Source organism: Phoenix dactylifera, chromosome 14, assembly GCF_009389715.1.
Source record: "Phoenix dactylifera cultivar Barhee BC4 chromosome 14, palm_55x_up_171113_PBpolish2nd_filt_p, whole genome shotgun sequence".
NCBI lineage: Eukaryota > Viridiplantae > Streptophyta > Magnoliopsida > Arecales > Arecaceae > Phoenix > Phoenix dactylifera.
In genome coordinates this window covers 1,010,722-1,081,386 of record NC_052405.1, presented here as the reverse complement: position 1 = coordinate 1,081,386, position 70,665 = coordinate 1,010,722, and the positions used below count along the sequence as shown (strand labels likewise).

The 70,665-nt window shown below is 38.8% G+C and overlaps 7 protein-coding genes across 17 annotated transcripts in view; 4 read left to right on the top strand and 3 right to left on the bottom strand.

Annotated features, from left to right (window-relative positions):
• The window catches only part of LOC103701386 (leucine-rich repeat receptor-like serine/threonine-protein kinase BAM3), a 5,831-nt gene extending 4,429 nt beyond the window's left edge, over positions 1-1,402 (top strand). Inside the window, exon 2 of the mRNA XM_039133908.1 lies at positions 1,085-1,402. Within this exon, the coding sequence (XP_038989836.1) occupies positions 1,085-1,402 (318 nt within the window). The remainder of the gene's footprint in view (positions 1-1,084) is intronic.
• Positions 1,403-6,027: 4,625 nt separating this feature from the next.
• Positions 6,028-9,139, bottom strand: LOC103701238 (peroxidase 12-like). The gene is made up of 3 exons (XM_008783231.4): positions 8,872-9,139; positions 8,450-8,644; positions 6,028-6,795 (listed from the first exon to the last, which is right to left on the bottom strand). Exons 1-3 carry the CDS (start codon positions 9,100-9,102, stop codon positions 6,178-6,180), a joined length of 1,044 nt encoding a protein of 347 aa, XP_008781453.1. The 5' UTR covers positions 9,103-9,139; the 3' UTR covers positions 6,028-6,177.
• Positions 9,140-19,810: 10,671 nt separating this feature from the next.
• Positions 19,811-23,016, bottom strand: LOC103701240 (cationic peroxidase SPC4-like). The gene is made up of 3 exons (XM_008783233.4): positions 22,722-23,016; positions 22,301-22,495; positions 19,811-20,625 (listed from the first exon to the last, which is right to left on the bottom strand). The coding sequence occupies exons 1-3, from the start codon at positions 22,950-22,952 to the stop codon at positions 20,008-20,010; spliced, it is 1,044 nt and encodes a 347-aa protein (XP_008781455.2). The 5' UTR covers positions 22,953-23,016; the 3' UTR covers positions 19,811-20,007.
• Positions 23,017-29,713: 6,697 nt separating this feature from the next.
• LOC103701241 (histone-lysine N-methyltransferase ASHH1) lies at positions 29,714-45,330 on the top strand. Of its 3 annotated transcripts, XM_008783234.4 has the most exons (11): positions 29,714-29,774; positions 31,215-31,294; positions 34,188-34,252; positions 35,776-35,932; positions 39,012-39,098; positions 39,313-39,397; positions 39,472-39,565; positions 39,789-39,987; positions 40,464-40,498; positions 42,124-42,604; positions 44,633-45,330. In XM_008783234.4, exons 2-11 carry the CDS (start codon positions 31,292-31,294, stop codon positions 44,906-44,908), a joined length of 1,482 nt encoding a protein of 493 aa, XP_008781456.1. In that variant the 5' UTR covers positions 29,714-29,774; positions 31,215-31,291; the 3' UTR covers positions 44,909-45,330. The 3 variants fall into 3 exon arrangements, with proteins under 3 accessions (XP_008781456.1, XP_038989168.1, XP_038989167.1); XM_039133240.1 differs by lacking the exons at positions 29,714-29,774; positions 31,215-31,294 and adding an exon at positions 31,671-31,825 and having other exon boundaries at positions 39,021-39,098; XM_039133239.1 differs by lacking the exons at positions 29,714-29,774; positions 31,215-31,294 and adding an exon at positions 31,682-31,825.
• A 734-nt stretch (positions 45,331-46,064) lies between these two features.
• On the bottom strand, positions 46,065-51,682 carry LOC103701243 (RNA polymerase II subunit A C-terminal domain phosphatase SSU72). Its single transcript, XM_008783236.3, has 4 exons — positions 51,417-51,682; positions 51,163-51,308; positions 50,047-50,165; positions 46,065-46,340 (listed from the first exon to the last, which is right to left on the bottom strand). The coding sequence occupies exons 1-4, from the start codon at positions 51,629-51,631 to the stop codon at positions 46,239-46,241; spliced, it is 582 nt and encodes a 193-aa protein (XP_008781458.1). The 5' UTR covers positions 51,632-51,682; the 3' UTR covers positions 46,065-46,238.
• Positions 51,683-51,857: 175 nt separating this feature from the next.
• On the top strand, positions 51,858-60,919 carry LOC103701244 (ubiquitin carboxyl-terminal hydrolase 27). 9 transcript variants are annotated; one of them, XM_026802289.2, is made up of 13 exons: positions 51,864-51,967; positions 55,128-55,369; positions 55,453-55,491; positions 57,219-57,342; positions 57,503-57,603; positions 57,703-57,927; positions 58,279-58,347; positions 58,477-58,608; positions 58,747-58,881; positions 59,015-59,077; positions 59,152-59,535; positions 60,088-60,363; positions 60,507-60,902. In XM_026802289.2, exons 2-12 carry the CDS (start codon positions 55,367-55,369, stop codon positions 60,361-60,363), a joined length of 1,551 nt encoding a protein of 516 aa, XP_026658090.2. In that variant the 5' UTR covers positions 51,864-51,967; positions 55,128-55,366; the 3' UTR covers positions 60,507-60,902. The 9 variants fall into 9 exon arrangements, with proteins under 9 accessions (XP_008781461.2, XP_026658090.2, XP_026658088.2 ...); XM_008783239.3 differs by having other exon boundaries at positions 51,858-51,940; positions 55,128-55,491; XM_026802287.2 differs by having other exon boundaries at positions 55,128-55,491; positions 60,485-60,919.
• Positions 60,920-61,300: 381 nt separating this feature from the next.
• On the top strand, positions 61,301-65,541 carry LOC103701245 (phytosulfokine receptor 2-like). The gene has a single exon (XM_017841377.3). The coding sequence runs from the start codon at positions 64,228-64,230 to the stop codon at positions 65,323-65,325; it is 1,098 nt and encodes a 365-aa protein (XP_017696866.3). The 5' UTR covers positions 61,301-64,227; the 3' UTR covers positions 65,326-65,541.
• The last annotated feature ends 5,124 nt before the right edge of the window (positions 65,542-70,665 follow it).

Sequence of the window (70,665 nt, the reverse complement as noted above, 5' to 3'; positions counted from 1 at the left end):
GGTGCACAATTCAGTCGAAATAAAAAACACAGCAGGAGCATAAAAGGATGCAACAGAAGTCGAACTACAAGAATGAAGAAAAACAGCGAAGTCGAATCAAAATTAAGAGAGCTGCTGCAGTATAAGAGATAAGATAGGAGCAGACACACCAGGAGATGTGAAGATCTTTCATCAGGATGAACAGTAGATAATTCGATTTTCAGACTTCCTGGAGGCCGGTTCGATACCACGGTGCAGGCTTCTGAAATTCGAGAAATTCAGAATTAGCACCATACAGAAAGAATAATGTCTTCACTGCCAGATCTGTAAGACCCTCGAAAGAAACTTCTACACAAATATCAAGCAAATACGAAGGCTGGACATAACTTTCCAGATAATTACAACACGAATCCTCACACAAGCTCAGACCCAGAGACTGCACACTGAGATCCATATTGCGCTTTCTACCATCGACCTCCTCATCAACCTCTTCGCAGTTATATGGTATTGGGAGATCATGGTATTGGGAGATCTTCAACACGGTGCCCAGTTTGTTTTCAACACAATATCCTTACCTTTTTGACCCAACCCCATCATTCTGTCAATAACAAACTCCGGATTCGAAACACTCTCTCTCTTTTTTTTGGGTAAATCAGGCTTTTCATATGGCTCTTTAATGGGTATAGCCAGCCAAGTCAAGAGAAAGAAAATGATACAAGGAAGCAGGAATGTCAGTGGTCGTGGTCCACTTTATATTCGAAACAGTCTCTTAGGAATCCTGATTGGGATCCATGCTTTATATTTTCTCCAAGTCCTAGAAGACACACACACACACACACACACACACACACACACACACACACATATATATATATATAACAAAAAAAAAAACAAAGTATTGGCAGCACCTCATTTGCCATTGCCCATGTCTCATATCATGGTGGTCTCCCTACTTGGAAATATTCTCACTTCCAACCTCCATTTCTAAAAATAAAATTGACGGTTATTTAATCATATCTAATGATCGCAATATTCAAATATGGCCATAATAATGCTCAGTTAACCAATTTTTTGTCTGCAAACAAAGTATGCATACACTCTGAAGGTTGATGAGAAGAGCGACGTTTACAGCTTTGGAGTTGTTCTTTTAGAGCTGATCACCGGCAGGCAACCAGTGGGTGACTTTGGAGAGGAAGGACTAGATATTGTCCAGTGGGCAAGGATGAACACAAATTGGAGCAAAGAAGGAGTGGCGAAGATTTTAGACCCAAGGCTGATCAATGTTCCATTGGAGGAGGCCATGCAGGTGTTCTTCGGGGGGATGCTCTGCGTCCAAGAGCAGAGCGTCGAGCGGCCCACCATGAGAGAGGTTGTCCAGATGCTCAAGCAGACGAAGCAGCCATCCGGATTTCAGACACGCTGACCTTCTTTGATGTTTTAGAATCACTGCAATTTTACAAAGAGCTTTTTCTGTTGGTGCATGGTGGTGATCTTTTGTCAAATTATACGTGCATGGCTTTTAGATGGCTGTTATCTAGTGTACGTGATGGGGTGGTACAGTATGTGTACCGTGTACGCATTCTCTGGCGAATTTTATATGTTGCCTGATAAAAATCTCTTCGATAAAATCCCTTCGTGAGAAGATTGTTAGACGTCCCTACTGTTCGGATACCAGCCCGCTTATGAGCAGTCCATCCAAATTCCTTGCTATCAATTGAATGAGGTGCTCGTTAACTGCTTGAGAAAATGTAGACATGGACACCTCCGACCAACTTCTGCTCTGCTACTATCTTATCTTTTTGACAGCTAGTACTGGACTGATTATATTGTAACGCCAACGATGAGATGCAAAGTGAAGCCCATGTTTTAGCTTGGTGCAGGCATGACTCAGTTCCATGGATGGTCCTAATGTTGTTATGTGGTGATGATGCAGGTACACACAGGACCCATTTGTCTGTGGGGAGGTGCAATAATTGCTATACAAATTTGATGGAGTAATGTATGGACTTTTGAGTTGCATTCCGTCCGAAATACCATACCTGAAGAGCGAAATACACAAAAAGATCTCCCAATGCCATAACTGCATCAAATGCACAAACGATCACGACGGACACAACTATGAGTGAAATGGTGATGTGGAGTGAGTGACTGACCCGGCATCGGGTCCGAATATCAACCTCCCACCCGAAAAGAACCTCTGCAAAAGAAGAAATAAGTGGAATATGGCTACTTCAGAATGGCAGGCCTGTAACAACCCAGGACCTCACCCAAAATGGCTAGCTGGAAGTTATTATTTGGGTTCCTTGATCCTGTATAAGTACCCAAAATCTACCCAGCGAATAACCGATGTGGGACTAAACACACGCCCGCACGGGTTCTTACAAGGCCAATAACCAAGAAAAATGAGTAACATCAGGACTGGTCATGTCATGCTACTTGAAACAACAAAACTTCACATGCGTGGGTCAAAATAAAGCCATGACACACTTTTTTTTGTATTGGCGGATACTAGAACCATATTGTGAGGACCTGTATGGGCGTGTGTTTAGTCCTAATTGATTATTTACTGGATAGATCTTGGATACTTATACAAGATCAAGGAACTCAAATAATACCTTTCGGCTAGCTATTTTGGGTGAGGTCCTGAGTTGTTATAAATAGTATCAAAGCGGATTCGGCCCATAACCTATGTAGACTAGGAAAAACTGTAGCTTGGATCCATTGGGACTGACCACGAGCCGGTCGTGGTGTTTGTGATTAGATTTGAATGGATTTGAACCCTTAGCCTGAGAGGACGTCAGGGCTTGAACAGGAGGAGAGTATGTGAGGACTCGTGCGGACGTGTGTTAATTTAGTCCCATATTGGTTATTTGCTGGATAGATTTTGGGTACTTATACAGGATCAAAGAACCCAAATAATACCTTTCGGCTAGTTATTTTGGATGAGGTCCTGAGTTGTTATACGTAGCACCCTTGAAATCTCATTCTCCAATATTATTATCAAGCATATGCACTAGAATGCAAATAATAAGTTCTATGTACTGTCTAGATTTGCCATAGGGTGGGTTCTAAATTAAGACCATCAAATTTCGTGCTTAAGCCAATGGTATGCCAAAAGTAGCATTCTGATGGACAATGTTATGACCCAATATCCTAAAAGAGCTATAGCACCGACCGATAATAGACAAGTAGATCAAGAAGATGAGGCAGGCTGTAATACTCGTATACATGAGAGAAAAATTTAGAACACAACAGAGAACCTCTAATGCAGTAGGTGAAAAAAGTGATCATTAAGCATCAAAGCATTAGTGATTGATGTGTGCTATGTGTCTTAAGCACCATCACAACTTTTGCAGTAGAACCAAAGTTACTGTTTATATTAATAAACATTTTTGTTTACAAAATCTTCTGGGCAAACTCAGTTTGTTGTTACTAGCTTGCTGTCCTGGTTTGATGACCCTTTCTTGAGATTTTACTTACTTTTTTACAGTTTCTCCATTCACATCCCTGATCCCCAAATACACTTGCGAGGAAGTGCTCAATTCATGACCATAAGCTACATCTCTGTCAACAACATAAATCCCTCCCTTTGGAACCTAATATCTCCCTCCAATATAACAAAATTCATTTGATATCTCCACTTCAACCTAATCACAACAGAGAAAAAAATTCCAAAGATCAACATGTAGCACCTTGAACAAATCAATGTCATTGCTTTTACAGGGGTAATTTAAGACCAAACAAAAGAACATATGCTTCCATCCCACCAATGCTCTATCGAGCCTCTCTATCACAGGATCTTAGTCTCAATAACTCAACATTTCCGGTTGAAATTGTAAAATATTCTGCTCAACAAGAAGCTTATTGACCATAAAATCCGCACTATCAATGCTCGGCCTAGCAAATCCTTGTCCATGGAACCTAAATGGTCCACCAAGATCTTTTATTCTTTTCTCCATTATAATCATCATATTGTAATACATATGACCCTATAATACTAAAAAGCCAACACCCAGTTGGACTCTCAAATTGCACACTATACAGAATGAACCCTAGCATCATCTTAGTTATATTTTGAGGTATCCCTGGATATTCCTTAGCAAATTTCTCTACCTTTTCATAGCAAATATTTCATGATATTCTGCTGATAAACAATTCTCATTCATCTATACAAACATTGCAGACATCACTTGTTACGCATGATTTCTGCAACCACTACCGATACATAACTTTCCAACTCCCCTTTCAGCTTACATGGATAGGCACAGATGAAATAGTTCGCCAATGTGCATTCTAAAATGCTAGGATAGAGAAGCCTCGGTAAGAAAGGAATTCTAATAAAAATAATAAACAGTAACATTAAATTTTATTTTTTTTATTATTATCTAATAAAACCCGTAACCCAATTCAGATTTTGGAAAAGTCGACCACCATCTACAACGCTAAAACCACAAATCCGCTAAAGTTAACGCAATTCAAACACCAAATATCTCAAAAAATCCACCAAAACCCCTCAATGGCCAAAATCCACCATGCACAATGACAGAATAGGGTTTGAATCTTATATTGCTTCCTTTCCGAACCACATAAACTCGCTTAGGCATTGGACGAGCATCCCAGTTCTCCGCTCTGAGAGAATTGCAAGCTTTGTCATGCTTTTCGACTTATTGGAACGACGGAAAAATTAGGGTTTTTCTTTTTCTTTCTTTTTCTATTTTGGGAATTCTTTTGCAATTGCGGTAATAAAGGCTGCGACGGGCAAAATAGAGAGGGGACAAACATCCCCTCCACCTCGCTGATTTACCTAGCAGAGAACACGGGGTGGAAAGGCAGACTTCGTGGGCTACTCTTCCCAGGGATGAGGTTTTATATTCCAAGTTTTCCTTTTTTTCTGCTAGAGATTGGAGATCATCTCCAATTAGAGGTATGTAGCATTTAATATTGTTGTTAAAGGCTAAAGGCAATGTTTTTCCCCACTAGGCTATTCTTAGGAGGAGAGAGAAAATGGAGAAATCATATCATGTATGGTGTGCGCCATGTCGCTATGCATCCTGCCAATTACAACTGTTCGTTTTTGTAGCAGTGCATCGAGATGAGCACTGGATGAATGGATGCATGGTAAAATGAAGAATTTTTGTTTGGTCAAATGTTGAGCGTTAGAGGAACTAGCTATCCAGCAAAATGTCTGAAAATTATTGGTACGAAGGCAGCTGTGAAGTTTTTGGTATATAGATAGGGATTAGATTATTCTTAGGTTGAAGAGGATATAATATTTGATGGAGCTAGCTATACAGAAGGGAAGTACGGCTCTCAAGACATCATTATCATACGTATTGGCATATATTTGTATACATGCTTATTTTCCTATAATTATGCAATAGTACCCTAGCTATTAACCTGTGAAGAAATGCCACAGCACGTGACTTTTTTTCCACCTTTCAATGATTTGATGGAGGAGAAGGATTTTACTTTTAAGCATTTATTTAAGATGCAAAGATTTTGATTTAAGATGAAAACAACATTGACTAGCAATGTGAACCAGAAAATCAGCTTGGTGTTTGACTAGTGTACAGCATCATCATACATAAAAATATCATTAAGTTTGTATTTTTTATGTTTGTTTGACTTCATGCTTCTTTTTTTTTTTGTTTATGTAACTTCTTATTCCAGGCTGGACGTTTTAGAGGTTCACTTGCCCTGTCCCGCAATGTGGTCGACAGGATCTGCTTGAGGATTTAACACATCCCACATTTATGCCATGATTTAACCAAAAATTGGAGTATGCGTGCGTCCATTCATCGATCCCTGGATCTCTACCTTTTCAGTGGATGTACGTATTTCACTTTTCCTTTCATTTCATCCAATGTCTTCAGTTTAATTTATTCAATGAACCAGGACCCACTCTGTTTCTTTCTCAATGACATTAGAGATCACGATAACAGACTCCTCTTTATCAACTTATTCCACATGCATTGCCCATGTCGAGATCTAGTCAGGTGCAAGGAATTAAGCTGAAGTTATCTACAGAATCAAGACATGAAAGTCGAATTTTTCAACTATATAAGGATTTACTCAACTTTCTATATAAGCTTACAACTGGAGCTAAACAAGCATACTCACTGTCACGGCGATTTATTGTTGGACAGACAATTCCACAAAACACAGACACAAACCTTGCAACTTGTCCTAGAATCTGATCTAGTACGCCAGCTTCTCGCCCTCTTCATCATCCACCACAGACCACAAGAACTTGGTATCTGGGTTGCGAGCCGAGCAGTTGGCTCTGATCTCCCCCTGGTCACCGGTCAGCACGCTCAGCTGGCCCATCTTGACGATGGAGTACACGAACTGTTCAAAGAAGAGAGACTGGCTGATGGCAAATCTGGTGACAAGAGACTTGGTCCTCTGGTCGGAGTACAGGTCCTGGTCCGACGTGAAGAGCCCCTCCCGGTTCAAGAGGTCGACGTAGTACTTGTTGTCGAAGGTGTTCGGGGATCGGACGTCGTTGACGGTGGTGTTGTTCGTGTTGGCGGCCGGGCAGGTGAGGTAGAGGTTCTTGGCGAAGTACTTGTTCATGATGGGGTCCTGGGAGGGGAAGAGGCGGTTGGTGAAGGAGGTGCAATGCGCAAGGCCGATGGTGTGGCCGCCGGAGAGCGCGACGAGGTCGGTGGTATCGAGGTTAATCTTTTTGAGGACAGCGAGCAGTTTGGTGACGTTGGAGGTGGGGGCTGGGAGGCTGGCGTTGGTCACGGACCCATTGGCGAATGTGAGGCCGTCGCGCCGGCCTAGAGGCACCTTGTACTTGGGGCCGCCGGACTGTTTGAAAAAAGTATAATAAAATAAATATAGAGAATTCATTAGAAGAGCAAAGCATTTACCGAGTCTTCTCAGGATAAGGCTCACCAGCTGTGCTTATTCTGCAGCAACTTAGGTAGGCTGTCCGGTGAGCCCGTGCTTATTCAGGCGAACAAATTCTAATTTAGAAAAAAATACTGTAACTTTATCAATCAACTACAATTAATAGTCAAAAAAAAAATACTCATCTTTTTTCTTCGTGACTAATATCTAGCTACCATCGGATCATCTACTGTACAGATCTCAAAACGATCCAAATTCTAGTGTTTCTCTATCTGCATGGATCTCAAAGGAGCCAGCGATAATCTAATGATGGATTTGATCTGGAGAAGACTGAATCCTTCTTTTATGGAAAAAATATAAAAAATTATTGCTTATATTGCTCGCACACCACCTGGCCATCCTCCCATACCGAAGGTCACAAAAGATACAATAGATGATGAACCAATAAGTCCATTAATCCCCTAATACTTCTTGAAGTTGGCAATTGTCAGATATGATTATAATGTTATGTCTCATAAGTTCGAAGTTGACAGTGCTATGCTATGGTCCGAAACACGTCAGCGCTTTTAATTTAATTAACGGGAGGCATGGGTACGTAAGAGACTCCGTACAATGGAACTAGGAGATGCCGAAAAATCTGCATGCTTTCCTGGTTCTTGATTCTAATTATCTTCCTCAAGTGGACAGTTTTTGGAAGGGGAGATGAACCGAAGTTGGATGTTGACATAGTTTACCCTACTCTACGCTCGGCCACCTTTTGGAAAAGTCCAGTCCCCCATGCTCTTTCGACTTCATTAAAGAAAATCCATATATATTTGAGGGGTTGGGACCTGCTCTCTTTTGGCAAATCTCGCATGAGAGAAACTCTATTATCTTCCTTCAAAAACATTCATCCTCTGTCTCGGTTATTCAAGAAACTCACCATTTTTTCATGTTTCGGAGTAAATGACTAATCTGTTATCATTACCTTGTAATTTCTCTCCCCTTTTTGCCACTTATTAAATATCTCCTTGTAAATATTTTCTTTCAATAAAAATTAGAGGAAGTACCTTACTTCCTCCTAACTTTTTCAAAAAAAGAAAAAGAAAAAGAGAAACATGTGCCTTATTTTTCTGTTTTTGCAAATTAAGATAACAAAATCACCATCAGCTTTTGAATCTGAACCTCTCCTAGAAGCTGGTCTTTAGAAGATTGGTGCCAATCTCTGGAACTAAATTTTGCTGTCATAATACTTTATTTTCATTATATAAAACCTTTTTAAGAATATGGTCACTATATTATATAAAACCTTTCATTTAAAGCAGTACGTGCCAACCAAACCAGCTACTAGCATGGTCCATGGGATTTATGGCACCAAACTGTGAGAAACACGTTATGATCGCTACACAGAAAACTTCAAAAGGGCATATCATGTGGGATCGATCCATGGCATGTAGCTATAAATCCTACGATGCGTAATGATCGTCGCTTGAGGTTGGTGAATCACTCTATTCACTGCACAGCAGGGCTTAAACCCCCCCAGTACTGTGCATGTGTCACGTAACAAAGGGATCCCCAAACCGTTGCAATAAAAGACGAGAGAGGGGGAGAGAGAGAGAGAGAGAGATTGCACCAAGTAGACGGAGTCACGGGCGGCCAAGGCAGCAATGTCGGCACAGGAGACGACCCGTCCACAAGCCCGGTCCAGAAGAGCCTTGACGTCGTTGATGGCTTTGAAGGCCGTCTTCCGGAGCGTCAGGTTGGGCAGATCGCCCTTCTCGCTCGGATCGCTCGCCGTCCCGTCCAGCAAAATCGACCCATCGCACCCCTACATCACCACAACACACATCATCCCCACCGTCAGATATAAACCGGACCGGTTCAGGAGCCATCCAACCCGGGAGCCATGACCCCGGTTCACAGGCGACCCTAGCCCAGGCACGAGTCTAGCACGTTACTCGTATATGATACGGGTTTCCCTGCTCATCTTCCTCCTTTGCATGCAAAAGGAAACTTAGTAGGCTTTGTACGAGTTGCAGAGTTCTGGGAGATTACCTGAACGAAGCAGTCATGGAAGTGGATGCGGAGGAGGCCGGCGGCGAGGCCAATGTCTTTCTTGAAGGCCGTCGTGAGGAATTGTCGGATAATGGACTCGGCGTGGGGGCAGGTGGACTCGTAAAAGGTGAAGGAAAGACCCTTCACTATGGGAGGATAGGTCCGGGCCTCTGAAGTGGAGGAGAGGAAGGCAAGGGAAGAGACTAGGACGAGAATTAGAGAAGAAGCCATGGCCTTTGCAAAGGCTTAGAGGGCTTGTTCCAGGCACAAGCCTCCCTCGCCATAGCTGTCCTTATTTATAGGCATTTATTGGCACACCTTGAAGACTATGGACTTGCCTTGAAATCTCGGGCACGCAAAAATGGATTTTTAATTTCAAAAATTTAAAAGTCATGATAATTACTTCATCGATTTTTACCCTTTCATTTGATGGTCGACATTGATCTTACCACCCCCCCTTCTCCTTTTTTTTTTAGAAGGGCGGTGTTTTAACCTTCAATAAAGGTTTCTAATACATTTGGAAAGGTTTTCCCACAAGTGATAATGTAATCATAATAGCCTACATTAGCAAGTAGAGATTAGCTTAACATGACACAAGAGTTACTGGTTACTGTCACAAATACAAAGAACGGCAACGTAGTCCGGTTTATTTAAGCACCAGTTTATTTAAGCACCAGTTTTCGAGAAAGCAAAAGAAATATTTAACTTTTCTTTATATTTGCTTTTATAAGCGGTCTTGGTGGCCCGGTCCTTTAATTTAGTAGAGATGTTCATTGTTTTGGGGAGTATTTGATCCCCCTTCATCAGTCATCGATCAACTTCATCACACCATTCATGATGACAGCAGACTAATATCTAAACTTGTTGAATTATAATTCGTTGATACTGGCTAAATATTGGATCACAGTTTGAAGTGTGAACGCTGTGAACTATTTCTCTGACGAATGCTTTTATGACCGAAGAAAAATAGTCGTTTCCACTCCACACACTTCGGGAAACTTTGATATGTTTCTGGACTTAATTTTGGAGGTGCATCACGCCCAATGCTCAATAGCTCAATAGTTTCACTTTGTTTTTTTTTTAATGGAAATTCGGGAAGTTCACATTTTTTATTAGGTTTCGGATTTCAAGCGGTCGCTTGCTGGCTTTCTCCCATGGCCCTGGTTTGAATTCTGGTCGGGAAATGGCCCTTATTTGATGCTATGATGACTTCAGCTTTTTTTTTTTTTTTTCTTGGGCACGTGAGCTGAAATTTGAGGGCCGATGACATCATTTGTCTTCGACAATACGTAATGTACGGATGATCCATTTTTATTTTATTAAGATAACAAAAAGTTCAAACAGGTACAAAATGGCGAGGGAAAAAAAATGCCAATACGTCCTTACACAAAATAGGAATCCCCGCAAAAAAAAATTGTTTGGTTGAGCAGAAAAAGAAATCAACGGAAAAATATCAGAATAATTTATATTTGGTTCAAGATTTGAAACAAAAGAGATAGAAAAAATAATAAGTTTATTGTCTTTTATGTAAAATAGAAATTATATTTTTTTCAAAGATGCTTCTCTAGTATACCTTATGTTGTCTTTTTTATTTTTTTTCTTGTAATCAATTTATTAATAAAATAAAAAATATTTTATATAATTTTTTCAAGAAATTATATAGTTAACCAAACATAAATTACTCCGGAAAGTATGTTTCTTGTACCATTTTTCTATGATCAATCAAACATGCCAAGACTACTGTCCCAAATTTAATATATTCAAGCATCATCTTTTCAGAAAATACATTCCAACATGTTAAAATTCCTAATATTTACTAGTTCAAGCTAGGCTATGTGCAAGACCCCCTACCATTTTGGTTGCTATGTGCTGTCTAGCTGCCTAAACTCCGGATGAATCTTAAGAACGTAATCCGGCTTACTCTTCCCAAAATGGTGGACAAAAGCTTAATTAATTCTTCATGGACTGTCGAATTTAAAATTATGAGCCACCACCTACTGATATGTGCTGGTGATACCTCTAGTTTTTCTATGATCAAGAGTTCTAAAACGATATATATTCTCTGGATCGGTATGCATCCTCATGGGATTTGAGTGCACACACTGCTTTGAAACGATCGGCAGGTTGCTTTCTACCCTAGCTCTTGTTAGCCCTGCTTGTTATTCTGTCATCAACCTTGTATAGCTACTTGTAACCGTCAAGAGGAGCTCTTAAGGCTTGTTTGACTCCATATGGATACTAGTCTTATTATATAGTGAGTTTTATTAACCTCATACATACATATATAAAATTCTTTATTTAGTTCTGCTAGAAGATGAAGCATCAATGTAGGAAGGTCGATCATGACTTTTTCTCTCCAAGATGAATGCCACGCTCATTCGCCGTATACAAAGGAAAGTCGATAGAGTTGTTCGTGCATTTGGGACCGCGCGCGGGCCATATATATCCTTCTTTCCACCAAGAAAGGGAGTTGATGGAACCTGCGTTTCATTTCGGACCACGGATAATATTCTTACGGGATATGGTTGAAGACCGAGTAAAACCATGAGCTTTCATACTGGTGATTGTCTTGGAAGCACATAAATAACTAGAAATAATTGCGTTACTTTATTCCTCGCAGGCTTGCAGTCGCTCTCGCGAGACGAGTTTCCGGCCTTGGATGCTCCGCGTGCATGACCAGGAACCAGCCAGGGTGACGCTGGACGGATGAAGGTGGATTCGGTCGAATGAACGACGGAGCTCGAGTGTTTTCAGATCTGTGCAGTGGTTCATTTAAAAAGCTTTTCAGAGATATATGCTGGAGACTGGATATATCATTCTGAAGGAAAATTTAGTCCCATTGGTTGAGTACTTACGGGAGGAGAGGCGAGAAGAGGCAGAGCACCCACGGCTTGGGGACACACGACGGAAGCTGCGGGAGTGTCGTACTATTTAGGTTAAGTATGTTCTTTGAGAGACGAACCAAGCTGTCAATTGGATCGCCTTATTTGCTGCTCATTATTTTGGAGAATTTCTCTGGACCCAGCATACCTCTATTTCTTTTGCTTTGTGCAACCTTCTTGCTAGCGGTGTAGTTGGCCGTGCTCATGCGAGAGCAGTGTGAGCAGCTGATGTATCAAAAAAAAAATGCATGCTATTCATCAAATTGGAATTTATAATCAAACATGTCTTTGCATCCAAAAATTACGTAAATCCCCAAAGGATAAAAGATAGGTCTCAATCTTGACAACTTAGCTGGAGATTTTGTAAATAATTAGTATTGCATGGATAACGTAAAATGAATTAAAGATATACAAAAATTATGTGATTCTTGTTAGATTGGATAGACTCTAGCCACAAGAAAACTTACTTGCAATAGTACAGATGGAAGAAGTAGAATTTGATTGGAATGTTGGTGAGCAAGTAGACAGATTGATCACAACACAAAACGTATGTAGTCAGATAGCTGATGGCAGATCAAGATGATCGAATTAGTCTTCAAGATATTTTCAAAGTATCGAAGACCGTATGATACGTTGAAATAAAGAGGGACGGCCAATGTAAAATGTCCGAAGAGGCCATGGCCGAAAAGATGTGATTATTAGCCTGGCAATTGGTACAGAGCACTGTATTAATAATGTGCATGGTGGAAGGACAACTAGCATCAGTTATTAGAGCCAGTAAAAGTGAAAACCAAATATAAATAGTAACCATTAGACCGAGTAGTTATTATTTTTAATATAAATAAATAATTTTTGTACTTTTGTAAAGATCCTTCGATATAATCTAAATCAATGTATTTTATCTTATTTTAGTTCTTAGCCTATTAGTAATTTCTACTATAGGGGTAGCTGCAACTTTGAATTTTTACTATTATAGTCTAGCGCTACACCTCCATTGCTATACAAATCTCTCATTTAAACGGTGGTGTGACAGTGACAAAAGTTCTTGAAAATCAAGATACCTAAATCCATCCTACTCTCTATCCTTTTTTCAGTCACTATTTTTTCAGCTGACCTAACATCGGTGGTATAGTCGCATAACATTGAAAAGCCTTACTTGTTAAGGAGAGCTACGAAGGATCGATGTAGCCTATGTACATTGTTAATGATGATGATGGTGACACTTCATGAATGCTGGATGAAATTGTTGCAACCCTAGTTCTCGCACCTTATGCTCTTGGATGGAGCATACATCAAACATTAACAGCAGAGTCAGCTCGGTTGGCTTGCCAACAATGGGCCTGATATATCCGTCATGTGCATATGGACCTTTTGGGGGCATAGACCTCGTTGGGGGGATATATTTCACCTTATGCTTCTAGCCTCGACAAAAAAAAAAAAAAAAAAAAAAAAGTAAAGCAAGTCCATATGAATCTCAGAGTGAGTTTTGTGCCATTTTAGCCTCGTCGGCTCTAGGTTAATGCTAGATTGCACCCCGCACGATGCATAGGATAAATTGTTTAAATTTTTAAAAATACACCACTCCTACAATATTATTTTTATTAATTATATATTTATTTAAAAATAATATATTTTAATAATTATAAAATATTTATTTTATTAATAAAACTTTTATTAGTTTTTAATATATAATTTTATTAATATATTATTAAATATTATTAATCTTGTAAGAATATCACTAGTAAAGACATATTACTATCATGGTAGAAAAATGAATGAATGTCGACTCTAAGTTGCCGACGTTAGGAGAAAGGGGGCAGATTCTTGAGTGTGCCAAAACTTCTCGAGTGTCCATTATTTCTTTATGAGATTATGATTTGTAAATTACTTTTTTCTATACATGAAGTTTTGTATATATGTTCAAATTTTTTTATTTTTTTAGAAAATATGTATAACTTAATGATGCTTTAAACCGTTGTTATATAGTGACACAAACAAGCCTCGTCGCTTGGCAACACAAACCAGCATCGATGCTTAGCGACGCAAACTAGTGTCGGTACTTAGCGATGCTTATAAGTGTCATTAAAGACTAGCTAAGCGGCCGGCCTGCATGCCGTGGATCTTACGACATTTTTAAAAAATATATAGTTAGTGATGCATAGAAGCCTCGTTAGTTGGTGACATGTAGGAGCGTTGTTAACTTAACAATGCGAACGTAAAGCATCAATTTTTTTTCCCACTCTTGCACCATCGACGCTTTCGGAAGCATCTAAACTTAATTTTGCAATGTATCGAAAATACTAATTTTTCTTGTAGCATACTTTTACTAAAATATATTATTTTTATTAAAATACTATTAGTATTGTTAATGTTATTAATATTGTTAATTTTACTATTTTTACTAAAACATGATTACTTTCAATTAATTTATTAAAATAATATTGTTTTTTATTAATATTTGTATTAAAGTGTTTATTAATTTTTGTTAATCCAATGCATCTGTTGGGAAATTTTTAAATATGAAGAAAACACATTTTCCTCGGGTGAGGCCTCAACGGATATATCCTCAGAAAGATGGACACGTGCCGTTTGCGTGCAGCAACCCACCGCTCCACACTTTGTGTTTTCCTCATGCATCCTTCGGGTAACTTACGACTCAGTTACCGTGCCCGGTCAAGATGCCCTATCGTAGTCAATCGGTGGAACTCCCATGATAGCTAAATTACATCACGATTGCTGCACCGAGATCCTCTGGGATAACCAGAAATATTTGAAATTTCCGTCACGCTATCGTAGCGCCCAAGTTTATCCTTTGTTCTTGAGTATCCCCAATTCTTAGTTATCTCAAAATCAATTTTGATTGCGGCATAGTGGTGGATGAAGTACATGGAGGGGTGGGATTTGTAATTAGAGATTACCATGATAGACTGGTTGCGGCGGGAGGTCGGCGCATCCTCGGCATGACTGCTATAGAGAAGAAGTTTCGGACCGCCTGGGAGGGCATCTCCTATGCGAGGAGAGTTTTTTGAACTGATAGGGTATATCTTAAGCGAGATTCCTCTACGGTGATTGGCTGGATACAAGAAGCGGATCATTATGGGGATGGACACTCGTTGATTAGCAAGACTTGCAAACTGGTTAAGGAGATGAAGTCATTTCAGGTAGTACATGTGTTTCGGAAGGCAAACAGAGTTGCAGTCTTGCAGATTGGGTTGCTTACTTTGTTGCTCGGCATTCCGGAGAGTTTATCTAGACTAGAAAGGCAAATATGAAGGTTGTAAATGAGATTTTTTTTTTTTAAAAAAGTGGAGGGTTAGGAGGTGCTGAGTGCTGATCAAGAGAAAGGACATTCAGGGAGGCGAATAGCGCAGTTGATTGGATGGCTTCCTTCGCGGCCCACTATTCTAGGAGCTTTGCTTGGATAAACCCTGCATCGGTACCTGTTCTCTTGCACTGTCATATCTTTTTTGGTTCAGTTGGCTGCACCCACATCCGTCGTGTGTGAGCCGCCGTCCTAAAAAAAAAAAAAAGAAAAAAAAGCGTGTTCACACGTGACACAGTTTGACCGCGTGGGTATATTAGAGATGAACGAGTGAGCCCGTGGGTGCGGCCGTGGGCAGGGGAGTTGAGTAGGATTCCACAACGCCATAGTTGGATTTTAGCTTCTTAATTCTTGCACAGGAACGTGCCGACATAAACCAAGCGGGGCTTTGGGCCGGGTCTAATTGTATCATGGGCCGGTCGGGTAATCCATGTCTGAGCTTGAATAGAAACTGAGACTAGATTTGAAACTCCATTGAGCGTAAAAGGTAAATAGGCTAGGTTAGGTAGAGTCAGGTCTATTCTGGTTGGGTTTGAAGTTATATTCATCTGTGACCTAACCCATTCGAATCCCTAGTGGTCCAATGAAAGGTTTGTCTCTCCTGATATAAACTCATCGGTATGTTCTTCCTGTTACCTCTCTATCTCGAGTGCATCACACAACATCCTAAAGAAGAATAGTGATAATTTGATTGCTTTCGAAGCAAGAAAACATGCTTAATAACTTAACCACTCAAGAGCTACAAGCATATAAGAACAGATTATTCGTCATGATAAACGATAGGTGAACTGCTGTGTAAAACTTCAACATAAGCAAGACAACATGCCCGTTCCTGTATTTCATTTTAATAGAAACAATTCATGGCAATCGATTATTAAATTTATATATTAAAAAAGTTTCTGTCAAATGTCATAGATTCGTAAATTATATTAACTCCCCTTAATTTTGTTTCTAAAGATTAACATGTAGCACATTGAAGAAATCAATGTCATTGCTTTTATAGGGGTAATTTAATACCAAACAAAAGAACATATGCTTCCATCCCACCAATGCTCTATCAAGCCTCTCTATCACAGGATCTTAGTCTCAATAACTCAAAGTTTCCAGTTGTAATTGTAAAATACTGTGCTCGATCGACGTGAAGCTCATTGACCATAAACTCCACACTATCAATGCTTGGCCTAGCAAATCCTTGTCCATGGAAGCCAAATGGCCCGCCATGATCTTTTATTCTCTTTTCTCCATTATAATCATCATGTTGCAACACATATGACCCTAATACAAAAAAGCCAATTACTATAGGCCTCTTGACGTATAGCTATTATGCCTTGTTAATCATTCACTTATGCCCCTCCTGACCCCACTCCATGTCCAACACCCAATTGGACTCTCAAATTGCACATTATACAGAATGAACCCTAGCATCAACTTGGTTATATTTTGAGGTATCCCTGGATATTCTTTAGCAAATTTCTCTACCTTTTCATAACAAATCTTTCATGATATTCTGCTGATAAACAATTTTCCTTCATTTATACAACCATTGCAGATATCACTTGTTACGCATGATTTCTGCAACCACCATCGATATATAACTCTTCTACTCCCCCTTCAGCTTACATGGAATGTCTTCCTAGGCACAGATGAAATAGTTCGCCAATATGCATTCTAGAATGCTAGGATAAAGAAGCCTCGGTAAGAAAGGATTTATAATAAAAATTGTTGCTGGAAATTGGACCCGGGGGCGACCATCGGCTAAGAAGGAGGAGCTCCGGTGCTGGAACGGCAAGTGAAGGTGGTCCGCCGGCGGGCGGCATCCTCCGGAAGACCTGCAAGAAGCCGATGGCCAGGGTTTCCGGTGCCGGCCCTCCGATGCTTAAGTCAGAGGAGGCTAATGTATAAGAGGAGAGAGGAGATATGTTTTTTGGGTTTCAGAGTCCACCCCCCTCTAAGATGGAGGGGTTCCCCTTTTATAGAGGGGTATTGTATTACCTGTGAAGTGATGGGACGAATGGTTCTTTTTTGGTCATAATTGAACACGATCGTGTGCATTAATACAGTGTCGTGGGAGATCAGACCGGAGTCAGTGAGTCGTCGTGGCGGATCGGACGTGGCGGAGTAGTTCAACTGCCTGCCGTGGAGGGCTTGAGATCCGTAGATAACACGCGCATTGATTGTTGAGTGAATCGGAGATCAGCAAAGGCCATACGCTTTAATGGTTGAGTGAACCGGAGTTCAGCAGAGGCCATACGCTTTAATGGTTGAGTGAACCGGAGATCAGAACAGGCCATGCGCATTAATTGTTGACGGCGAAATAGGGTATGGTCTCCGGTTGAGCTGCGGAAGGGCGTGACGTTAGTAGGTGAGCTATGAGGTTGGGCTTTCGAAACTAGGCTCCCGAAGGAGATTAGACCGAGGTCGAATGCTATGACGGGGCATCTCGGAGTCCAGCATCTGGCCGGGCGCCGAGCTGAGCTAGTCGCCTTCAGGTTGGGCGCCTTCGAGTCGGGCGTCTTCTGGTCGGGCGCCCAAAGGTCGGGTGCTTTCCGGTTGGGCACCTGCAGGTCGGGCGCCTTCTGGTCAGGCGCCCTCTGGTCAGACGCCTTCTGGTCGGACGCCTCCTTGTCGGGCGCCCGCAGGTTGTTCTGGGATAACTTAGTTTTTCCCCTAACAAAAATAATAAACAACAACATTAAATTTTATTTTTTAATTATCTAATAAAACTTGTAACCTAATTCAGATTTTAGAAAACCGACCACTATCCAACAAAACAAGCACAATTATAGCGCCAAAACCACAAATCCACCAAAATTAACCCAATTCAAACACCAAAGATCTCAAAAAATCCACCATGCGCAACGATAGAAAAGGGTCCGATCTTATATTGCTTCCTTTCCAAACCTCATAAACTCGCTTAGCCATTGGACGATCATCCCGGTTCTCCGCTCCAAGAGAATTGCAGGCTTTGGCGTGCACTTCGGCTTATTAGAATGGAGGAAAAATTAGGGTTTTTCTTTTTCTTTCTTTTTCTATTTTGGGAATTCTTTAGCAGTTGTGATAATAAAGGCTGGGAAGGGCAAAGCAGAGAGGGGACAAACATCCCGTCCACCTCGCCAATTTACCTAGCAGAGATCATGGGGGTGAAAAGATGTTTTGCCCATATTGACTTTGTGGGCTACTCTTCCAAGCGTTGAGGTTTTATATTCTCAGTTTTCTTTGCTTTTTGCTAGAGATTGGAGATCATCTCCAATTATAAGTCGACTCTCTACAGTGTTTAATATTGTTGTTTAAGACTAAAGGTAGTGTTTTCCCCTACTAGGCTATTCTTAGGAGGAGAAAGAAAATAGAGAAATTATATCTTGTATGGTGTGTGCCATGTCGTGTATACTCCCCATCACATCTGCTCAATTTTGTAGCAATGCATCGAGATGATCACTGGGTGAATGGATGCATGGTAAAATGAGGATTTTTTGTTTGGTCAAATGTGGGGGCTAGAGGAACTAGCTTGATGGAATGATTAACTTAATGAATTATAAATCATACTTTGATTCGCTAAATCCATCTTTAATTGGACTCTGAGATGCGTGCCCAGCCGCGGTCAACCTAGATTTGCTCTGATTGAAAAGAGATTAGCGAGAAATCTTCTGGAGAGAGAGCTCTTAATGCGTGTATTAGAGAAGGGGTCTGACAGGCTATTTATAGCCCTCTCCAGGGACCAAACGCCGTGATTAGTTACACCTGTGAAAAGTCACCCCCCATCAAGGCAACCTTTCACTGCCGTGCAATTACCTTAATGCCCTTGTGATTATCAGGATTTACGAAATTCAAGGGACACTTGTCAAGATGTGGGTTCTAATTAAATGGGATCAGGGTTTAATTAAATAGGATCCAACATAGCTATCTAGCAAGAAGTCTAAAATTTAAAGGTACAAAAGAAGCTGTGAAGTTTTTGGTATATAGATAGGGATAAGATGATTCTCAGGTTGAAGAGGATATAGTATTTGATGGAGCTAGCTATATAGAAGAGAAGTATGTCTCTTGAGACATCATTATCATACGTATTGGCACATATTTGTATACATGCTTATTTTCCTATAATTATGCAATAGTACCCTAGCTATTAACTAGCGGAGAAATGCCACGAGACATCGACAATTCAACAAGCATACTTTTTTTTCACATTTCAATGATTTGATGGAGGAGAAAGGTTTTACTTTTAAGCATTTATTTAAGATGCAAAAATTTTGATTTAAGATGAAAACAACATTTACTAACAATGTGAACCAGAAAATCAAGTACAGCATCATCATACATAAAAATATCATTTAACTTTGTATTTTTTATGTTTGTTAGACTTCATGCATTTCTTCTTTTTTTTGTTGTTGTTTATGTAACTTCTTATTCCAAGTTGGACGTTTTAGAGGTTCACTTGCCCTGCCTCGCAATGTGGTCGACAGGATCTGCTTGAGGATTTAACAAATCCCACATCTATACCATGGTTTAACCAAAAAATTGGAGCATGCGTGCGTCCATTCATCGATCCCTGCATCTCTACCTTTTCAGTGGATGTAGGTATTTGACTTTCCCTTGCATCTCATCCAATGTCTTCAGTTTAATTTATTCAATGAACCATGACTCACTCTATTTTTTTCTCAATGACATATGAGATCACGACAATAGACTCCTCTTTATCAACTTATTCCACACGCATTGCACATGTCGAGATCTAGTCAGGTGCAAGGAAGCTGAAGTTATCTATAGAATCAGGACATGAAAGTCGAATCTTTGAACTATGTAAGGATTTACTAAACTTTCTTTATAAGCTTACAACTGGAGCTAAACAGGCATACTCACTGTCACGGCGATTTATTGTTGGACAGTCAATTCCACAAAACACAGACACAAACCTTGCAACTTGTCCTAGAATCTGATCTAGTACGCCAGCTTCTCACCCTCTTCATCATCCACCACAGACCACAAGAACTTGGTATCTGGGTTGCGAGCCGAGCAGTTGGCTCTGATCTCCCCCTGGTCACCGGTAAGCACGCTCAGCTCGCCCATCTTGACGATGGAGTACACGAACTGTTCAAAGAAGAGAGACTGGTTGATGGCAAAGCTGGTGACAAGAGACTTGGTCCTCTGGTCGGAGTACAGGTCCTGGTCCGACGTGAAGAGCCCCTCCCGGTTCAAGAGGTCGACGTAGTACTTGTTGTCGAAGGTGTTCGGGGATCGGATGTCGTTGACGGTGGTGTTGTCCGTGTTGGCGGCCGGGCAGGTGAGGTAGAGGTTCTTGGCGAAGTACTGGTTCATGATGGGGTCCTGGGAGGGGAAGAGGCGGTTGGTGAAGGAGGTGCAATGCGCAAGGCCGATGGTGTGGCCGCCGGAGAGAGCGACGAGGTCGGTGGTATCGAGGTTAATCTTGTTGAGGACAGTGAGGAGTGTGGTGACGTTGGAGGTGGGGGCTGGGAGGCCGGCGATGGTGGCGGACCGATTGGCGAACGTGAGGCCATCGCGCCGGCCTAGAGGCACCTCGTACTTGGGGCCGCCGGACTGTTTGGAAAAAGTAAAAAAAAAATAAAGAGAGAGGATTCGTTAGAAGAGCAAAGCATTTACCGATCGAATCTTCTCAGGATAAGGCTCATCAACTTTGCTTATTCTTCGTGCGACTAATCCACCGTCGAATCACCTACCGCACAGCTCTCAAAGCGATCTAAACTCTACCATTTCTCTGTCTCCGCAAATCTCAGAGGGACCAGTGATAATCTAATGCTGAATTTGTTTTGGAGAAGAGTGACTTTTTTTTTTATGCAAAAGATATAAAAAAAATATTCCTTCTATTACTCGCACACCACGTGGCCGGCGTCCTATAGACCTCCTTCAACGAGCATGCATCTTGGTGCATTATAATAGAAATTAACAATTGTGATTGGCTGAGTGCACAACAACAATTTATTCAAAAGAAACACTCTGGTCCTCTACCGAAGGTCACAGAGGTTACAATAATTGATGAACCAATAAGTCCATTAATCCCCTAATACTTCTTGAAGTTGGCAATTGTCAGGTATGATTAAAATGTTATGTCTCATGAGTTCGAAGTTGACTGTGCTATGGTCTGGAACATGCCGGCGAGAGGATAAAATTATGCAGAAGTAGTTGGTACCATGTTGACCATGACAATGATGCGTCGATATTGTGCAATGGAACTAGGAGATGCGGAAAAATCTGCGATCCTGATTCTTTATTCTAATTATCTTCCTCAAGTGGACAGTTTTCATAAGGGGAGATGAACCAAAGTTGGATGTGGACATGGTTTACCGGCCCTACTCCACGCTTGGCCACCTTTTGGAAAAGTCCAGTCCCCCATGCTCTTTCGACTTCATTAATGAAAATCCATGTATATTTGAGGAGGGCTTGGGACCAGCTCTCTTTTGGCAATTCTAGCATGAGAGAAACTCTATTATCTTCCTTCAAAATCATTCATCCCCTGTCTCGGTTCTGCAAGAAACTCACCATTTTTCATGTTTGGGAGTACTGACTCATCTTTTATCATTACCAATTGTAATTTCTCTCCCCTTTTTGCCACTTATTAAATATCTCCTTGTAAATATTTTCTTTCAATAAAAATTAGAGGAAGTACCTAACTTCCTCCTAACTTTTTCAAAAAAAGAAAAAGAAAAAGAGAAACATGTGCCTTATTTTTCTGTTTTTGTGAATTAAGATAACAAAATATGATCGATCACCATCAGCTTTTGAAACTGAACCTCTCCTAGAAGCTGGTCTTTAGATGATGGGTACCAGTCTCTGGATCTAACTTTTGCTGTCATACTACTTTATTTTCGTTATATAAAACCTTTTTAAGAATTTGGTCCCTATATTCACCATTTAAGTTTAAATCTAAGACCTTTCATTTAAAGCATACGTCCCAACCAACCCAGCTAATAGCATGGTCCATGGGATTTATGGCAACAAACTGTGAGAAACACGTTATGATCGCTGCACAGAAAACTTCAAAAGGGCATATCATGTGGGATCTATGCATGGCATGCAGCCATAAATCCTACGATGCGTATTGATCGTCACTTGAGGTTGGTGAATTACTGTATTCACTGCAAGCAGGGCTTAAACCTCCCCAGTACTGTGCATGTGTCACGTAACAAAGGGATCCCCAAAGCGTTGCAATAAAAGACGAGAGAGGGGGAGAGAGAGAGGGAGAGAGAGATTGTACCAAGTAGACTGAGTCACGGGCGGCTAAGGCAGCAATGTCGGCACAGGAGACGACCCGCCCACAAGCCCGGTCCAGAAGAGCCTTGACGTCGTTGATGGCTTTGAAGGCCGTCTTCCGGAGCGTCAGGTTGGGCGGCTCGTCCTTCTCGCTTGGATCGCTCGCCGTCCCGTCCAGCAAAATCGACCCATCGCACCCCTACATCACCACAACCCACATCATCCCCACCGTCAGATATAAACCGGACCGGTTCAGGAGCCATCCGACCGCGAACCATGACCCCGGTTCACAGGCGACCCTAGCCCAGGCACGAGTCTAACACGTTACTCGTATATGATACGGGTTTCCTTGCTCATCTTCCTCCTTTGCATGCAAAAGAAAACTTAGTAGGCTTTGTACGAGTTGCAGAGCTATGGTAGATTACCTGAACGAAGCAGTCATGGAAGTGGATGCGGAGGAGGCCGGCGGCGAGGCCGATGTCGCTCTTGAAGGCCGTCGTGAGGAAGTTTCGGATAATGGACTCAGCGTTGGGGCAGGTGGACTCGTAAAAGGTGAAAGAAAGGCCGTCCACTATGGGAGGATAGGTCCGGGCCTCTGAAATGCAGGAGAGGAAGGCAAGGGAAGAGACCAGGACGAGAATAAGAGAAGAAGCCATGGCCTTCGCAAGAGGAATGGCAAAGGCTTAGAAGGCTTGTTCCAGGCACGAGCCTCCCTCGCCCAAACTGTCCTTATTTATAAGCATTTATTCGCACACCTTGAAGACTATGGACTTGCTGTGAAATCTCGGTCACACAAAAATGGATTGTTTCTAACTTTTAAAAGTCATGATAATTACTTCTTCGATTTTTACCCTTTTATTCTATGGTCGATATTGATCTTAACCCCCCCTCTTTTTTTTTTTGAAGGGCAGTGATTTTAATACATTTGGAAAGGTTTTCACACAAATGGTAATATAATCATGATAGCCTAATTTTTTTTCAGAAATAATTGATCATAATAGCCTACATTAGCAAGTAGAGATTAGCTTAACATGACACAAGAGTTACTGGTTACTGTCACAAATACAAAGAACGGCAACGTAGTCCTTTACTTATTTATGCACCAGCTTTCGAGAAAGCAAAAGAAATATTTAACTTTTCTTTATATTTGCTTTTATAAGCGGTCTTGGTGGCCCGGTCCTTTAATTTAATTAGTAGAGATGTTCATGGTTTTGGGGAGTATTTGATCCCCCTTCATCAGTCATCGATCAACTTCATCACACCATTTATGATGACAGCAAACTAATCTAAACTTATTGAATTATAATTCGTTGTTCCTGGCTAAATATAGGATCGTAGTTAGACGTGCGAACAGTGTGAACTACTTCTCTGACCGTTGCTTTTATGACCGAAGAAAAATAGGAGTTTCCACTCCACACGCTTCCGGGAAACTTCGATATGCCTACGGTTTAAACTTCATGGAACGAAAGATAGTGCTTCTGTGACTTTTGGAGGTGCATCACGCCCAGTGCACTGACCTACTTCACAAAAGCTCATTAGCTCGACAGTTTCACTTTTTTTTTTTAATGGAAACTCGGGAGGTTCGCATTAATGCCATGCGTTAGGGATTAGGTTTCGGATTTCAAGTGGCCGCTTGCTGGCTGGCTGCCGTCCATGACGCTGGTTTGAATTCTGGTCGGCAAAAGGCGCTTATTTGATGCATGATGACTTTTCCTTTCTTTTTTCTTCTTCTTGGGCTTGTGAAATCGAATTTGAGGGCCGATGACCTCATTTCTCTTGGACAATAGGAGTTGTACAGATGATCATATTTTATATTTTATTAAGATAACAAAAAGTGCAAATAAGTACAAAATGATTTATATTTATATGTAGATTTCAAGCAAATGAAATAAGAAAATAGCTTTTATATAGAAATAAGTTTACTATCTTTTATGTAAAATAAAAATTTATATAAGACATAAGAAACCCACTTTTTCATAAGTTGGGAATCAAGGCAAAATTTGTTTTTCAAAAATGCTCTTGTTTTATGGTATCTTTTTTTTCAAATTATTAATAAAATAAAAATTATTTTACATATTTTTTAAAAAATATATATACTTAACCAAATATAAGTTACTTCGAAAAGTGCATTTCTTATACCATTTTTCTATGGTCAATCAAACATGCCAAAGTCCCTGTCTGAAATATAATATATTCATGTATCATTTTTTCAGAAAATACATTTCAGTAAAATAAATTTTTACCCACAAATCAAATGAATCTTTACTAGCGCAAGCTAGACTATGTACCATACCGCCTCCCATTTTTACCCAAACTCCGGATGAATCTGAAGAACCTAATCCAGCTTGCTCTTCCCAAAATGCTAGACAAAATCTTCATTAATTCTTCATAGACAGTCGAATTTAAAATTATGAGCGAGTGTGACACCACTAGTATATATTCTCCTATGCCCGTGCACAGTGGACTAGAGAGGATCCAAATCATGCTTGTACCACTAGTGTTTTTCTATGATCAAGAGTCCTACCACAATATCATGCTCGTATGAGTAAAATGGTTCATCATAGGCCACACTGGCATCGATGGCCCAATGGGAGCTATATATATATATATATATTCTCGTGATATAAGTTAAACCCATACCATATATATATATATACATACATGCATGCATAAATACATAGATAGATAGAATTTTTCATTTAGTTGTACCAGAAGATAAAGCACTAATGTAGGAAGGCCGGTCTCCATATATGACTTTTTGTCTTCAAGAAACGCTCATTCGCCGTAAGCCAAGGAAAAGTTGATAGAGTTGTTGCATTTGGGACCACGGCCCATATATATTAATATATATATATCCTTCTTTCCACCAAGAAAGTGAGCTGCCACATGCAATGGACCCTGCGTTTCATTTGGGACCACGGATAATTTTTTTACGGAACTTGGTTGAAGACCGAGTAAAACCATGAGCCGTGATTCTCTTGGAAGCACATACATAAGTGGAAATGATTGCGCGACTTTATTCCTCGCAGGCTTCCAGCCGCCCACGTGAGCCGGCTCTCCGGTCTTAGATGCTCTGCGCGCATGACTAGGGGTGCAAATGGGTCGGGTCGGGTCGGGTCCTAGGTGACCCCGATCCGACCCGGTTTTTTGTTCGGGTTCCAATTTTGGACCCGGACCCGACCCGGTTGAAGATCGGGTTGGGTCGGGTCGGGTCCGAGTCGGGTTCGGATCGGGTCCGGGTCTGATTCGGGTCAGGTTCGGGTCCGATCGGGTCCCATTTTTTTGTGCTTTTGGGAAAAAATTTGGGCAAATCAATGCTTCCCAATTAACTGGTTTTACTAAGCTATCCCAACTTATTAAGTGTTAGAGTGGCTGCCATGGAAAAAGCGCTGTACGTTGGCATTAATTTTGGTAGTGCACGTGAGATTGGGATGTTCTAAAGTGAATGTATTCAATTAATCTCTTAGAGAGGCTTATGCATCTCACAAAAAATGCAGTATGGTAGGTGTTTTAGAAAGAATTAACAAAACATAAAGAAACAAAGGAACTGGGTCTGGTGTTTAAATGGCAATTTACCAGTTAAACATTGCTTGGCATGACTTTGAGTGAAAGGGCCCATGGTTGAAAACACAATGTGCTATGAATTTTTGTTGAGCATTAAAAAAAATACACTTCCACAGATGTTAAGTGCCTTGCATGTGCATATTTAAACTTTCAACTTAAATGGAGCAATACTAAGAATCATCATTGCCCTGTCAGCAAGTGATGGTAAGTTAGCAAATGATCATTTCAATGTCTTCTACACAATGAAGTATGGCAGGAAACACATCTGCCGAGCTGTGAAAGGTTACAGACAGTAATTTTTCTGATGATAGAAAGGATTCATAAAAGTGTTTTGGAGTTAAATTCATAAAAGAAAAAAAAAAAAAGACTTTCTTTTGCTTTTCCTCTCTCTCTTCGGGTCCATTCGGGTCGGGTCGGGTCCGTTTGGTAAACCCAGACCCGACCCAAAAAATGATTCGGGTCCAATTTTAGGACCCGACCCGGACCCGCGGGTCCTAAAATTCGGGGCGGGTCGGGTCTACGCGGGTCGGGTCGGGTCGGGTCACGGGTCGACCCGACCCATTTGCAGCCTTACGCATGACCCGGAACCTGGCCAGGGTGACGCTGGAATTCCAACCCCGCGCGAAAGCTGGATTCGGGCGGATGAATGAGGGAGCTCGAGTGTATGGGTTAAGGCTCCAATTTTTGAAATGTCATCCATTAATTTGGAATTTATAATCAAACGTGTCTCCGCATCCAAGGATTGTAGATAAGTACCACCTGAAGAAGGTCAGGCGAATTAAAGATTTAGCATAGCAAACATGTGATTCTTGCTGGATTGGATAGAACTTAGCCACAAAAAATCTTACTTGCAATAGTATATATCGAAGAAGTAGAATTCGTATGGAATGCTGGCGAGCAAGCCGACAGATTGATTAAAACACAAAACATACGAAGTCAGATAGCTGGTGGTAGATTGAAGTGATTGAATTAGTCTCCAAGATATTTTTAAAGTACTAAAGACCATATTATACGTCGGAATAAATAGGGATGGTTGAAGAAGCTATGGCCAAAAAGATATGATTATCAGTATGGAAGTTGGTATAGAGCGTTGTACATGGTGAAAGGATAACTAGCATCAATTATCAGACCACTAAGAGTGAAAATCAAACATAGATAGTAACCATGAGAGCGAGTAGTTATTATATTTATTATAAATAAATAAAATTTATACTTTGTAAAGATCCTTCGATAATCTAAATCAATACATTTTATCTTATTTTATTTCTTAGTCTATTAGTAGTTTTTATCATAGGGGTAATTGCAACTTAGAATTTTTACCATCGTAGCCCTGCGCTATACCTTTATTCCTATACAGATCCCTCTAATTCGAACGGTGGTGTGACAGTGACGAAAGTTCTTAAATATCAAGATATCTAAACCCATGCTATTCTCTATCCTCTCTTCAATCACTATCTTTCCAGCTGACCTAACATCCGTGGTATACTTGTGCACCTATCTATCGTATATATCTAACTTGTCACACTTAAAGACAAATACAATCATACTAAATCATATCGTGCATGAGCATGCCTTGTAAAATCCACTCGCAAGTCCCAAGTGCCTCTCCACCTCGTAGAATTGAATACCTTGTAGAGGTGCCGGATAAAGAGCTGTGCCAATGCAGATTAGATAATCCGAGCAATGCATGAGATATCTTTTTTTATTTAGAGCATATACCACTTCCTAAAACATTATTTTATTAATAAATATTTTTATTAGTTTTTAATAAGATATAATTTCTCAATATATTAATATATTAATAATAATAATAATAATTTTTTTAATTATTCCCTGCCCACCGCCGATAAGGGCATCTATATAATTACATGCGCACATCATCTCCACCCAAGACTATGTGCATGTGAGATCTTATGACCATAGCCTTAAATAAATAGTTCACGAAACTCTGCGTTCGAGATCGCTGTGAGGGAGAGGAATTTCTAGCTTCCTTGGCCTTGTGACTTGTGAGCTTAAAGAGGAGAAGGGAAGGTTCTCTTTTCCCCCTTTTTTTTTTTTTTTTTATGTGTTGATTTGTGGTTGGACAGTCCATAATAAGTTGGTGGAAGGTTCACTTTTTTCCCTCTCTCTCTCTCTCTTTTTTTCATGTGTTGATTTGTGGTTGGACAGTCCATAATAAGTTGGTGGATCTGATTTAACTAATAATTTTTTCTAGTTGTGGGTCTATCATTGTTGGATGAGGCTAATGTAACATCTATGACGGGAGTCGGAGATTAAAGGGCCTAGAGAATCGTACTAATTAAAATAGAGGTAGGAAGGGAGTGGATCCAGGGGGCGTAGTTGAGATGCTGTGGCGTGATTAAATTCGAAGGCTAGCTAAATCTCTTCCTTTTTTTTTTTTAAGATTTTTTTTTGCATGAATAACCTTTTAAATATTAAATTTTGCATAAATATCCTTCTAAAATTAATATTTGCAGGTATACCCTCATAAAACACTCGTTTTGCTATTCTATCCTTTTTTATTTTTGTTTTTGCATATATACGCATTTTATCTAACGATGTTAAAAAATTAGCGGTTTCAAATTAAAATGACTAAAATATCCTTAATGAGTAGACATACAAATAGATTACGATCCCGAAAGAAGGTAGGGACAATTGTGTAATTTTATAATTTTATTTTATTTTTAATTAATATAAATTTGATTTTTCTTAACACCATTAGAATAACCGTTATATTAGGGCCATCTGTACAATAACAGAGTTTTACGAGGATATACATGCAAATATCAATTTTGGAAGGGTATCAATACAAAATTCGATATTTAGAAGGGTATTTATGTAAAAAAATTCTTTTTTCTTTTGCATATTTCCAAAATTGTCTCAACGCACTAGCCAGCCAACAGGATCTTTTTTTTTTCATGACATATTTTCAATTAAATACTCTGTACAAATGGCGAACAAACAGCTCTGCAAACTTAGTCTTTATTTTAATATATATATATATATATATATAAAAGATAGGACCCTTATCCATATCTTAATATTACATAGAAGTCTTATTTTCCTTTCAAAAGCCCTGAACTATACCATATGCTCCGTATAAATGACTGCTTCGTAATTTGATAAGTTCTCCAAGGGCCTGAACATAATGACCTAGTGCTATTTTCCGTCTAGTTCCGGCAGTCAGGTTGCCGGCACAGAAGTCTTGTTTTTTTTCCCATTGCATCCGTGAAAGGAATTATTACGTATAAATTCTTACTATATCATAAAATTATGTAGAAATTTTGTAATATTTAAGTTGCTATACTCCGGTATGAGAGATGGATTTCTAATATGATAATTTCTCTGAGGACCAAAATGCAATATCATGGTGTTATTTTCCAATTAGCCACCGCAAGGCGCAAGCCGACCGCTAGGGACTGTTGAAATTTAAAACGACTTATATTTAATATTGATATTTTATAGGAAGTTATGTGTAATATTTTTCATTTCAGCTAGCCTGGGCCGATCAAATATCGGGCCAGGATGGATCGGGCCGAGCCCTACAGTAGAAATTAGGCCTGACGTTTTTGCCTACGCCCGGCCCATCCCGTACATTGGGCCTATAATTCTTCTCCAGGTTCAGCCCAATCCTGAACGATCAATAGCGGACCAGCCCAACACATCCGACATTGATATTTAGTGTCCAAGGCTGCCGACTTTCGGGCCGGGTTTGTCTGACGGGCCATGATCAGCTCTAGTCCAGCTCTCTGCTTCCGAGTCTTGTTAAGTTACATCTAGGAAATTACTTCACAGAAACCCCTGTAATATCTTAATTTTACATTAAGGCCACCCAGTCCATAATATCACCGCGTATTTGCCTTTTTTTTCTTTTTGAGGACAGAGCAGTTTGAAGCGTCGCGGAGCCCTCTGAGGTATGCCCTCTTCTTTCGCTCCTCTCTTCTATCTCGATTCGAATGGCATTCTAGAACCCTAATTCGATCAGATTAAAAAAAAGAATTACACCGATGCTATCTCATCGCTCCTCTAATCTCTACTCCAAGAATTAGTTTTTATTTTTTTTTTATTTTTTGATGGATGCACTGTCTAACCCCCAAAGTTCTAAACCCTAATCTTTGATGCCTCTCTTTTTACCTTATGTACCATACTTCTTTGGCAAGCTCTCTTTTTTCAGGTGATTGATTATTTGAATAATACCGAACCGTAAACGTCTTTGTTCTTGGTTTACTGGAACTCAGTTCGGTAGTTTGTGCTATATTGGTAGCAATGGCTAGTTTTGATTACATTCATTCCAATAGTTTATAGACTTATTTGGCTCTAAGAAATTAGTTATAGTCCATTTTATGAAGTTCTTAACATACTTTTTGACTGGAGGTAGGAATAGGTTTTAATTTATGTTTCAGTGTCTGTGGATGCAAGCGTCTGTGACTAAAAGGTTTAGTTTTCGCATGTATTATGGATTGGAGAGGCATATTGGTTAAGAATCTTGGAAATTATTTCAATAAAAAAAAACATCAAAATTGTGGTAATGGGAGCAGTAGAATGTTTCCTAAACCAAATTTATCACCTACACTTTGAGTCACCTATATTGGTGACCCAAGTCACCCCAACTAGTACTCTAATTTTACTTGAAAAATTCCTATTTACTAAAAAATTGTACAATATGATCCATACTCTTTCTATACTCTCTACTATGTCATCCTCTTACCCCTGGCCAGGGATTTCTGTGGCCCCTTCCTGTCACAAAGGACCAAATTGATGTTGGAAAGATCCCATATTGGCATATTTTTCGTTTCTTCTCTGTTGTTTTAATCTTTTCATGATTCACTTAGAATTTTTTCTGAATTGTGTTTGTGTACGCTTCTATCAAATATTGGAATGATTGGTGCAAATTTTTACTCAATTATTAGTTTGAGTGAAAAATGTTTGTTGGCATTCTACTGATTAGGTTAAATGTATCATAACTGCCCTGGTTTGTATTTTGTGTTCATTAAAGATGGTGTATCATTCCTGTCTTTTAACATCACTTTCTTTTAATGTTCTGAGTTTCAAGCTATGGTGGATTTGTCCTTTTGATTTGATGGGTTTTGTGCAGTGTTTTACTTAAGTTTCTGTAATGTCTGCTCAACAGTTAGTTATAAGTGAAAACATTTGCTAGCATTATAGTGCTTCAGTTAAATGTATCATAACATCCCTGCTTTGTTCTTTTTCATTAAAGATGGTGCATAGTTCCTGTCTTTTTAATAAGACATCTTTTAATGTTTTGAGTTTGAAACTAGGCTTACTTGCTTTGTGCTTTTGTTCTTCCATGAATAAGATTGTAGAGATTTTCATTTTTATGCTTTGTTTTGCAGTTTCTGCATGTCAGCTATTGAGTAATGCTTGGCTGTTGGAACAGGCTATAGGCCCTGGTTGCTTAGTTCAACCCCAAATGGTACAGTTCTGTCCTTGTGTTTACTTACGATTATATTGCATGGATACTTGATTGATACTCAGTTGTGAAATGTATTAGTTGTAAGCCTTCATCTTCTTAAGACAGTCCCAAGTGATACTGCTCTATATTTGTACTCGGTGAAATTCCCATGCCGTGAATTTTTTGGTACGAACAATTATTTTCACTTCTAGTTTCTTGATCGTGCTAGATACTCTTTGGGAGAAATACCTTTTGAATTTCACTCTATATTATACTTCATGGTTTCCAACCAATTCCTTCATTTTGTGAACAAAAAAAATGTCTGTAATTAATAATTAACTGTGTTGGACTAAAAGTTATTAAATTTGACGATCTCTCTCTCTCTCTATATCTATCTATCTATCTATATAGGATCTAAAATGCATGTATCTCATTGAGGTTTTCAGATGCAGACCTTGGTCAAGATTGGCACCGGGAATGGAGAATGTACCATGTTAGGTTTCTAGTGTTGGCTTGAGTTAAACATGCTGGATATCTATGAGGGCTGCAATGGTAGACAATTAAGTGCTATTACATGAACTATATGATTATTTCATTGCTTGATATATCTTTCTTGTAATGTGATATGCTTGTTTTACCTTATTCAAATAAAAGTGATATGCTTGTTTTGCATTTTCAAAATGATATGACCTATTACAGCAGCCATAATGGATGAATACTATATTTATGCAAAGGGGTTCTAGTGACATCACAGGGTGTTGATTTGAGCAGAATGATGCTTTTTTGAGGCATGCAGATAATACTGAGAATAATGGTGATCATAATTTCATGACCGATTGTATATTGGGGGGAGGCTTTGTCTTGTTGAGGGTGCCAGGAGGCCTTAGGAAGATGAAACCTAGAGTGGGCGATAACCCAAAATCTGACTAAGTTACCCAACGGCCTTAGAAGTAGTGAATCTTGAGCAAAACTTATTGTAAATTTAAACAGAAAAAAATCCCTGTGCTTGCTAAGCCTTTTGTGACACATCTTAAGCACCGGATTATTTGGGAATACCATCAGAAGGCTTGGAATATCAATTGTTCAAGGACTAGTTGCCATGAGAAAGCTCACTGGTCTAGCTTATGGTTGGACCAGAGAAACCACATAATTTGTTGTATCATGAAGGCACTTCTACCATATACAACTTCAAGTGGTTAGTGAAAGTATCTAGCATCTTTTGCAGTTGTCACCATAGCACTTGACCTATTGATGGTTGAATACTCTTGAATTTGTTTCAAAATTTTATAGTGAAAATGCTCTTGTTCTGACTAGAGTCCTAGTTTTGTTCCACTTCCTTTGCGTAGGTATGAACTTTGTTGGGTGAGGATATTTAATTTGTAGCACTAAGATTATGTAATATATTTGCTTTTGTTAAAAACTACTGAAGACATTAAACTGAAAGGATCTTTATCTTATGTCTTGGACCAAGTTGACAAATTCTATGGGACATTTGCTTGTAATTGCAAGAGAAGGTTTCCACATTGATAAAAAATTCATCTAAGTTTGTATCACTTCTATGAACTGGGATTGTCCTAGTGGTTATACCCCTTTGCCTATCAACCATAGGTTCTGGGTTTGAATCTTGGGTGCCCCATCCCCAAGTATGGGGACCTAGGTAATTATAAAGTGGGTGCCCTCCCCCCCCCCCCCCCCCCCCCCGCCTCTCTCTCTAAAAAAAAGTATGTATCATGTTGAATTATGTTTCATGGAATTTTCTTGATGTACCAACAAGAAGACTGCATGTAGGTGGTGGCTGATATTAGCTAACACCTTCCTCAGTTACCACCAAAAGATATGGTCTACTCTTGTCGTTTGACTATCCTTGAAAGCTGATTGTAAATCTCTATTCCTATAGCTTTCCCATTTACCCGAAAGCTTTCTTGTGGCATCTATCTTTGCAACTTGAGAATCTTTACTTTGTAATTGCTCGATTTATGTTGAATAAGTTTGTAAATGCCTTATTTATGTTGAATATTTTTTTTCTTGTTTTGAACGCCATATTGTCTGAGAAAAAAGGGAGATAATATGATTTTGTTTTCTTTATCAGAAATGTATCAAATCTATGATACTGATGACCAATCAAATGCAGCTTCTGAGTGGAATTAATTTACCAACTTTAAGACAATTGTTTGGAATCATTAGAAAAGGCTTACATGCTTATTGGAAAATATATTCTGGTTAACACTACCCTCTGAGTGATGTCATTTTCTTTAAGCGGATGAAAAGAAGGCAGCAGTAAACTTAATTGGGCAATGTCTTGCAGTTATTATCTGCAAAAGAAAAAACTTGTAGATTGTGGAATAAAGCGAAAATAATAAGTGGATTGCCTCTATGATATGCAGAATAAATTATCGCATTTTCACTACATCTTAGTAGCTTCCTATTGTTTTGGCTTTGATATTCACTTTCTTTAGCTTCTGATACTGCTTTAATGTCTCATGCATTTACTACAAGGAATTTCCATATGTTTTGACCTTCTATGATAGTATAGTGGATAACCATTACTTTCACTAGTGTGTATTAGATTTTCTGCAGTTTATACTGAAGTTAGCTAACATATGGAGGTGCCATGTTGGGCAAGTTTTCAATGCAGATATGGAAATTTTTAATTTTAAACACTTTACAATTTATCATGTGTTGTTTCAATGTGCACATATCATCTAATTTTTAATACATGCAAATTGTTTTCTCTTTGCTCTCCATGTGTTTCTGCCTCAGAAGTTTTCAGTGTCTCCAAGTGAATATTAAATGATTATGATCAGTCTTCTTTTACGAGTTATATGATATAAATATAACATCATAGTTGCATTTATTACTCATTAGTTTGCAAACCTGTTTGGGAATATCAGTAAAGAAGGTATGCTATTTACAGGACCAACTTAGTGACACCCCACCACCTTTTAAGCTTATCGAGAGGAACGAATTCTCATATCGAAAGTAAGCTATCCTGCTAGTTAAATTAATTATATTTTTCATTTCATTATCACTTTGTTCCAATCAGAAGCTGAATATGATTGTTACATTTCAAATACCTTGCATGTAATGCTATTATCTACTAATAGCTGGATGCACTAAAACAATATTTTTTATTCTTATTTGAGATACCTGGTAGTCTAGTGGCTTGCATAATAACTGAATGGCTTATTGTCATAGTTACATTTTTGGTTTTCAAGAATAATCTGGGAAAGGAGAAGAACCAAATTTGAGAAAAAAAATGCAGATTATTTTCGGCAGATTTGGAAAGAGCTCAGATTATAAATTATTTCTGTTCAAATACAGGTGATGGAGGAGGCAACAGCATTAGATAATAGCAAGCCTAGTTCTGTAAAATATTAAAATGATATATTCTTGAAAGGATAATATAAAGGGTTTTAAAGGATGAACTTCCACACAGGGTACCAAAATGAAAGGTTAAGGAATAAAAATTGGAAAAAGAGAACCAGGGAGAGAGAAGATGGAAATAGATATAGCTAGATAGGAAAAAATAAAAAGAAATGAAAGAGAAGAAAAAAGAGAGAGAAATGTCAAAAACAGAGGAATTTACTGTAGAAAAAGTGCTAGTTGCTTGGCTTTTGGAAATATTCACTTAATATTTTCAAGCTCTACTAGATGTTGTTGTGAGTTATTGAATGGTCAAGGGATAGCCTATGTTGTTATTTTCAATATCTTGCTATATCATATAGAAAGCAGGGAGACCAATTAAGACAATTCTTATTATATTTGGAGGCTGTTAAGTGTGTGCTTTTAATGTCTCATGTGTCTATCACATGAATCTGTGCTGTTCTAGATCACAAGACAATGGCATGACATGGCTATTGTAAGGTAATTTAGGCCTAAAGGTAAGTAGACTAGAATTCATAATACTTGCCCTGATAATAGAATATGATTGTGCATCTGTGAAATGCCATCCTCATTTGCTTGACCTTATGGTTAACAATATCAAACAACAGGAATGCTGTACAGGCCATTTGACTAGACAACATGACATCAAGGCACATCTAAAGCATAATTTACAGTTAATATTCAATCATTAGCTTTTTAAGCTTTCCTGTATACCAAAAGTTTTTGTTTTCTGCACGTAACTTTGATCGTGAAACCTCAAATAGTTGGGTGAATTCCTTTTGCATTCAACATTATAGCTGATGCTTACATATGTATGGATGCATGCATATGTATATGTATGTGTATATATGTATATATGTCACCCCAGACATGCTAAATGAAGTGGATACTTGAGCAAGTTGATGTCATTGCAATTTAACAATGGCTTTTATGCGCTATCTATGCTGTGATCAGCTAACTCTTTTCCTGTAGCTACCATTTCATCATGGTCAGTGCCTTCTTCAGTATATTGATCAATAGTGTAACATGTCTGTTGACCTTCTCTAAAAAGTAGTATTTGGATCTGATAATGTGGCTGTTTCTATCTCTTATAGTGATACCATTTGGTGGTTGTGTAGGCATATAAAGCAGAAAGAGAAGGATGTAAATGTTTGTTTGTGCCAGTACGATGTCACTGATCCAGATAGTGCATGTGGAGAACGGTGCTTGAATGTATTAACTAGCACAGAATGCACACCTGGCTATTGTGCTTGTGACAACTATTGTAAAAATCAGGTTTTTAGTTCTTTCACCTTACATATTTAAAGATATCCTGCATGATCTAGTAGGAAAGAGCTTGTGTGGCAGTATGAAGAGGAAATACACTTAAAGATCAAGATGTCATACTGCAAAATATCTAAAACAAGAAGGCATAAAATGATATTTGTCATACATGTTGGTAATGTCCTGCAACCTACAACATTGTTTGTTTCATCTGATAAAGCTCCTGTATCCTATAAATCCATAACAGTGCAATTGTGTCCATTTTTAGCACAAAGACCTGTTCTAAACATGCATTACACCATCATGTCTTATTAATTTCAGTATGAAATGATCTGATGTCATATGTCTCTAGAGATACCCCTCTCTGTCTAAACATTTTCATAAAGGGAGTTCTTGTTACATAGTTTTGAGGCACCTTGCTACTAATCTTTCAGTGATAAGCTTCTTTAGATACAGAATAAGTTGGACCTTGTGAGTCAATTCCTGCTTAAGTGCCATTGGATTTTAAACTTTTGGGAGAGTTGTTGTATGTGTACCTATGTTGGACTGCAACTGCTAGCACATTTGCTTTTCTTTTTTCTTTCCTTCAAAAAACTAAGTAGCTAAGCAAAGAGTTGGTGCTTATCTTGTTGAATAAGGGACTGTAAAGCCTGCTTGGATCTTTTTGTTCTTTTTCTGTCTTCAAATATGAACTCTTACAGTTTCTTCACTTTAATAAGCTAACCAGATCACTTGCACATCTTCTACCCTGTAAACTCAAAGGAATGAGCAAGGAACAACTTGTTGCAGACGCAAGAAAAGGTCATATAGATTTGTCTCTGGTATTATGTTGACACTTGACTATGATGCTTAAGAAAAATTCTATCAAATCATAAAAGGCTTAGAATATTGCTAGGTTCAAAATGTTAGCAAGTAGGAGCATCGAAGCACATGAGGGTAGTTTTAGTCAGAATGTTGATGTGAATCTGTGTTGCAAGTAGCAATGATAGGGTGAGGAGTGTTTCAATTAACAACTATAGAGCGAGGAGTATTTCAATTAACTACTATAGATTGAGGAATGGTTTTCTAGGCATAAGATCACTAATTGAGGACAACATGATGGAGAGTTCACAAAGATGGTCTGTTAGTGCGGTCATGCATAATAAAAATCCATGCTGGCCCTAGGAAGGAGAACTAGGATTTGTTCTGAACGATATGGAAAGAGGAGGGAGAAACTAAGATAACATGTACGACAGTTGCAAGCAAAAGATTTGGAACAACTTGTAGTGGCAACCAATGTTTTCATGAAATAATTGTCGGAAAATCCTTTTAAAGCAAATCTCACATTTAGAAGACATGATTATATGTTGTCGAAAACCCTATATTACAAAAGCCTGTCTTAAACTGGAACATGCATGTAGTCCACCGCGTTCATGTAGGTCCATCTATTCCTCTGCAAAGGTCATCTTACAGGACATCATCAGAGTGATGTATCTTAGATATGATTTCCTTTCAGGTGAGGTATGAGAAATTATCACGTTGCATTCATCTATATAAGGTGTCCAATAGTAATTATGATGACCACAATGAATCATCAGAAGATGCCCATTAACACCTTTTCGCGGTTGGTTGAAGGGATCAAAGGAATAGAAACTTTATGAAGAAGGAACAGATAACAGGGAAAGGATGTGAGTGAGAACGGATTAAAGGGAGAGACAGTAGAGAAAAACAATCTCAAAGAAGTACGTATAAAGGACATTCAATATCCGCCAGTCATCCAACATGCCTTCAGTGACAACTTACATGTGATAGATGTGTGCTGATAATCACATTCTGGTCCAGAAATGTAAATAAATCAATATGTGATGACCAGGTTTCACCAAATAATCCTTCGCCCAGTCTATTTAAGGTTGAACGAACGATCACTTTCTGGATCAAGACCTAGCCTTCCAAGTCTTTTCTGTCTGATTTCTATATAGGCTTCCTTTGGTGTTCTGTTTATTTTTCATCCCCGACAGCATATATATGAGATCCTGCCTTTTGGGGTCTCCTTTAGTTTTCACTAAAATGCCCCTATAATCTGAATTTATTTTTTGGCTATTAGTTCCTTGAGGTGCTTCGAGCTTTTCCTCTATTTTACTTATACTTCCTACTTGTACTACAAATTCACCTTCTCAGTCTTCATCCTTGTGACACGTATCGGACTTTCTGTCAATTTTTTCCTTTATTCATATAACACTTGCAGGTTTTGGCACCATGCTGTAATCTTTCCTTAAATATACAGCAAGTACTCAACTCAAAAGCATCCACTCCCTCTTTTGAGTAAAAGCATCTATAAGCTGTACTGACATGTTTTGACCTTCAATTCTGTTGAATGGTAGATCCTAGATAGCAAGAAACAAGCACCATGGGGGTATTTTTTAGAATTTATTCTAGTTTAGGTGTCATATTCATGAATATGTTCACAAGCATAACATCATATGAATATGTTCACCATGGGGGTATTTTTTAGAATTTATTCTAGTTTAGGCGTCATATGTTTACAGACCTTAAATAGATATTTTGTGCGTGTACAGTTGTACCTCGAGTATTCCTCCATAATTATATTTTAACACTAACACATTCTTTCTCTCTGTCTGTCTGTCTGAAGGGAAAAGTTGGCATGGCCCAACCTAACACACATATTCTGGTGTCATCAATAATCAATTATATGTCATCCACTGGGGAACTGCTAAAATAAGCCTTTAGGCCTCCTTTTGATTATCTAACCAAGGGTTTGAGGCCAAAAATGAAGGGTGCACCCCCTTTGAATAGAATACACTTGCTAGCTTAGACACAGCTGCTTCTCCTATTTATTATTGCTCACCAACTCTACGACCTTTGTTTAGTACACTTCCCTGTAAAAAACTAATATGAGAATTTAATTTCTTGTTATGCTCCAGAAATGTAATTTTGTCCTTTGCAGATTACATTTTGTTTTTTCGCAATAAAATCTGCTATTACCTATATGTCTACCTCAACGTGATCCTATAGACTTGTGATCTTTATCTTTATTCTTTTCTAATGTTTTCTGTAACTTATTTTGTAAGCATTACAAATTTACTGCTGGCAGAAATTTCAGAAATGTGAATATGCGAAAGTAAGGGTATTTAAAACTGAAGGACGTGGATGGGGTCTTCTGGCCGATGAGAACATCAAGGTAGTTGGCCTAACTGTTGTTTGGATTTGGCGATAGACTTTGCCTACCTCATGGCTTTAACTTTTACTGACTGTGAGACACATGTATATTTGCTTAGCACAAGGAAATATTGCTGCAAAATAGCTCATTCAATGGATCGCTGCATGCTTTTTCTTGTCACAAAATAGTCAGAGATGCATTTCTCATTGCTTAACCATGTTTGTAACTAATGCAGGCTGGCCAATTTGTTATTGAATATTGTGGGGAAATAATATCATCAAAGGAAGCAAGGCGGAGGTCTCAAGCTTATGAAACTGAAGGTATATCACAAGCTTACTCATAAATCTTCCGTCATCTTGAAATTTATTAACTGTAGTTAACTGCTTTTCTACAGGCTTGAAAGATGCATATATTTTTAATCTCAATTCACAAGAATCCATTGATGCCACTCGAAAAGGAAGCCTAGCTAGGTTTATTAACCATTCATGGTAAGCTCCCCTGGAGGACAGAAACCTATAATGTTGTCCTAGTATGGGAATTTTTGTGGTGTAGAATGGTTCTGATATATAGATATAGATGTTTCTGTTCTGGATTCTTCATTTTTTATTCAGCTTTTCCTTCATTTGTATATATCTTTACTTGGTAGGTATATCTTGCTGTTAGCCTTTCCATGCTCCTTTGACATCTAATATTTTCCTTTGAAGAGTGCAGTCAACCAAAGTGTGAAACAAGGAAGTGGAATGTGCTGGGCGAAGTCAGGGTTGGGATATTTGCAAAACAAGACATTCCTGCTGGAACAGAATTATCCTATGATTATAATTTTGAATGGTTTGGTGGTGCTAAGATTCGCTGCCTTTGTGGTGCACCCTGTTGCTCTGGGTTTCTTGGGGCTAAATCCCGTGGTTTCCAGGTGATTTTAGAAATCTTTCTGAAGTGCACCTGATGGATCCTAGGGCTAAACAATTCTCCAGTTACACCATATCAGTTTTAAAATCTAGGGTGTCTGCCATTTTAAACCTTTGTATAGTATTGTTGTTCTTTAGCTCAGAATTTGGAACTAAGATTTTTATTGTCGATTTTCTAATTAAATAGAAGAAAAATTCCTTGTTATGAAGCCAACTTGAGATGTGGTTTCCTTTAATATGTTTCTGCAGCTTGGGACTGGTATGGATGCAGGCACCTGCATGTGTCTGCAACCATGCTGGTATGCTTTTACTAGATAGCTGTAGCATATTTTTCTCCCATAAAGTAGCCATTAAAGTGCTTTGTATTTGGCACCTTGCTTATGAATTTTAGGAATCAAGTCTTGCTTTATTCAGTCTTATTCGTAACTTCGTACAACTTTTTTCTAATTTTGCTTTTTCCATTATGTCACGTGTTTTGTAGGAGGCCACCCATCTCTGGGAAGATGATGATGACAGGTGAGATGCTGCTCATTTCTAGATACTCTGGCCAATCAAGTGTGAAGCATCTTATTCATTCATATTAGAAGAAAGTGTGCTGTGCTTATTTATCATTTAATCAGAACCATACGACTAGACATGTTTTAGTTATTCTCTGCTTCTATTGCAAGTAATGTTTAATTGCTCTGATTTATAAAAGATAAATGTATATAAAGTAATTTGAAGTTTTGCTTTTACCACACTATCACCATAAGTTTAGTTTGACAAACATAATTTGCAACTTCTTTGTCAAGTGACAATGTTCTTTGGATTTGGCCCACAGGGATGTGAACTTGATAATAAAACAGAAATTAAAGGAACTTAACCTGTAACCTTGCCCCATTTATGTGGAGTTGGCTTCATGGGCGGCCAACTTGCAGTAAGAGTATTGGTTCCATATTTAAGCTCATTCCACCTAGGAAGACAATTTACTTATAAAATAAACATAAAAATATTCTTGGATCTTTTCAAAGGCATCCGTTTTATTGTGCGGAATAATTCAGCTCATAAATCACTTCCTCAGTCTATTGGCATTCTATGCACATAACCATGACTCATGAGTTTTCGATGCCAAAACTTAAGCTGACAAGCCTAATACCATTTTTATAGAGTTGTTTCTAGTGATTGATCATCTCTTAACCTAATTTCAGCACCGTATGAGCTATTGTAAGAAAAGGTCTTGTGATAAAAGCTGTCAAAATTTTGGCGGTTAGGAAGACCTTCCTTTTTGGTTATGCTACTTAAGCTCATGCATTTGGGGAATGAGGAACAACCTGCTAATGTCATCAAGATTTGCAAGGGGTCTAGACAGAGGAACAACACAGGGTTTGATATATGGTGCTTCACCTATCTCTGAGTTCTAAAATATAATCCAGTGAGACAAATTGAATGTAAATTCTAACTTCAGCACGGAAAACTACAATCAATATGCTAACTATCTTTTTCTTCAATATAACCTTATCTGAGTTCAAACTCTAATTTGTATTATAACAAAAATAAAAACACAAAGCTAAAACTGAAACATCTTGTGATCATAAGAAAAATTTCTACTAGTTACATGAACATTATGGGTGGCTGCTATCACTGGTTCAAGAACTAGACCACTGAAAAAAATAATGAGAATTAGAAATATGTCTCTTTAGTTGCTATGTTTTGATGAGATCACCTCTGATTGCTTATAAATTTAGGCTACTTGCCAACATGTATAAGTGTAGACCAAAGCATCCCTATGCAGTTACACAATATTGATGTACTTTTAGAAATGCTTGTCAGATATTGTGACATGGACAAAGTGTTTGCCAAATGACAATCAAATCAGACAGGCAACTAACAATTCATGATTCTGTATTCTCTCCCCCTCTCTCTCTGAACTAGAGGAAAGGAAACCTGGATGAAAACTGGGTCAGGGTAGGACTCGAACCCAGGTTATTGGTATCAAACCCCAATGACTTTAGCAGCTATACTAGTTGGCACTCTCCCTAGTCTCTTTTCTAGTTTATTGTAGTTTTGAACATTCTTTTATTGTATATGCTTCATCATTTGAAATTGCAGAATGTGTCTTGCCATGATTACCTGCATGTTTTAATTGGCTTGTACAATGGTAGGTACTCGGTTGAAAATGTCCCCCTTTATGATTCTGAGGATGATGAACCGGCAAAGAAGTTTTTACAGGCCATTGTCCCATCAAAAGACATGATGATTACTGCAAAGGAAAATAAAGGTTTCCTGAGAATCACTGATGGTCCTGTTTCTGCAGTGGATACTCAATTAGTGCCAATTTCTGTAGAACCACTGAGTTCTATCCCCATGGAAATTGATGAAGCGAAAAGTGAAACAAGAGAAGATGATAATATGTACTCACAGAATGCTCATCAAAGCTTTATGCGTAAAAGTGCAATGATATCCCGTATCCGGAGTAATAGTGCTTGCCGGAACTATCACATAGAGTCAGGCCCTTTGTCCAAAACCTTGCCACATTACTCTGGTGGAAAATCCAAAAGTCATGCTAGGAAAGAAGTTAATGCAAGACTTATTGGTGAACACTTAGCATCAGCAGAAGCACGTGAAGAAATATATGCTTTTGAGGTAAGGATGAGTAGCCACTCCTCTCAAGACACTGTTTATTGATCCATTTATTTGGAACAGCTTGTGGTCTAAGTTGGTATAAATTTTATCTCAAAGACTTAGCTCCAAATCCTACATGTAGCTTCTTAATATTGTAACCTAAGCAATTGCCATAAAGCTGCACCATCCAAAATAAAATGTTCAGACTGAGGTTGGCACCTGCACATTGTTATTCTATATTCAGTCACAATTCTAAGGGAATCTTGTCCAAATTTCTGTTCAATTGGAAATGTTGGATCTTCCTTGGCTTTTGGAGTTAAAATTCATTTTCAGTGGCTGATTTTCGTCTCCTTTCTGTTTCATTTCTTCAGCTAAGTTTTCTATGTTGCTTCCTTTTTTTGTCTTTATTTTCAAATCTGCTCACCAGTTTCGTTCTTTAGATTACACTCTACGCCAGTGCACTTCCTTGTGCCTAGTTCTCCCTTGATTGAGTTTTCCCCCTTCAATTCTAAGATCTTGAAGTGCTGAGTCTTGGTTGCATGTGCCCAAACTAGGTTTCCCTTAGAGTTGGTTTTCTTCTGGTCAACTAATGTTGTAGATATCATGGTTGACTTTTTCATGGATGTCAAAGTTTGGCTGACCAAATGCTAATTAATTAATCTGACACATATAGTTGGATGATTGTTGCTGGTTAAGTTGAAAATTGTTGAATTTTTCTCTTTTTTATTGGCCCTCAAACTTTTGAGATCAAAGCTGGTGAATTCCCTCAAATCAGTTTGGATGTTCTTTTACATAATCTATATCTTTTACATTTTTGTTATGGGAGTATTTATTGCTAGCTCTGCCCGGTTGTTTGCTACAAAAGTCTACCATGTTATAATGTCTGCCATAGGCAGGCAGATTCATATATCTAAAAACTTCTCTATGATATATTTCACCCAAGTAGGGATATTTTTCACCATCCTGGTTGGATTTTATTTGTCATTTTGTTGGGAACATGACTTAACCAACTTTATAATGTGCTATCTCATACCTAGTCATAGTATTTCATAGGCAGATTCATAACCAAATATGATATTATTTACAATTCTTAATTGATTTTATCCATCATTTCACTGGAGATATGACTCAGGCAACTTTGTCATGTGCTATCTCATACCTCATCATGGTAATTGTAGTGATGATCTGAACCAACTATGCTTTACCTTTTCCTAGCTGTAAATATCTTTACCAAGGGAAGAATTAAAGCTAATAGGTTTTCTAAAGTCTGATTTGATACTGGAATGCCTTTTCCCTGTAAATCGACTATATGATTTAATTGCAGAAAGTGTCTGCATCCTGGAAATTCATCTATCCTTGTGTACAGAATTTTTGATGATCAGGTGATGTTCTATAGTTAGCCTCCAATATCTCGTCTGTATCCTGATGTTGCCATATTTCTTATCTTCCACTGTTTTCACCATTCTGGAGCCAATTGTTCCAATTGCCTAGATATCAGTAGGAGTGACGCTGCAATATTGAATGCCTGACAAGCATATCCTGCTGTACAAGTTGTCCAAAAAAAAAAAAGATAATTTCCTTTCCTAGTCATTGTTATCACTTGTACTTTTCTTTTGTCAAAACAAAAAAAAATCCTGCACTCAAAGAATGATGGCCATCTGCAAGGAACAGAACTCAAGGGATCAACAGCAGCAATCTTTCATATGATGATGGCCTATGTGCTGAAACTAATGCCTGGTTGGCTACCTGCTGTTGGAGCTGTGACCTTTGTTTTTTGAGTCAACATAAAAGTTAGCTCATCTGTAAGGGCTAGCTTCAGTTGGGAAATCCCATTAGCTTAACTTGTCACCATACCTGCTCTATGAGCTTCTCCACAATTATTTTTCCAAACATAGAGGATTGTTTGATGAGTAGTATGTCTCGTGATTTTTGTTGTTTCTGCTGTAGATTTTATACTTTCTTTTTGTTGTTTCTGCTGTAGATTTTATACTTTCTTTCTGTTGATACACCATACAGAGAAGTTTCATCCGATGATTTTGTGTCATGCAGGAAACCACGAAGCAAGCTGCCTCTCGTCTTGATTCTCTGTATGATGAGATAAGGCCAGCCATCGAAGAGCATGAGAGGGACACCCAAGATAGTGTGTCGACCAGTTTTGCAGAGAAATGGATTGAAGCCAGCTGCTGCAAACTGAAAGCAGAGTTTGACCTCTACTGTGCAATCATCAAAAACATTGCCTGCACACCTCGAAGAGCACGGGATGATATTTCACCTCAAGGAGAGGGCACGACAGATGAAATTAAGTTTTTGGAAAATGGTCAATGAAATTTGAGCTACACCGAGATGCTCACCTGTTAATGACTTAGAGATGAGGTTAATATAGTCAAAAATGCCTGGTTGTTGCTTTGCACGACCAACATTCATTACTCCCTCACATTAGTGAGAAAGAAAATTGCTCACTGTGGATGAAAATTTGAAGAAGATTACAATTACATTCAAGACCTTTTGCATATTTTTATGATCTATAATTTTTTAGGTTCCAAGATAGGTTTACGCTTTTGGAGAGTTCAATTTGGAAATATGCGAAACTGTTAGATAATTGTTGTAATTCCAATGCTGAACGTGAGAAACACCAAGCAGGGAAAAAAGTGGTGTAATTATCTTTTGCCCAACTCTAGCCAGAGTTGGAACTACGGAATAATCTCAATGAGTAGGGATTGTGATCAGGAACCGACTCAAATTCATTACATTGTTGTGGATCCAGCCAACTGAACTGGGCCTGATGCTGAAAGCTGTGTTATCTTTCTTATTTTTAAGTTTTATTCTTATGCTCTGGGAGATGGTATAGCAATTTGAACAATGTACATGGCATAATTTTTTGGGCATTTCCTGTCCATCTGGAATTCACAATTCTGAATTTAGATGCTTGAATACTGAATGAATTCTTAGCTATTCTTCTACTAAAACTGTTGCTTATAAAGGATGAGTGGTTATGCCGATCTACCGATTTTGCTCTACTCGGGGAGGGAGGAGATTACTGGAGAGAATGCACGGCTTGAGATCAGCCAGGACCGCGGCCGAATAAAAAATTTTGTTTCTCCGGTGCTGCTACCTTCCAAAAGCTTGCCATTGATTCCTCCTTTTTGTAATTCCAGTTGCTCGATCATAGTGATTCGGCTACCGCATGTTCTCTCCCCACCCGAAAGCCATCGATCTTGGATTATAAAGATCGAGACCAGAGTACATGGACTACATACATTTGACCTACAACATCTAAATTCACTACAAATAAAGAATCATGTATTTTTTTACTTTATCAACCCAATGAATTGATTAAATATGAATGATTTTGATAGCCTGATAGCAAATTTTGGAGTGTTTTAGACATCCAAGCAATAGAAATTGATCCGTATTTTACTGATTAATATCAATGTTTTGGATTTGCAAATTATATAGTTTTATAAACTAATTAGCTTATCCATGCATGCCATTCATTTCGTGCTCCATTGATGCGTGAAAGAAGCAAATGATTTCCAGTTTATAGGTACCTAGACCACACTAAATTATACTTTATGAGGTGCTCAATGATAGGGACACGGTACAAGATTTGAGTTAAAAAGCTGAAACATCCCCAGCTAATTTTCTCTATGCATTATTAGTAGAAAGAAATGCTGTAGACGAGCTTTCGCTTGTGCTGCTTCTCAAAAGCAGCAACAATGTCATCTATTGCATCCTCCCAGCAATCAACTGCTTCAAGCTGCAGCATAAACATAATCCACATGAGCCAAAACTTTTAAAGCGGTTTACCAACTAATTTAGTGATTTTTTTGCATAATTTCAGATTCCAGACAACAGAATCAGAAAACAATGGTTCAACATTCTTCCACTAGTCATATCCGTACGATAAAAAAATCTAGCTTGGTTTGACTAAAACTTCCAATAGGATGGCAGGTTTTCTGCTTGACATATATCCACTAACGAGCATCAGCACCAAAGTAAACATGGAAGAGTCAAATTTCATCTATAGATCTTCATTTAGCAAAAAGCTGTGACATGTGATGCAGCTCATCAGCAGATTCGGTAAAATTGCATATCCATAATCCAAAAAATTGTTTAAATCAACAGATCCATCTTATGCTAACAAAAGTAACTGTGATTTACAAAAAAAAAAAAAAATGAAACTGATTTTTTTTTTGGTGTCCATAAATAGAAACCAGACATGAAAAAAATAAGTCAAACAAGAGGAAAAAAAGTGCAAAGCGTAAAGGGAACATTCCTTAAACAAAAATACCAACAATGCCTAACAAAGTCGAACAGAACCCATCTTTCCCTATGCTAAGTCACCAAAAGAATGCTAACCCAATTAAAAATAATTTTAATTAGTAAAAACTATGCCCTATCAGTCTTTAACAAGCCTATTTATTTCTTTATGAATCCAATGAATCCTAAATAAACTCCTAAGTTTCATTGTGAACAAAGTCTCCAAGTTCATGCTAAGAAATGTGTATTCTACGATAACTAATGAAAGAACAACCTGATTTTAAATTTTAAAGAGAGAGGGGAGGAGTGTGTCCACATTTCCAACCCCCCCCTCCCTCCCCTCCTCTGGGGGGCTGTTATTTTTTCAGGAGTGGGATTCTGAAAAAGCATCCAAGTGGCATTGTTATTCGGCTGATACATTACAGGTTCATGAGTAACTCAGAAATCTCACTCACAAAGTTACTCAACATTAGTTTCCCATTGGTCATCTGTACAACAACCCTTGTGGTCCTAGTGAATGGACAAGCAATAGGAATTGCTACAAGGGTGAGTTAATTTTTGAGCAAGATATCTGAATTAAGCCAGCACTGCTCTTCTGCGTTCTCTGCCAACTGACTTTCTATATGATTTTGCAACATATTTAGAGTACTTTGTCCTATGAACCAAATAAAGCAAATAGAAGGAGCAAGAACTGATGAATGGAAGGAGGAAAAATAAAGGCTTAACTCTGTTAGATATGGCCCATGCAGCTTGGAGAAGTACATAAAAAGGATAGATCTTTTGACCCATTCAACCGGGTCTGGGAGCAAATCTCATGGTGACAAGTCAACTTTATTTAGCGTTTTTTTTGGACAGACTCCAATTTTAACAAGGAGTAGTTCAAAATAAAACCCAACAGTTTTCCCTCTTTGATTTTTCTATTTAACAAGCTTAAACCTATGAATGAGCCATCAGAATTGGGAATCAACAACACAAATCATCATATGCAACATTTAAAAAAACAAGAAGCCAAAATCAGGTTGACATATCAGTAGATCATGGCAGAGGTCGCGTGCACAGTGCATATGACCTGTACTAGTCGAGTATGAACACCTCAATCATGCTGTCCCCATGATTTACACAATTAAGAACATATATGCATAAAAATTCGCCAGGTATTCATAATTGTAAAACATAAATTTATGAACATAGCAGTAGGTGTTTAAAAGGTTGGATATCATGATTACCAACACAGGTTCTCAATCTCAAATAGCTATAATGTGGTTCACACTGATAGAATTGAGCTTCACTTCAACTGGTAGGGTTCAGCTCAACAATGTGTGCTTGTGTATGCATACAAACATATAGAGTTGCTTACTGATATATGATTAATGGTTCAGATTTCAATCAATTTTGAAGGGTTTCTTCCATTTTCTACAAAAATTGACTGTGTATCTGTCTCCTAGTGATGATTCCATCAGAACCCTTTTCTATTTGTTATTTTATCTTTTCTTCTTAAACTCTGTCAAAACCTTCAAAATTCCAAGCTGCGGGTTTCTAGGCATGTACAAATGCTTTGGCACACGAAAAGACAAATTATGCTTCCATTTAGTTCATGTTAACATTCTGTGTTTTTTAAACATTCCATTTTCATTTTTTTAAATTCTTTGACTAATCCATAAATTGAAACACGCATATCTGAATTCTCTACTATATCGCTTAGAAAAAAAGTATCACAAAAATATGGATCCTTTATAATTGAGGTGCAAAGTATATCGTCTAATATCCAATACGAACCCTAGGATCTGTTTCTGCTCATTCTATCTAGATATCATTTTGATTCCATGAAGAAAATATAATGGTTATATCATATTCGATCAGTTCAGTACAGACTCAATAACAAACAAAAACTGATTCGTTGAGATCCTTTCTTTGTTCGACAGATCATATCCAAGAGAATAATAGATATCAATTCTCAAAAATGCATGTTGGATCTTGATACCCAAGATATTTAAGGAACATGAGGAAGATATTGATAATGTTATCACGCCTAAGAAAACAGAATATAAGTATCCCACAAAATGCCATTGCAAGAAAAGGTTTAACAAGAAGTCTTTGTTAAACAGATCAATATTGATTTTATTTGAAAATAATATAGATCACTCTTCATTATCTAGATGCTTATCTCCTCCATTTCACTACCTCTTTTCTCCTCTCTGTATTATATCACTAAAATTAGACTGAAGTCAAGTGGAAACTTTTAGAGATAAGGATTCCCATTCCTTTCCTTCTCAAGCATGCAGTTTTAAGATCTATCATTCTCTCCAAACTTGACCTTTTGAATCACATTGTTACTAGATGCAGTAGTTGTCATCCTTGCTCAATGGCTTCACAAGCCTAATGAATGTCTCAAGCTAGATCTTAGCAAATTTAAGCTGAACCCTGGGTATGCAAGATTAGGAGGCCAACCACTTTTCTTTCATCATTGTTTCTAGTCCCAAATGGCAAACAAGTTAGTGAGCAAGGGTGTAAATACAAATTATGAGAACCCTGGGTTGTATTACAGGTTATTAAGGCCAAGCTAGTTTTACCCCGTTACATGCTCAACGTGCGCCTAGGCTGAACCTGAGAAGTAGTCCTAGGCTACAAAGTATAAACCATCTGCAAATTAAAACCCATCCCTTCAGAGAACTTCGAATAGTCAAGTGATGATCCCATTGAAGCACATGCTGGTGAACAAACTTCATAGGAAACAAGATTGACAAGAAATTCAACCTAGAACTTGCTAAATGTATCGCTCCCCCCACCCCCCAAACACACACACACACACACAAAATCCAACCCAAACCCAACCGAGGGGAAAAGCAGAACAGAAACAGAATCAAAAACATCAACAAAAACAAAATCCATGCAGCAACAAAAGGGGAAATTTGGATCATGCATTTAAACATTGTAACTAACCCCACTCCACCATGGCAGCGGAAAAAGAATCAGTTTAGCGGGTTGCGAGTCAAAGTTGAAAAATTTATAGCAAATAAACCATTACATTCATATGCAATGGATGGCTAAAAATGGCATGCAAGGTATATGCTTTAAGTCCATCAACCATGTGGCTTAGGTCAAGCTGAGGACTGGATAACAAATCAAGTGCCTAGATCTCAATATGACAAGACTAGTCCAACTGCTATCATATGTTCATATGTCCATATGCATGCACTACATACCTCCTGGCATAAATCCAAAGCAAGCTTGGCCCCAATAGCAGCTTCTTCATGGTTATCCTTTACATCCAAATTGATTATTAATACACTTTTCATCAATTTATGCTCTCGGTTATTTAGATCTGCACAAGATTAACCCAGCAGTCACAACATTAGCATGCTTCTGTGCACCAAAAGAAGGAAAGAAACAAAAAGAAGAACTTGCAAACAACTTCTAATCTAGCACATGTCTTTTCCATTTGATTTGATGGACCAAAAAAAAATACATTAGGTGAACATCTAAAACTGATGTGTGATGACGGAAGGATCATCTCACAGATGCTTCTGAAAAAGCACCTCCGTTTTTGATGACAAAAAGGGCAGCTTACACAGCATAATCAAATAAACAGACTTTTAAGAAGGTCAAATTATATTTGTATACAAAAGCAAACCATATTAACCTTTGATCTACTTAATCTCCTAAAGGGTGGCCGGAGGGACAGAGATCAAAATTTGGCAGAAAAATGAGGTGATTATCTACTTTTATATTTGTTAGCAGTCGCATCATGAGATGTTTGGTTAGAAAGGGGATTGGTTATCATGAAGGAGGAGCCCCAATCAGGGGGTGCATGACAAGAAGAAGATTCCATTTGCAAAGCATTAAAGATGCCTACTCTCAAACCTACGAAATAATGCGTTACAGAATAAGTGGCAGTTTTATATTTTTGTTTTATTCTTTTTTCTTATTTTCAACCAAGAAAACAGAAGTTCGTTTTTGATGTGGCTAAGAGGTCACATTTTTTGGTAGATAGCTGATGATGGATCATTACTTTCCGCTACTCAACTTGTGGAGACCAAGAACTTCTATGCCGGCCAAAATTGTCAATTATCCCAATACCTCTCCAAGAATTTTCATATAAATCTCGCAAATATGCATGACAATATGTTCCCAAATCCAACAAAGAAACTGATCCCAACGTTGTTTATCAAAAAAGACTAAAAAAACCACAAATTTATCAAGATAGCAATGTTGCCTGAAAAAAGAAAGAATGCAATTCAACGGTGTATCGTAGGAATGAAAGATTAAATTTTTAATGAAAGAACTCGCAGAAGAGCGAATAACAATGGCCAAGAACCGACCTTCGATGACCATATCGAACACCTTCTCTTCAAAGGTAAAAACAACATCAAAGCACCCATCGGCGGCATTCTCCTGCCATCTCTGGGGCGCAGTCTTGACACTCGAATTCCTCTTGAGCATCGGCAAGATCCCATTACGCTTGTACCTATCTTTCAAGAAACGAAACCATAGCAGTGAGAAAATTAGGGAGAAAGAGAGGAATCCCGGAAGGGATTCGAGGAGGAGGAGGAGGAAGGGGCCGTTGTTCGCGTACAGCTCGGGGTCTTTGCGGCGGAGGTCGTCGTACATGTGCTTGTAGGGGGTGCCGAACTCGTAGACATTGGGCTCCCGGAGCGAAGGCCCCGGGAGCTTGACGTGGGCTCCCGTGCCGTAGGAGGAGACGTCGAAGCCCTGCCGCTTGAGCAGCGAGTGCGCCTCCATGCTCCGGTTCTGGTTCGACGAGCACACCATCGCGTGCCGCAGCTTCATCCCTCTCTCTCTCGATCTCTCTCTCGACGCTCTGGGGCTTTAGTTTTGGGGACAGGGTACATGAAACCTTGAACCGGGTCGGGTTGGGGGAGTTGTTTGGATTCTTGGATTTTAGACCGATTCGTTATGGTTCGAGACGTACGGCTCGGACCGGTGAGCGGTCTAGTATCAATGGAAGGGATGGGACCGGTCTATATAACCAAGGGGGACCGGGTTTAGGGGGAAAGGAGCTCTTGGGCGTTCTCTGTCTGCGGATTACGCCTCGCCATCTGGTTTCGGACTTCCTCCGTCTTTCAAGTTTGGAGACGGGTTTGAGAATTTATTTTTTGTATTTCTGTAAGAGTTTTTCGTTTTGATTATGGTGTTTGTTTGACTTCTTTTCTTGGGAATTCTTCCTCTTCTTGTTTTTTTTTTTTTTTTTTTGGAGTCTTTGTCACCTTCAAATTTTAATGTTCTAATAGATCGACTATTCTTGCTTTGATTTACACCAAAACATTATATTTAGGAGTGAGCGGATAATTGACGATACATCAGCTATTTGGCCTTGATTTTATGATTCTCGGACTGGAATTAGGTATCTGTAAGTTCTCACTTCGTATGATAACTTTTTGGGATGCATGATGATAACCATTTATACTCGTAGCAGCTTTTCTTTAGTTGATGCAATTAGTGGAGGGAGCAAGAACAAGAAGAGGGATGTTGAGAAAAGATAGTGATTGATGGAACAGAAACTTTTAGACTTTTAAGTCGTAAGTCGAGCAGACTGAATCATAGGATGAGCATGTAATAAGAGGAGAAAAAACGAAGAAGGAAAGTGTGATTCCAATAGGGTGAAGACGAACTTATAGAGTCCATCAGGCAAAAGATAACCTACATGTAACACTCTATCATCACTTCTTTTTCTTAAAGTGGCATAAAATGCTTGTTTTTTTTGTTTTCCTTGTAACCAAGCACCAAGTGCAATGGTTTGTGTTGTCACGAGATCTATAAATTCGAGTGGAAGACCGATGGCCAAGGTACGCTGTCTTGATACCAGGCTCCGTACCAGTTTCATGCTATCATTGTGTCGGTACAGTACGGTCTGAAGCCGATTCAGTATATTGAGTGTCACTTTGCCCTCAGTACCATGTATTGGTACCGAACCAGTATAGTACGATATGTCTTATGCCGCCCGGTTCGGTACGGTATAGCGTGCCATACGATGACTCTGTAAAATATTCTAAAACATGGTGAGCAACTGTATGCATTGATTGACTGCTCACAGATTCCTTCATTAATATTTCTAGTCCCATAGTGATGCTTGTAACAATAACTATGCTCTTTAACTATCCATCATTATTGGCACAAATGATGAAAACAAATGCCTAGTAAATTTTGACATATTTCTTTCTAGGGACTTGTGTATGCAAAGATCCTATGGTTTTGTGGAATTACAACATGTGATCTAGTTGCACTAGGTCGTGCATGGCTTCAATTATATTCGTGGGTTGTGGTTCCAACTTTTAAAACAGTACACATTATTGGCCAAGAACTGGTCTCTTTGTTGGCTTGTCAGGATCGTCATAAGAGTCAGTAGAAGTAGGAATCAGAATTTGAAACTAAGTAAGGTTTCAGATTGTTGGGGGTGGGGATCTAAGGATAAGGATGGGGAGGAGTTTGGGTTTGTCTTTGTATTAGTAGATTCGGTCAATATTGGCATTGTTGTAATGAGGGAGCATGAATTATAAGGAGGTGCAATTAAAATTTGGATATGGAGGTTCTTTTGTTAGAGTTTGAGTCCACTAGCAATTGTTTGATTGTACGATGTATTCAAGCCTTTGCTCTGGTGAGACTTGACTCTTGAGACGTTGACTTTGCTATGTTACAAAATCTGTCTTGGGAGGTAATTTACTGGTTGCAGAAATCATTTTCTGAAAGATGAAGATCATGCAAGGCATGTTAGAGTAGCATGGGGTGATATTATTGGGGAAAACGTGATAGACAGAGTCATGTCCATTTAATTGGTGTGAATGGAAAGGTTCTAATATTTTTTTGGGGAAGAACACAGGTGACATTCATATGGAAAGCTGGGGGATTGGGTAACTCTGCTAAATAAGAGTAGAAGTCTAAATTCTGCTTACTCAGAGTATAAAACTTGGCTTGATTGAAAGGAGGTTGACTAGATCATTAGGTGGCTCTTTATGAGAGGGGTGCAGGATGGCTGACTCAAGAAGGGTGTTAAAGGGGTTCCATCCTCTGTTGATTAATGGAGTCTTGGTCAAGGATGTTGTTGGGTTGATGTTGTTTGGTATAAGGGCATATAAATGGTGAATAGAGTTGAAACTAGAGAGGGAAAAATGCAAAGAATGCTATTAACCTGATACATCATTAATAAAATTGATAGATCAAAGTTGGTTGCAGCTTTATTAATGGAAGTAATATTGTAGTTTAGATAAGCCTTTTTTTGAAACAGTTACAATAAAACATATTGTTATTGGTACATTTGTTGTCTAGCAGGTTATGTTTATGCCATTCAGTTAGTCATATATTGGAAAATATTAGGCAACATGTTTAAGTCAAGTATAAAAGGAGTTCCCTAAGGTTTTGACCATGGCTTGATGGAGCAACCTTCACATAATTACATGAAACAATAGTTGCACCTGCCAATGGATGATGGAGATTGCTTATTTTATATTTCCCTGGGTGGGGAAGCCATTATTTCATATCAAGAAGCTGGATCTCCGTAGCCAGACACCTGAACATATCTCATTTTATTATGGTTATCCTAGAGTCTAGAGTGAAATTTGAGGTCCCTATCTCCTTAGAATTGAGAGGATGCAGCTGGAGTAAAAAAAGCTATCTAAATGTGTAAAAATGTATAAGCATCTTTTGGTTAAGAAGATTTGATGGATGGTTTATGAGGAGTTGTAAAGTTGTCATATAGAAATTCAATGTGTGGAAAAGAGTGTTATGGTTAGGTGGTGGAAAGGATACCATAATTGTGGGATGGTATTCAAGAGCTAGATTTGAAAGAATGTGGCCTAACTAATGCGACTGAAAGAAGATATTATATGAGATTCATTAGTGGTTCCTATTTCTTTGTAACTCATTTATTTACTGTGTCCCAAGATACCTCATTAAGCTTGGGTTTTTTAGTTTTTCTGTCGTGATTGCAACTCTGATATAGTTATATATTGAAGGTTCTCTGTTTGAATTAGGCTATTCAACTTTTTATTTGTTGCAAAACTTTTGCAGTCATCATCAACCTGTATAATATATTGTGATGTCTTGCTATCATGCTTCTATCTCTCTTCTCTCAAAGAGAGAGAGAGAGAGAGAGAGAGCTATGTGTGTAATGTGTAGTGTATCTTTTTCAAAAGATTAGAAAGGCTAGGAGTTTAGTTTTTTTTAGACTTAGGAATATAGATTGCATTGTCACTGTTTTTTTAATCTATGAACACAGGGAATTGTCAAGTGAAAATTTTCCTCCTCCTTGACGATGCACGTATCTGTGCAGGTCATCATAATATATATCGGTTCTCTGAGCACAGGCTTTACAACCTTGAGGTTATAAATTGATTTCTGATCCTATGAAATATAAAAGGGAAGTAAACATCAACCATCTTATCCAGAAACTCAAGCATGGCTATGAGATGCTATCTGCCATCAATGGAAGCTCTCCATCCCGATATCATATTGTGGCTGGTATGCTTGGGGTGGGAATGGGGGTGACCGGTTTATACATGGTCCTGCGAGATGGTAATGTGAATCATCTTTCTATTCCATGGGTATCTAAGCAAAGGGATTCATCTGAGATCACTTACTATGTGGCTGGTTTACAGAATCTTGGAAACAATTGCTTCCTTAATGTTATATTACAGGCAAGTTACATCTAAATATTAATCTTACTTGATGAATAACATAGTTACTCTTGCTACATGTAATGCACCTGTCATCTTTTGCAGTCATTAGGATATGTCCTCGACATCAGCATGTGGGAATACATCAAAACAGAATGTGCATATATACATATTAATGACACATGTACAATATTCATTAATGTACTTTTTATTGACTTTTGCATTCATAACTTACTATTAACTGTTGTAAATTGTTGAATATATATGTTATCTAAAACCAATATCATTCCTCTGTCTTGGAGGTTGCAATTTTTTGCCTAAAATATTGTGATAAAATACAGTTGTGGTCTCTTGTGGGTATTTTACTTATTGAATTTTTACGCAAACTCGAAATCTATATCAGAGTTAGCTTTCTGCAGATCTATTTGGGTTTAAATCAACCAAGCAATGCGGAACCGTTCGGTTTGGGACAGTTCCGCCATTCCGATCCGTACCGGTGGCTTACCAGTGTGGTTCTGGCTTTGAAAACGGTTCATTGCCAGAGCCGAAGAAGAAGAAGAGAAAGAGAGAGCAAGCGGGGGAGGGAGAAGGAGCGGCCACGGACGTTTGCAGAGGGCTGTGGGAAGGCGGCGGAAAAAAAAATTAAAAATTTTAAGTGAAGTCGGCAAATCGCTTGCCTCCCTCGCGGCCTCTGCCAGCCCCCCGCGGCCCTCCGTAGGCGTCTGCCTCCTTCTCTCTCCCTCCTCTGCTTGCTCTCTCTTTCTCTTCTCTTTCTTTGGCTCTGATTGGTTTTCTCTCTCAGTACGGGCCCATACCAACTCGTGCCGCCGGACAACCAGTACGGTGCCTGGTACCAGCACAGTAGACCTTGGAAACAACTCAAGCTGATGATGGCAAGCCATTTGTGCATAGTTTCAAATTGGTGGCACCCTAATAAATAAAACTAATAATAGTGGTAAATATTAATTTTTCTGCTTGCTAAACAAGTATTGATGGTTCATTTTTTTTTTTGAAAATTGGATTTGATTTACTTGAGTAAATAGCTGATAACATTCTACCATGTACCGTATTTCACGGATTCTTTTTTTGGCAATCATGCTATACGCATCATTAAAAGGAAAAGCTTAGATAGTCCATTCATGTGTTGACACCCTTCTGCCCTCTTCTTTTCTCTCTTACCCTTTTCACAAGCAACTCTATCTGTCTCTGCTAGATAGATGGATGCTTCTTACTTTGCTACACTTATGGATTATGACCATCACTAGATATCATGTAACTGGACAGATGTAATGTATCATATTAAGAGGCAATTTTGAGGATAGGCATGACAAGCTCATCAATACCAAATTTCCTTCTATCACATGCGTAGCATATGTTTATTACTGCTATTTCTGAGCAGCATAGATGCCATGTAGATGTAATATTTTAGGAAGGTTCTATGCTGTAAACCAAGTGATGTTTGCCAGAATGTTTGGATTACACGTGCTTTTATAGGCTTGCATACATGTGCTTCTATAATCTTTTATCATCTGGAATTGTTACATTAAGTATAGTGGGTTGATTTATCAATAATTTTTGAATGGCATGTGGTTACTTATACTGGACACTTGTTCTGCTGACATGCTATTTGCTCCAACTGCTTAGGTAGTTGCCATTATCAAGCTAATAATCTGACTCCACTTTGTCTTCTTGATTTCACCAATACTGCTGTTGCTAACTCAAAGCCTAATTTTTTTTCCCCTTGACAGGCACTCGCAAGCTGTAGCTGTTTCCTTCCCTTTCTCCAAAATATACTGGCTGCTGATGTTCCATGGATTGAGGAATTATCTGAAATGATGCCTCTTACTGTTGCTTTGACTTCATTATTAGAAGGTAATTGTGTTGTTAGAAATAAGTAATAGTTAAAGATTTGTCATTTATCTGTCAGCAATTTATTCTGGAATCTACTTCGCTCTCTCTCTCTCTCTCTCTTTCTCTCTCGCCCCCACTCTCTTTTGTTTTTTTCCTTGAACTTAGTATATTTATTTTGCAGTGCTAGGCATTGTTCGAGAAGAAAGAACTGTACTTAATCCACGAAAAGTAATGCTTGCATTGAGCTTATATGTTAGCAGCTTCAGTTTAACAAGACAGCAGGTCTGGTTTGAGAGTATTTTTCTCGCTCTAGCAGAGTTGATAAATTTTGCTTATGATGTCATTTTTACTCCCTAACTTGCTTTTATTTTCTGTTAATAGGATGCTGCAGAGGCATTAATTCATCTTTTGTCTTCTTTAGAAGAGGAAATTTCACAGTCTTATGTGCCACACAGCAGTAGTTTAGCCAACATTACTGCTTTTCCTTCAAGGATTTGTGTGCCGTCGAGAGGACAGACAGAGTGTAACCGATGGAAAAAACATTTTTTTGGGCCTTTTGATGGAACAATTGGGAGCATATTGACTTGTAGAAGTTGTTCTTCTATGGTAATGGCCTTGCCAAGTATATTTTGGCTGGTAATTGTTGAGCATAGTCATGTAAATAGACAATATTCTTCTTTTTAATGACAAATAGAGAATTTTTATAGTACTACGTTTTTCACTTGGCCTCTTGACTCTTTACTGTTCTTTAACATTGCCTTCCTTTTGAGATGTGGAACTTATTGCTTTTTATCATTCTTGAGTATTGATTTTTTTTTTTTTCCAGTAGGAAAGGACTATGGTGTTTGATTTTTTCAGAGGGGCTGATGTTTGACATGCGATTGATGTTGATTGCTTTATTTATGGGCTTTGGCAGCTTTATGTTTTTCTTCTTTCTCATATTTTGTATATGCACAGCTTTCAATGGACTTTGAGCATTTTTGCTGCTTGCCTCTCTCACCTGTGCTGGATAGAAGGGCAGATATCGTATGTCTACTGAAGGCCTCCTTATTTTCTTGGTTCTGTATGTTTTGGTCCTGAACCCTGCTATTTTTCCATGTTCTATGTCATGTTTATTTATAATAATTTTCTTTTCATTTCTGTGATTGATCCTAGATTGAGGGATGCACTCTGGTAGATTGCCTTAAACATTTTACTGCAGTAGAGCATCTAGAGAATTACCATTGCAGTCGCTGTTGGCACATATCAGCTTTGAAATATGTGTCTCTCAAAGCAGAAAAGAATGAGGTATTTTTTGGGCAATAATCAATTTTCCATCTTTGGCCTTGATGACTCAAGCATTCAAACTCTCAATGCTTTTCTAAGAACATGCAAAATATATGAAATGCCTTGTCTGACATCTTTTGAGTTATGATTATCTTTCAGGCAAAAATAAATATGCTTAGCCAGTGTGTCAAGCTTGATTCTTGTGATTGCAAAAATCTTTTTCTTGGGGAAGAATTAAGTTGGACTGGGTTTTCACATGCTTTAAAGCAATTGAGCATTGCCTGCTGTCCTAAGGTATGATACAAAGTGATCCTTTTCTTTTTTAAGAAAAAAACTTGGAGATTAGCATATTTTTCTTTGACAAACCGCATGAAGATACACAACACTGAAGTGGACACAAGTCTCAGATATTGATGTCCTGTTTCAGATTTTGTGCATTCACCTACAACGGGCTTCAATGAATAGACATGGTGAATTAATTAAGCTTCAGGTACCATCCATTTTTCACTCCTCTGCAGAAAACTTTTGGTGTTGCATTCTGTAAAATTTCCTATTTGGTTGTAGGGACATATTTCTTTTCCATTATTTCTTGACCTCTTTCCATTCATGGAAGCTACAAGAACTGTGGGACAACAAACATTAGTGGAAAATATGCAAAAACAGGGGAAGGGCCTGGAGCAAGCATTGGTCCCTCAACTAAGCCACTTAAATACACATCAGGAAATGCAAATGCTACCCCACATTTTCGGGATTGCGGGAGAGAATCTTCCATTGGAAACCTTGTCAAGAAACAAGGTGGGAAAGTCTGTTTATGAATCATTCAGAAATCCTTTTGGAATTGCTACCCAGGACAGCAGCAACTATACAGTTCTTGAAAGCATGACTGCTGCTTCTGATGTCAATTGTTCTCTATCTTTTTCCAGATGTGAACCAGGACCCGATAGAAAGGTTAGTGAATATCTTGCTTTATTCTTGGAATAAACAATCTTCTGGGTTTTCTGGCTTTTTGTGTAGGGGGTGTGATTCTTTACTTGAACATTAGTGCAGAAGTTGCATATCTATCCTCTTGTATATTAATGATGTTATTATTGATGTTAGTCATACTATCTATGTGCGTGTGTGCATGAGTGCATGTATATGTGTGCCTATGTGTGAGGGAGCATCATATTCTTGTACTATTTGGTTTGATTCTTATTCGCAATGCAAATGTACTTAGGTAAGCTTGGAGCAACTACAGTGACATCATGTTTTTCAGATGGTAAACAGGCTATCCTGCTTGAATGTAGGAAAAGTTTGCAATGCTTTTGCAAGCTAAACTATGCATTTAGACTGTCAACTTTTCTACATGGACCGTGATTTCCTTTTTCTTGTACCCTTTTCCTTTCATGGCCCTTGACCGAGCAGAAGGTCTAAATTCAAACTTTTTACCTGATTACCCTTGCTTGGTTTTATTAGCCGTCAGGTATCATCTAACTCTGACCTCTACAAACTTCCTTTCAGGTCACTGATACTGGTGACGTATCCTCTTCAAAGAGTTCCCCATACTGCCTCTCTTCTGTTGTTGAGCATTATGGAATAACTGGAAGTGGGCATTATGCAATTTATAGAAGAGTGGCATCCAAGGCAGAAAGTGGTAATTCTATGGGATCAATGGGAACTGGGGACCAGCAGTGGCTTTATATCTCAGACCATGAAGTATCGAGTGTCACAGAAGAAGCTGTTTTAGCTGCAGAAGCCAGCCTACTTTTCTATGAGAGAATTGAATCATGCTTATAGGTATGTCAATGATTTAATGGCGGTGTCACTCTTTTCCATTGGTTTTGTAGGTTCATCATGCAACTTCATCGCCTAAGATTTGGAATCATAGTTTAGATAACAAAGTGGTATCTGGGTGCAGCTAACATTCCTTGGTTCTGTAGGTATTTCTGTTTTGGATACTTCAGCAGCATTACCATTGGTGAAAACAGAATGTGCTCAACTATCATTAAGGCCATAACTACCGGGTATGAACTTCGAAGAAACCAAAGAAGAAACGACAAAGCGGTTACCCTTGTTCCAAAGTAATAGGATCACCTTGAAGATTTAAAGAATTGGAATTATCTAGGTTGATTTGATAACAATTTAATTTGCAAGCCAATGACCCAGTACCCAAGGTGACAAGTGATGCTCCTTTGTTTGGTTGATCCTGATACCCCCCAGACTTTATTGGTTATTTATAAAAAAACATTCTTCATTAGTAACTATAAAATTGGTATGGACATTGATTGATTATTCTTTTAATTTTGATATATTGAATATTCAGCAAGTGCTGGAGAGAGCTGTTGCCTGCTGACATGATTTAGTTAAGGTATGGTATTTTGTTTTATTCCTGCAAATTCGTTTGGTTGTCATTTACTTTATAATAAGTGTATGTTCATGGTTGTAAAATTGTGACTTCTCCAATTTTGCGAGTCTTTCTTAGTTTTTCTGCTTAAAGTGCACTCAAGCTTCCAGCTATTAACTTGGATGGCTGCAATTTTCCATGATTCCTAGTCCTGGGGACCATGGGATGAAACAGAGACAGCTTCCAGTTCTCCACTGCAGTGAGCATGTCTAAGGTATCCCGAACGAGTGGTGAACTTTGATAGTTAGTTTCAACATCTTTGTCTTGAAATTAAGCAAGACGGTCGAGAACCTTTCGAGTCAATACCAGTCAGCCATAACCAAAACATGTAAATGCATATTAATGGGCCCCTTTTACATCTATATTGCTATATATTGTGAACACTATCTTTTTTTTTTCATCACTCGTGTTCGCTCCTTACTCCTATGTTTTACCTTTTAACTATAAGATTTGAGTCATTCTGGCATTTATTTTTTTATCTATATTATTAAAATAAGAATTAAAAAATCAAAATATTTTTTTTTAGTATATATGTTATTGAGTATATCTTTAAGTTTTACGAGTTCAAGTTCAAATCGACTTAGGACATTAATTATATATTGCCATAAACTGATTATTGTAGGAATACTGGTTCGAATCAAAATCTAATTTTATTATATATATCTCTTGTAACTTTATGAAAAGAGAGCAATTGAGTATCTTAGAGATTAGGTATATTGAAGGGTTGGATTTGTGAAAAAATTTTGTATTTTGTATTTTTTTTAATATATATAACGAAGTTTTTGCATCGTCTCTATACGTAGACACAGGTCAATAGACCGAATCACATAAATATTATGTGTTTTTTTCTTTTCTTATTTTTCTTCTTTTTTTTCTTATTTCGTTATTCTTCCTGTCTGCAACATATATATTATTTATATAAATTTAAAAATAAAATAATATGTACATTGCATGCGTTGTGCGACTAATAAAAGGCAACCTTCTATATGGAAGAGCTATATATGACTGCCTATTGATCTGACTTAATGAAATGATGTTGGAAATGCCTCTTGACATTTCTTTGATTCTAAGGAAGTTTATCTAGCTTCATTGATTTGGAAACATGAGTGCACCATGAATTTATTTCTGGTTTTCACTAATATTTTTGACAACTAATCCCCAAGAAACCTCGATGAGGCTGGTGATAGACCCACATGAAGCAGACCATGAATAATATTTGGTGGATTGTTGTTAGCTGATTTTGAGCTTGTATGCAGGGTTAGCTGCTAGTATGCATGCCCCTTAGATTTTTATTGGTAATGAAGAGGGTATTGCTGTGTCATTGTCTTCTATGTTTCCATGGCATTCAAGGAGTTCTATTATTTAAATTGCGAGCAAAATGTCAACCGGGTTGTGCCCATCAATCCTAATTAGAAGTTGTTGGAAATTTATCCAGTGTTATTTTTCGATAAAAGTTATCCTGAGTTCATTTTGTGCCCATCAATCCTGTCAAATATATTTTTGGGGGCATATCCTTGGAAGTCGAGCTTTTAAACTATCATCTTACAATCAAAACTATTGGTTTTGATTGTAAGATATATGAAATCATAATCGCAATAAGCTAGAAATATGAGATATATGAAATCATTATAAAATCCTATGACCTACTATATTCATCATTCTCTATTATCTTTTTTTTAATAATAAATCAAATCATGCTGGAACTGGGAGCTGGTTGGTTCCAGACCATATCAACTGACGATGCATCAAGTTTGAGGGCTAAATTCAAACTCACCCATTTATAATTAGGTTTATTTGGAGTTGTCCTAGAATCGACTCCACTTTAGAAATACTTCACTCAAAACCATTCGTTATAGGTGGGTTTTGTGCAGGTTGATGAGTGCGAGATTTTGACACCGCTAATGGGACGGACCCAGGGTAAAGGTTTTATGTACAAGCAAGCTCCTTTGTCTGACCATTTAGGGATAAGGTTTTAGGTACAAACCCATTTGACTAATAGTCTCTCTTCTTAATTTCCATTTGCCTTGCCAAAAATAATATTCAATTCCAACTAGTGTTAGTGTGGTTAAATATATAATCAATAGTGTAATTAGATATATAAGAGGTAGTCCACACAGTATTTGACTTCCCGACAGTGAATATTACACAACCAATGTTATTCTTTTTAAAAGTGAGTGGAGAGGTAGGAAAGTCTTACTACGTCTTAATATGTAATTACATGGTAGGATGTGTAAACTGGCTTTAGTTTAGGAAGGAATCTTAGTCACTTGTGGGAACTCATAAAAATTTTTACAACAACCTATGGAATTTAACTGATAGAATGGACAAAGTGGTTTTCTATGGAGAGATTATTGGTTGAACTAGATCCACCAACTTAAACGTGTGCAAGAACTTAAAAAAAAAAAAAAACAACACATGCATGTGCCTTTATGGTTGGACTGATCCATCGCTGAGCCAGCAGCAATAGACTAGGTCCAATCAATAATTTCACATTCTATGAGGCTCTTTATGCCACGTCACTTGAAAAATGGAGGACAAGATGAGGCCATGCATTTTACTGGATTCATTGTTTACTAAAGATCTTGTTTATATTTATTTTTAATTTTTTATTATTTTAAATAGTTATAAACAATGATACTAAATACCCACTCCCTCTATATGTTACATCAATCTCTAGCTGCTATACAGGACCTGCAGGTTTAGTAAATGAAATGGTAACTGATAGCAATCCTTGAAAAATAGAGAGGATAAAGAGACTATCTGAATACTTGAAAAAATGATACCATGTATCCCACAAGCATGTGAAACAGACCGATCCTCTGATTTCTAGATTCCATCAAGCATTGGTTTGTTACCGTGGTTGGGCCCTATAACACTACACCCCTAAACCTAATCCTATTGTAGCAGAGAAAAGGATCTACCTAAAATTCTACAAACGCACCATCGAAAAAGTAGATGAAAGGGAGAAGAAAAATGGGAAGTGAAACGAAAGCATGAAGAAAAAGCCAACGCGGTTGACTTCCAATCGACGACTGTGGAATTGCAAATTTTTAATGCTACGAAAAATACCACGAAGCCTCCTCCCCCCACCTTCTCCTTCGATGGCACCTCCTTGCCCCCACTTCTTTCTTCCTTTTTCCAAGTCAGAAACCTTCCCACCTAACCCTAACCCCAATTCCAATTCCAATTCCAATTCCAGTCTTATTCTTCATCTTCTTGTATTTTTCGATCGATAGGATAGGAATTGGATTCCGGCCATGGAGGCAGCTCTACAGGCCCTGATCGCCGCCGCCGTCGCCTTCTTTCTCGTCTCCCTCCTGCTCTCCCTCATCCTCCTCCTCTGCCCCCGCAACCCGAAAGCCTGCCTCCTTGCCTTGGCTCCGCTTGCGCCGCCCCTCCCTCTTCGCCGGCCCCCGTCCGCCCCCGTCGCCGTCGACGACAGCGCATCCTTCGATCCCTCCCTCAACCAAATTTCACTCAACGAGCTCGCCGCCGCCACGAAGGGCTTCGCCGCCGACGCCATCATCGGCGACGGCAGCTTCGGGTTCGTCTACAAGGCCCACCTCTCCTCCGGCGTCACCGTCGCCGTCAAGCGGCTCTCAGCCGACGCCTTCCATGGCATCCGCGAGTTCCGCGCCGAGATGGATACCCTCGGCCGCCTCGAGCACCCCCACCTCGCCCGCATGCTCGGCTACTGCGTCTCCGGCGCCGACCGCCTCCTCATCTACGAGTTCCTCGAGCGCGGCTCCCTCGACCACTGGCTCCATGAGTTCGACCCGGGCGACTCGGTCTCCTTCCCGCTCCCGTGGTCGATCCGGGTCCGGATCGTCCGCGGGGTCGCCGCCGGCCTCGCCTTCCTTCACGAGGAGTGCCGGCCGCAGATCATCCACCGGGACATCAAGTCGAGCAACGTGCTGCTCGACGCCGACTTCGACGCGCGGATCGCCGACTTCGGGCTGGCGCGGGCGGTGGACCCGTCGCGGACGCACGTGTCGACGCAGGTGGCGGGAACGATGGGGTATATGCCGCCGGAGTACCGGGAGGGGCTGACGGCGGCGACGGCGGCGGCGGACGTGTACAGCTTCGGGGTGCTGATGGTGGAGACGGCGACGGGGGAGCGGCCGAACTTGCTCCGGCGTGGGGAGGACGGGAAGCGCGTGAGTCTGGTGCGGTGGGCGAGGAGGATGGTGGAGGAGGGGAAGGAGATGCAGGTGTTGGATGCGAAGATGGGGGAGGAAGGGATCCGAGAGGAGGAGGTCAAGGGGTATTTGGAGGTCGCTTACCGCTGTACTGATGGAACCCCAAGCAAGAGGCCCACCATGGCCGAGGTGGTATCCCTTTTGGATCAAATTTAATTTAATTGTTACTATATATATATATATATTAAGGGTAACTAGAGCTACTGCAAATTAATTGGAGGAAAAAAGAGATGAAATTTGTTATTCTTTACAGTTGTTATGTGTGTATGTATGTATGTATATATATATATTACATATGGATATATTACATATGGATATATAATGAAGCAAGGCTGAAAAATTGGGATGATTTCAAGCATCCATTGGAGTTTATTTATTGGTTTGTGGAATGAGAGCTTTTAATTACTTCGACCGCATCTGGACCCTCCATCCAATGTTTTGTTTCTGATTGGTACATATTGATTTTAGCTGGAGTTGGATTCATAATATCGTTTTTCAACTTGAACTTCTTATTGTTTGAATCGAGCATCTTCTTCTACTTGCTTCATATACACAATAGGTGCCTTGGTGCCTTGGCGGGCAACAAGGAGAAACAAGAGGGAAAGAAGGATCTAGAAATTCTGTTTTAATTAGATTAGTTCGATAAGCAAATAGATTGAGCTAGAGCTAGATTTGGTTTGCTGGTATTTGGCTTAATTAAATTCAAAAATATATATTATGCACTGTGCAGGTTGATCTTTAAAATACTTATTTTCATATCTATATATTGAAAATCAATATATTTTTCATAAAGAAGAATGTCTTCTATTATGTAAGTTTTGAGAGGTCTCGAGTAAGTATCGATTAGATTAAGCTACCTAGTTCAAGGTTGGCTTGATTACAAGACAACATGGATTTGGCTTGATTAAACTTGGCTTTTTTATGACCTATTTGGGATAGATCCATGTCCCTAGGGCAGCTGCTCTCATTGCCCTTGGAGGGAGCGATTGTTCCACACATAACCGAGAGACAATAATAGGTAGCCTTTTGAAGTATAATATAATGCTAATACCCTTTCCTCTACAATACCTTTGAAGTGTTTGCATGGACATATGGCTCTTTGTAGTATAAATCAAAAGTAGAAATTTTTCAAAATATTAACATAAAAAAAGGTAAAGGGTCCCTTTACATGTAAAATGACTACTAATGAACGTTCCTAGCCAAAAAAGTTAACATGAGAGTATTGCTAGACCTATATTGGATAATAGAGATCCCACATTAATGATTCAAGCCATTGGATGTCATCTACTAGCTCTAATATACTTACATACAATAAATTATATGATTCATAGATCCTTACTCTATGCATCAAGTGATCAAAAAATACATATGAGTTAATTTTATTTGGATTGTCCATTTTTTTAATCACTTGATGCATGGCCATGGATCTTTAAATCATATGATTTTTGGACAATTGTGTGGACTGATGGACTTCCCAGTCTCGATCACTACAAAGAATAATACCACTACATCAAAACCGTCGTTGAGAATCATATCTAATGGCTCGGATTATCGATGTGGGATCTCTATCATCCAATGTCGATATGGTTCGATGTAAGTAAAGATTCTCTCAAATGTATCCAAGACTCTCTCTTTCTCTCTCTCTCTCTATATATATATATATATGTATACATATATATATATATATATATACATACATACAAACATATATATTGTAACAACCCAGGACCTCACCCAAAATGGCTAGCCGGAAGATATTATTTGGGTTCCTTGATCCTGTATAAGTATCCAAGATCTACCCAGCGAATAACCAATGTGGGACTAAACACACGCCCGCACGGGTCTTCACATACTCCCCCGTTTAAGCCCTGACGTCCTCGTCAGGCTAATGGTTCAAATCTATTCAAATCTAATCACAAACACTACGATTGGCCCGTGGTTAGCCCCAATGGATCCGTGCTGTAGTATCTCCTAATCCACATAGATTATGGGCCGGGTCCGCTCTGATACCATTTGTAACAACCCAAGTCCTCACTCAAAATGGCTAGCCAGAAGATATTATTTATGCTTCTTGATCCTGTATAAGTACCCAAGATCTATCCAGCAAATAACCAATGTGGAACTAAACATACGTCTGTACGGATCCTCACATATATGCAGGGCAATAAAAAATAAATAAATAATATGCAAACCAGTTTTAAGGTCGGCCAAACGGGAGCGGGTCGGTTTCGGCCAGGACCCAACTTCAGCACGAAGGAGCCGAAAAGGCGCATGCATATGGGATCGGTTCGTGATGATATCACGACAGATGGCTACAAAACCCCTTCTCCTTTCCTCTGTCCCTCTCCCATGACGTAACAGTAGCACACCACACTGTTTTATAGAACATCTTCTCCAAAAGGGACCTCAGGCTCAGGAGTTTCACACAGCCTTTGCCTAACGAACCAAGCAGAATAGATGGCAAGATGGCCATAACCAGCTCTTTGTTATATCTACCAACCCAAACAGACACCTTTAATCATCTTACTCTTTTTATAACGTAAAACAATGATTAACATGCTCTTGTTTGATTTTCCCTAACAATCGAGCATTTGTTTTAAAAAGACCATCTTTAATCATTTCGATCTTTTGGCCCCTACGTTGGCACGTACATTCCCTCCGCATACTGTTTGTGGTGTGAAAAGGAAAGCCCCATTAAGTTGATTTTTTTTGGGTGGAAGAAAGATGATTTATTCTTATAATTGCATCCTAATAAAAAAAGCAGTTTTAAAACAACAAAAAGAAAGTCATTTAACCTATTCATCAGTCTATAATATCTTTTCTAAACATGATGATGAGATCATAAATTGGTGCATCTCCTCCTCCTCTAAATGCTTCTGGATGATACTAAAACTACAGTTACAATATTAAAAGTTAGTTACCATTTTGTCATGAATGACTTAATTGATAGGAAGCTTGACGTTGTAAACTCGAACATACATGCAAGGCATCCAAGACAGATACATTTTGAGCTGGAATTGTAACTTGTTATCTCGTATTTTAGGCCATATTTAACATTCACCTAATAGTGAAATATGATTCTGCCCCACATAATAACTACATTCCCCGTTTCAGATGAGATTCATTGCATATGTTACTCTATTACTTGGATTTTTCAACAGGACTGCACTAGCATAGCAGTTCTGAGACATCCTTTTTGTTTTTTGTTTTCATATGCCTAAACTTGCACATCTTGATGTCAAGGAAGCCTTGGAGTAGTTTAGATGTCTCAAGGTGGCAAGACATGGCACCTTAATAAGTTTACGTGTCAAGGGATAGTTTACACGTCGTAGTCTTTAAGCCATGCTAGATGACATCAGAATTGTCCATTTCCAAGCAGACCCAAACCTGCTAGGATAGGTAGAAGACAGAAATTTCTATAAAATTCAACCTATATCCAAGACACTGAATTTTGAATTCATTAAATGCTTGTTTGGTTGCAAGAAAATAGCTTGAGAAACATTTTCATTAAAATATAATTTTTAGTTATTTCTTCTAAATCTTCAAAAAAGCCTTTCTTTCTCATGAAAAGTTCTTATCATTCTTTTTCCTATTCCATGGATTTTCTTGCAACCAACTAGATCCCAAGAGACTCTCTAAATCTGCATGGCCATTATGGTATAGGTTCTTAAACATTTGGGATAAACTTTTCATGTAGTGTTTTTTTGGTAAGAGCTAAGTGATGTCTTTAGTAATGTCTCATTCCTTCTTTTTGAATTTATTGCCTATTCAAGGCACATGAAGAATCCCTTGCCAAAAGAATTCCAAAGATCATATGCACGGTGATGAAGTAATATCTTACCAAAAAAACGATAAAGTCATATCATATGCATAAAAATGCTCATAAATAGAGGTACATCGAAGGACATGTGAATGGCATTCTAGAAATTCTCTTGTAGAAGGTGTAGTTACCCTAATTGTCTCTAGAAATGGTAAAGTAATAATGTGCAACTCACTCACAATAATTTTGAGAGGTAGGATGAGTACCTCCTAAAATTTTTGCCAATATATGGGCTTGCCCTCCAACTAACCCTTATTCTTAGTAAAACTTATTAGTCCAACATATATCTACTCAAAATTTTGTTTCATGTCTGCTACTAATTCTTTGAGCTGATCGGTTCAAGCAAAATTTAGATTTCGGTATTATCCGTGGTGTATGCATCTTGTATTTTTTTTTTTTGTGATAGAGAATGGTATAGAGTTTTTTTTTGGAAAAAAAAATACAAAATACCATAGTTTATGAAATAATTATGTAGCATATACATATAATATGATAAATAATATATCATGAGGTGGAAAAGCAGTGGAAAACCTCCTAGCCGCAGTTTTCAGTGCCAGATTTCATGATAACGGCTAAATCATAACTTGTGTAGTTTGCACCGCAGGAGAGGACGACGGGTTTGAATCCCTTCTTCCCCCTTATTACCCTCAATTTGTTTCAAAATTTCTCAAATACCACCCCATCATTACTCCCTGCTGCCTAGAAACCGAAACGGCAATCCACCACAACCGCTCGCCTGTGCATCATGCCAGATGTCTTCCACCGATTGATCCATCTCATTAGGGCCCCACCGGCTTACGACCGACGACGGGAGATGTGCCACGTGTCTTTTTGTGAAATTTCCCACGTCATCTGGGTCCCACTTGCCTGTCGCTGGCTGCCCTCCTGCGGTCTCACTGGCGGCTCAATCCATTCCAGTGTGCGGTACTACCTGGAAACCAGACAAGCCATGTTGCTACTACCTGCGCTCGCATGTAATCGAAGATGGGCGTCTATTTTTTTATTATTTTATTTTACAACAGCAACAAGTGAATATTGTCCAAAGAGTCAGAAAGTAAAAGAGGCCACAGAAAGATAGAACAGAAGCTTAGTTCACCTAGATAAACTTGTCTTAATAATGAGCCGCATAGGATGTCCCCCATTCTGCTGCACTGTTGGCCTCTCTATAAATATGAATAGTCCGATGGAAAGCGTATTCACCTAACAGACGGCGAGTTTTGTAGAGCAGTCACATTCTCTATTAGCATTCTCGAGCTCTTGGATCCTCTCGATCGCCGCAGCGGAGTCTTCCTTAAGATAATGCGTTCAGCTTCCAACACCTGTTTCACATAGGAAACTCCCTCTCATACTACTTTAATCTTGGTATTGTTGACATATTGATCGAAAATATGCCGACTCCTGGTCTCACTAATCTAGTCTGCTGATCTTTGATGACAAAGCTAGTGTCGCAGCAACCACCTTCCTAAGTACTACCGTCGAAGTTCATCTTAAGAAAATCAGGGTGTGGGGGCTCCAAGAACACAGCCGAACGCTACGTGAGTGGAAGAACACGTCTATTTATTTATTTTTTGCGTGCTGCACTTGGAACGTTGATGCGATCGCGGATGGCAGCGATCGGGATCAATTCCATTGTAGGGAGTTGTTTCACCCGGAAACCGGAGGAGCCAGTGGTGGAT

Coding starts and splice junctions, on each gene's coding strand:
- LOC103701240 (XM_008783233.4), bottom strand. CDS start 22,952: ATGGCTTCTTCTCTTATTCTCGTCCTGGTCTCTTCCCTTGCCTTCCTC. Junction 22,496..22,721: donor TCCATGACTGCTTCGTTCAG/GTAATCTACCAT, acceptor GTGGTGATGTAG/GGGTGCGATGGGTCGATTTT. Junction 20,626..22,300: donor CCCGTGACTCAGTCTACTTG/GTACAATCTCTC, acceptor TTTTCCAAACAG/TCCGGCGGCCCCAAGTACGA.
- LOC103701244 (XM_026802287.2), top strand. CDS start 55,201: ATGAAATATAAAAGGGAAGTAAACATCAACCATCTTATCCAGAAACTC. Junction 57,604..57,702: donor TCAGTTTAACAAGACAGCAG/GTCTGGTTTGAG, acceptor TTCTGTTAATAG/GATGCTGCAGAGGCATTAAT. Junction 59,536..60,087: donor AACCAGGACCCGATAGAAAG/GTTAGTGAATAT, acceptor ACTTCCTTTCAG/GTCACTGATACTGGTGACGT.
- LOC103701245 (XM_017841377.3), top strand. CDS start 64,228: ATGGAGGCAGCTCTACAGGCCCTGATCGCCGCCGCCGTCGCCTTCTTT.
- LOC103701241 (XM_039133239.1), top strand. Junction 35,933..39,011: donor ACAACTATTGTAAAAATCAG/GTTTTTAGTTCT, acceptor TACTGCTGGCAG/AAATTTCAGAAATGTGAATA. Junction 39,398..39,471: donor TCAAGCTTATGAAACTGAAG/GTATATCACAAG, acceptor GCTTTTCTACAG/GCTTGAAAGATGCATATATT.
- LOC103701238 (XM_008783231.4), bottom strand. CDS start 9,102: ATGGCTTCTTCTCTAATTCTCGTCCTAGTCTCTTCCCTTGCCTTCCTC. Junction 8,645..8,871: donor TCCATGACTGCTTCGTTCAG/GTAATCTCCCAG, acceptor GTGGTGATGTAG/GGGTGCGATGGGTCGATTTT. Junction 6,796..8,449: donor CCCGTGACTCCGTCTACTTG/GTGCAATCTCTC, acceptor TTTTTCAAACAG/TCCGGCGGCCCCAAGTACAA.
- LOC103701243 (XM_008783236.3), bottom strand. CDS start 51,631: ATGAAGCTGCGGCACGCGATGGTGTGCTCGTCGAACCAGAACCGGAGC. Junction 51,309..51,416: donor CGCCGCAAAGACCCCGAGCT/GTACGCGAACAA, acceptor CTTGAAAGATAG/GTACAAGCGTAATGGGATCT. Junction 50,166..51,162: donor GTTCGATATGGTCATCGAAG/GTCGGTTCTTGG, acceptor AATCTTGTGCAG/ATCTAAATAACCGAGAGCAT.